Source organism: Oncorhynchus keta, chromosome 10 (assembly GCF_023373465.1).
Source record: "Oncorhynchus keta strain PuntledgeMale-10-30-2019 chromosome 10, Oket_V2, whole genome shotgun sequence".
Taxonomy (NCBI): Eukaryota; Metazoa; Chordata; class Actinopteri; order Salmoniformes; family Salmonidae; genus Oncorhynchus; species Oncorhynchus keta.
The window spans coordinates 10,053,839-10,121,338 of record NC_068430.1 but is presented as its reverse complement, the minus strand read 5'-3'; the positions used below and the strand labels follow the sequence as shown (position 1 = coordinate 10,121,338).

Below are 67,500 nucleotides of genomic sequence, written 5' to 3'. Positions count from 1 at the left end.
CACTTAGATTCACACAGGACACCGAATAGGACAGGAGAAGTACTCCAGATATAACAAACTGACACTTGCCCCCCGACACAAACTACTGCAGCATAAATACTGGAGGCTGAGACAGGAGGGGTCAGGAGACACTGTGGCCCCATCCGAGGACACCCCCGGACAGGGCCAAACAGGAAGGATATAATCCCACCCACTTTGCCAAAGCACAGCCCCCACACCACTAGAGGGATATCTTCAACCACCAATCCATACTCCATATTTACCGCTATTCATTTTCCTTTCAGTTTCAATGCACTCCATATCTCCATATAACGATTCCTCTGGTGTAGATATTGATCCCTTTCAGTTTGAATGAGAAGTATATTTCCCACACAGAGCCCCCCTCCCCCTCCCCTCCCCTGTCACCAAAGAACATAATAATAATAATGTCAATAATAATTGTAATGAATATGAATCATGCAGAGTGTTATTGATGCGATAGACGTTACTATGTCCCAGATGGCGCCAGGGTTCACAGGTCAAAAGCAGGAATAGGGTGCCATTTTGGGATACACATTGGGAAAGACATGTAGTTGGTTGACTGAGGGAAGAAAAAAAACACTTCTCTCCTTTGTGTTTGAAGCAGGAAGACATTGATTTTACAATACAGAACTCAATCACAGAGAAATATAGACGACTAGACCACTGTGACACCGCTCATTAAAGGTTCTTTCCATTGTCGACGTACCCCCGGCTTTAGGAAGGAGGTTTAAAAGCCTGATGAAAATGATGTTGAGGAGGAAATAGGAGGTTAAGACCTGAGACACCACACAACGATTATGTCAATATTTCTGCGCAGACAAACTCATCAGAAATATCCGTTGTGTCACAAACCCAAATGCGTTGTTGATCAGTTGTACAGTCCGAGTGTGTACGGACGGGGGCCTTCGATAACTATGAGGGAGCAAGAGAGAGATACAAAGGCCGCCAGACTCCCTCCAGACTCCCTATAATAACAGCACAACATGACACAGTCTACACGCATCAGAGAGGACCGTTTATTGAAATATTATTTTGATGTGCATGCTTCAGGGCATGGAGATTAGAGACCTTACATTCAGCCCATCAATATGGTGGCAGTGTAACAGCCATGTATTTCTATTTTAGATCCCCAATCAGATTTGGTTGCAGCTCCCCGCGGGCACTTATACCAGCCACAAAGGAGTGGGCCCTGCCAGGCTGACGAACACAACAATCACTCAGAGAGAGAGAGAGAGAGAGGGAGAGATAGAGGTGGGAGAAAGAGAGAGGGGAGGTGAGAGAAAGAGACAGAGAGAAAGGGAGAGGAGAGAGAGAGAGAGAGAGAGAATAGAAAGGGAGAAGGGAAGGAGCGAGAGAAAGAGGGGGGGTGAGAGAGAGTGGAGAAAAAAGAGAGGGGGGGTGGGGGAAAGAGAGTGAGGGAGAGAGAGGAGAGGGCGAGAGGGAGAGGGAGAGGGTGGGGAGAGGGCGAGAGAGAGAGAGAGAGAGAGAGAGAGAGAGAGAGAGAGAGAGAGAGAGAGAGAGGGAGAGGGTGGGGAGAGGGCGAGAGAGAGAGAGAGAGAGAGGGCAGGAGAGAGGGGGAGAGAGAGAGAGAGAGGGCGAGAGAGAGAGAGAGAGAGAGAGAGAGAGAGAGAGAGAGAGAGGGTGGGGAGAGGGCGAGAGAGAGAGGGAGAGGGTTGGGAGAGGGTGAGAGAGAGAGAGAGAGAGGGTGGGGAGAGGGAGAGCGAAAGGGTGGGGAGAGGGAGAGAGAGAGGGTGGGGAGAGGGTGAGAGAGAGGGTGGGGAGAGGGTGAGAGAGAGGGTGGGGAGAGGGTGAGAGAGAGGGGGGGAGAGAGAGAGAGAGAGAGAGAGAGAGAGGGTGGGGAGAGGGAGAGAGAGGGTGGGGAGAGGGAGAGAGAGAAAGGCCCACTTTCTTACTTTCATATCACAGTGGCAGAAATGAGAGCAAGTAACGCTTTGTAATGATTTCATTAAAAGCCCCTGTCACACCTGCAGATAATTCCATTATGATTCTACTATTAAAATGAAGGATTCATACAGGAAGACAGCTATTATTTCCTCCAATATTCAGATAAAATGCTTGTGGATATTGGGTTGTTTTGTATAATATGTGTTTTATTTCCCCTCATGTTTTCACAGCGTTTGACAAGGCTTTATTCATAATCCCTGCAGGAGTCATCTACACCTCTAAATCAGTGCTCAGCAAATACGTAGTCGACTAAAGAACATTCATCTCAACAAAAAGAGAGGATCCTCCACAGTTCATTATTAGATTCCAAGTCTCCAACACTGAAACAACACAACAGGATAAAACCTGACTAGATAAAAACACTTCACAAGATAAGACCTTAATAAAATAAACACACCTTACAGGATCACACCTTACAGGATCACACCTTACAGGATCACACCTTACAGGATCACACCTTACAGGATCACACCTTACATGATCACACCTTACAGGATCACACCTTACAGGATCACACCTTACAGGATCACACCTTACAGGATCACACCTTACAGGATCACACCTTACAGGATCACACCTTACAGGATCACACCTTACAGGATCACACCTTACAGGATCACACCTTACAGGATCACACCTTACAGGATCACACCTTACAGGATCACACCTTACATGATCACACCTTACAGGATCACACCTTACAGGATCACACCTTACAGGATCACACCTTACAGGATCACACCTTACAGGATCACACCTTACAGGATTACACCTTACTAAACAAATACACCTTACAGGATAACACCTTACAGGATCACACCTTACAGGATCACACCTTACAGGATCACACCTTACAGGATCACACCTTACAGGATCACACCTTACAGGTTAACACCTTACATGATCACACCTTACAGGATCACACCTTACAGGATCACACCTTACAGGTTAACACCTTACAGGATCACACCTTACAGGATCACACCTTACAGGATCACACCTTACAGGATCACACCTTACAGGATCACACCTTACATGATCACACCTTACAGGATCACACCTTACAGGATCACACCTTACAGGATCACACCTTACATGATCACACCTTACAGGATCACACCTTACAGGATCACACCTTACAGGATCACACCTTACATGATCACACCTTACAGGATCACACCTTACAGGATCACACCTTACATGATCACACCTTACAGGATCACACCTTACAGGATCACACCTTACAGGATCACACCTTACAGGATCACACCTTACAGGATCACACCTTACTAAACAAATACACCTTACAGGATCACACCTTACATGATCACACCTTACAGGATCACACCTTACAGGATCACACCTTACTAAACAAATACACCTTACAGGATCACACCTTACAGGTTAACACCTTACAGGATCACACCTTACAGGATCACACCTTACAGGTTAACACCTTACAGGATCACACCTTACATGATCACACCTTACAGGATCACACCTTACAGGTTAACACCTTACAGGATCACACCTTACAGGATCACACCTTACAGGTTAACACCTTACAGGATAACACCTTACAGGATCACACCTTACAAAATAAACACACCTCACATGATAACATCTTAATAAAATAAAAAAACTTACACAATAAAATCTTACCAAATAAACACACTCTACAAGATAACACCTTACTAAATAAACACACCCTACAGGTTAGCACCTTATAGGATAACACCTTACAGGATAACACCATACTAAACAAACACACCTTTCAGGATAACACCATACTAAACAAACACACCTTAAAGGATAACACCCTACTAAACAAACACACCTTTCAGGATAACACCATACTAAACAAACACACCTTAAAGGATAACACCTTACTAAACAAACACACCTTATAGGTTAACACCATACTAAACAAACACACCTTACAGGATAACACCTTACAGGATAACGTCTTCCTTAATAAACACACTTTACAAGATAAGACCTTAATAAAAAAAACACAACTTACAAGATAACATCTTTGTAACGGCTATCGTCCTCTTCGTCTGAGGAGGAGTAAGGATCGGAGGCTCAGCACAGACGGGAGACTCTGGCGGCTCAGGGCAGACGGGAGACTCTGGCGGCTCAGGGCAGACGGGAGACTCTGGCGGCTCAGGGCAGACGGGAGACTCTGGCGGCTCAGGGCAGACGGGAGACTCTGGCGGCTCAGGGCAGACGGGAGACTCTGGCGGCTCAGGGCAGACGGGAGACTCTGGCGGCTCAGGGCAGACGGGAGACTCTGGCGGCTCAGGGCAGACGGGAGACTCTGGCGGCGCTGGACAGGAGGAAGTCCCTGGCAGCGCTGGAGAGGCGGGAGCAGCTGTAGGGAGAAGACGGAGAGACAGCCTGGTGCGGGGGGCTGCCACCGGTGGCACCAGATAGACCGGACCGTGAAGGCGCACTGGAGGTCTCGAGCACCGAGCCTGCCCAACCTTACCTGGTTGAATGCTCCCCGTATCCAGGCCAGTGCGGCGAGGTGGAATAGACCGCACTGGGCTGTGCAGGCGAACCGGGGACACCATGCGTAAGACTGGTGCCATGTACACCGGCCCGAGGAGACGCACTGGAGACCAGATGCATAGAGCCGGCTTCATGGCACCTGACACGATGCCCACTCTAGCCCGGCCGATACGAGGTGCTGGAATGTACCGCACCGGGCAATGCACACGCTCCGGGGACACCGTGCGCCTCACGGCATAACACGATGCCTGCACAGTCACTCTCGCTCTCCGGTAAGCACGGGAAGTTGGCGCAGGTCTCCTACCTGCCTTCGCCACACTCCCCGTGTGCCTCCCCCAAGAAATGTTTGGGGCTGCCTCTCGGGCTTCCAGCCGTGCTGCCTTGCTGCCTCTTCATACCACCACCTCTCAGCTTTCGCTGCCTCCAGCTCAGCCTTGGGGTGGCGATATTCTGCAGCCTGTGCCCAGGGTCCCTTGCCGTCCAGAATCTCCTCCCAAGTCCAGGAGTCCTGCAATCGCTGCTGCTGCCCGTTACCACGCTGCTTGGTCCTTTGGTGGTGGGTGTTTCTGTAACGCTATCGGCCTCTTCGTCTGAGGAGGAGTAAGGCTCGGACCAAAACGCAGCGTGGTAAGTGTCCATATTGATTTATTCAAAAACACAACTGAACACTGGAACAAAATAATAAACGTGAAATATACAAAACCGAAACAGTACCGTGTGGCCCAAACACTCACACGGAAACAAACACCCACAAACCAAAACCGAATCAGTACCGTGTGGCCCAAACACTCACACGGAAACAAACACCCCCAAACCAAAAGTGAAACCCAGGCTACCTAAGTATAATTCTCAATCATCCAAGATGGCGTAGCAGTCGGACGTATGTTTTGTCTTGTCCCGTCCTGTCTAGTGTAAATATAGTTTTCTTCGTTTTTTTTCTGTATATATTTCGTACATATTTTAATCTCATTTTCAAACTAGAGCTGAATATACTCTCCTGCAACCCGCATCACCCAATGTGGTACGGATCCGCCTTTTCTATACTTTACTTTAGAACCGGAGCCACCATCAGAAGCTAGCCAGCTAACTAGCTACTAGCTCGTACTCAGTTAGCCATTGCTAGCGGTCTTCTAAGCTAACTAGAACACCAGCGCGACATCAACCCAGAGCATATCAGACTGCTCTTTCTCTACCACATCTCCGGATTCCTACCGCAAGCTCTGAACCTTTACACCGGATCATCGCAACTAGCTAGCTGCAATTCCGAGTGGCTACTCCTGGCCAACGTCTCTGGCCCAAAACAAGCTACAGTTAGCCTTGAGCTAAGCCCACCTCCCGACTAGCCGAAGAGGCCCAACGATACCTCTTTTGCCAATTGGCCTGGACCCTTTACTGCCGACACGGAGCGCCGCCGATCCATCACGACTGGTCCGCCGACATAATCGTCCGAGGTGGTTTCAACAGGCTTTTTCGTTGCGACATCGCCAAAGATCCATCTGCTGGCCAAGGCCCGCGAGCTTTCTGAAACGCTGTGTCTCCAGCTCACCCAGCGCACTAGAGCTCCTGTAGCATAATCCTGGGCTACAATTACCCGGGCCCACGACCGGTCTGTCGATGTCACCGCAAGAAGAGGAATAAACAGACTCACCCCATCGCGACGTCCCCCAAAGGTTAGCTCTCTAGCCCTCGCTATCTCCCTACTTGCTATTCGGCCTGCTAACGGCTAGCTTGTCTAGCCCGGGCCTACGAACTGTTAGCTTGTTAGCACAGGCCTGCTAACCATCTGACTCACCTCATCCCAAACACTTCTGAACCCATTTACTTTCTATCTCTCTTTGATTTTTATTTGTTTATACCTTCCGGAAACCTGCCTCACCCACTGTGATACGGATTCGCTATCACTTTTAATTTTTATTTATTTTTATGACACACTCAAGAACCTCCAGACGCTAACCAGCTAACTAGCTACAAGCTATTTAGTCATTGTTAGTTTAAAAAAAAAAAAAAACCTGGATAACACTCGCCAGCCCAGCTTCCCTGCCCATCCACCGCTGCCCCCTGGACACTGATCTCTTGGCTACATAGCTGACGCACGCTGGACTGTCCATTAATCACGGTACCCCATTCTGCTTGTTTGTTTATCTGTCGGCCCAGTTGCCTAGTCAACGCCATTTTACCTGCTGTTTGTTGTGCTAGCTGATTAGCCTCGCCTACTGTTTTTAGCTAGCTTTCCCAATTCAACACCTGTGATTACTGTATGCCTCGCTGTATGTCTCTCCCAAATGTCAATATGCCTTGTATACTGTTGTTCAGGTTAGTTATCATTGTTTTAGTTCACAATGGAGCCCCTAGATCCACTCTGCATACCCCTGTTACCTCCTTTGTCCCACCCCCCACACATGCGGTGACCTCACCCATTACAACCAGCATGTCCAGAGATACAACCTCTCTCATCATCACCCAGTGCCTGGGCTTACCTCCGCTGTACCCGCACCCCACCATACCCCTGTCTGCGCATTATGCCCTGAATATATTCTACCATGCCCAGAAACCTGCTCCTCTTATCCTCTGCCCCCAACGCTCTAGGCGACCAGTTTTGATAGCCTTTAGCCGCACCCTCATACTACTCCTTCTCTGTTCCGCGGGTGATGTGGAGGTAAACCCAGGCCCTGCATGCCCCCAGGTACCCTCTTTTGTTGACTTCTGTGATCGAAAAAGTCTTGGTTTTATGCATGTCAACATCAGAAGCCTCCTCCCTAAGTTTGTTTTACTCACTGCTTTAGCACACTCTGCTAACCCTGATGTCCTTGCCGTGTCTGAATCCTGGCTCAGGAAGGCCACCAAAAATTCAGAGATTTCCATACCCAACTATAACATCTTCCGTCAAGATAGAACTGCCAAAGGGGGCGGAGTCGCAGTCTACTGCAGAGATAGCCTGCAAAGTAATGTCATACTTTCCAGGTCCATACCCAAACAGTTTGAACTACTAATTTTGAAAATTACTCTCTCCAGAAACAAGTCTATCACTGTTGCCGCCTGCTACCGACCCCCGTCAGCTCCCAGCTGCGCCCTGGACACCATTTGTGAATTGATCGCCCCCATCTAGTTTCAGAGTTTGTTCTGTTAGGTGACCTAAACTGGGATATGCTTAACACCCCGGCAGTCCTACAATCTAAGCTAGATGCCCTCAATCTCACTCAAATCATCAAGGAACCCACCAGGTACAACCCTAACTCTGTAAACAAGGGCACCCTCATAGACGTCATCCTGACCAACTGGCCCTCCAAATATACCTCCGCTGTCTTCAACCAGGATCTCAGCGATCACTGCCTCATCGCCTGTATCCGCCACGGAGCCGCAGTCAAACGACCACCCCTCATCACTGTCAAACGCTCCCTAAAACACTTCTGTGAGCAGGCCTTTCTAATCGACCTGGCCCGTGTATCCTGGAAGGACATTGACCTCATCCCGTCAGTTGAGGATGCCTGGTCATTCTTTAAAAGTAACTTCCTCACCATTTTAGATAAGCATGCTCCGTTCAAAAAATGCAGAACCAAGAACAGATACAGCCCTTGGTTCACTTCAGACCTGACTGCCCTCGACCAGCACAAAAACATCCTGTGGCGGACTGCAATAGCATCGAATAGCCCCCGTGATATGCAACTGTTCAGGGAAGTCAGGAACCAATACACGCAGTCAGTCAGGAAAGCTAAGGCCAGCTTCTTCAGGCAGAAGTTTGCATCCTGTAGCTCCAACTCCAAAAAGTTCTGGGACACTGTGAAGTCCATGGAGAACAAGAGCACCTCCTCCCAGCTGCCCACTGCACTGAGGCTAGGAAACACGGTCGCCACCGATAAATCCATGATTATCGAAAACTTCAATAAGCACTTCTCAACGGCTGGCCATGCCTTCCGCCTGGCTACTCCAACCTCGGCCAACAGCTCCGCCCCCCCCGTAGTTCCTCACCCAAGCCTCTCCAGGTTCTCCTTTACCCAAATCCAGATAGCAGATGTTCTGAAAGAGCTGCAAAACCTGGACCCGTACAAATCAGCTGGGCTTGACAATCTGGACCCGCTATTTCTGAAACTATCTGCCGCCATTGTCGCAACCCCTATTACCAGCCTGTTCAACCTCTCTTTCATATCGTCTGAGATCCCCAAGGATTGGAAAGCTGCCGCAGTCATCCCCCTCTTCAAAGGGGGAGACACCCTGGACCCAAACTGCTATAGACCTATATCCATCCTGCCCTGCCTATCTAAGGTCTTCGAAAGCCAAGTCAACAAACAGGTCACTGACCATCTCGAATCACACCGTACCTTCTCCGCTGTGCAATCTGGTTTCCGAGCCGGTCACGGGTGCACCTCAGCCACACTCAAGGTACTAAATGATATCATAACCGCCATCGATAAAAGACAGTACTGTGCAGCCGTCTTCATCGACCTCGCCAAAGCTTTCGACTCTGTCAATCACCAAATTCTTATCGGCAGACTCAACAGCCTCGGTTTTTCGGATGACTGCCTTGCCTGGTTCACCAATTACTTTGCAGACAGAGTTCAGTGTGTCAAATCAGAGGGCATGCTGTCCGGTCCTCTGGCAGTCTCTATGGGGGTGCCACAGGGTTCAATTCTCGGGCCGACTCTTTTCTCTGTATATATCAATGATGTTGCTCTTGCTGCGGGCGATTCCCTGATCCACCTCTACGCAGACGACACCATTCTATATACTTTCGGCCCGTCATTGGACACTGTGCTATCCAACCTCCAAACGAGCTTCAATGCCATACAGCACTCCTTCCGTGGCCTCCAACTGCTCTTAAACGCGAGTAAAACCAAATGCATGCTTTTCAACCGATCGCTGCCTGCACCCGCATGCCCGACTAGCATCACCACCCTGGATGGTTCCAACCTTGAATATGTGGACATCTATAAGTACCTAGGTGTCTGGCTAGACTGCAAACTCTCCTTCCAGACTCACATCAAACATCTCCAATCAAAAATCAAATCCAGAGTCGGCTTTCTATTCCGCAACAAAGCCTCCTTCACTCACGCTGCCAAGCTTACCCTAGTAAAACTGACTATCCTACCGATCCTCGACTTCGGCGATGTCATCTACAAAATGGCTTCCAACACTCTACTCAGCAAACTGGATGCAGTCTATCACAGTGCCATCCGTTTTGTCACTAAAGCACCTTATACCACCCACCACTGCGACTTGTATGCTCTAGTCGGCTGGCCCTCACTACATATTCATCGCCAGACCCACTGGCTCCAGGTCATCTACAAGTCCATGCTAGGTAAAGCTCCGCCTTATCTCAGTTCACTGGTCACGATGGCAACACCCATCCGTAGCACGCGCTCCAGCAGGTGTATCTCACTGATCATCCCTAAAGCCAACACCTCATTTGGCCGCCTTTCGTTCCAGTACTCTGCTGCCTGTGACTGGAACGAATTGCAAAAATCGCTGAAGTTGGAGACTTTTATCTCCCTCTCCAACTTCAAACATCAGCTATCCGAGCAGCTAACCGATCGCTGCAGCTGTACATAGTCTATAGGTAAATAGCTCACCCTTTTTCACCTACCTCATTCCCATACTGTTTTTATACTGTTTTTATTTATTTACTTTTCTGCTCTTTTGCACACCAATATCTCTACCTGTACATGCCCATCTGATCATTTATCACTCCAGTGTTAATCTGCAAAATTGTATTATTCGCCTACCTCCTCATGCCTTTTGCACACATTGTATATAGACTGCCCATTTTTTTCTACTGTGTTATTGACTTGCTAATTGTTTACTCCATGTGTAACTCTGTGTTGTCTGTTCACACTGCTATGCTTTATCTTGGCCAGGTCGCAGTTGCAAATGAGAACTTGTTCTCAACTAGCCTACCTGGTTAAATAAAGGTGAAAAAAAAAAAAAATAAAAAAAATAAAAAGAGACAACTAACGACACCTGCCTCTGATTGAGAACCATACTAGGCTGAACACAAAAACTAACAGAAAAACAAACATAGACTGCCCACCCCAACTCACGCCCTGAATAAAATAACAGAATAAAATAACAGAACTATGGTCAGGGTACAGAGTTCAACAAAGACAAAGAGAGATGGAGAAAGACAGGGCAGCCACCGGGGGCTACTCTGGCTGCCTTCCTTCCTACTCACACAGGTGGCTTTGAAATAAAATTACACCTCTTATGAAAATCATCTGAAATTTTGGAAATGTGGACAGTTTTATTTCTTCTTCTATGTACACCAAGACCAACTAAGCAACTTACAGGTATAGGATCTTAATTTTACCAGTTTTTCACAGCAGGAAAATGACCCTGCAGTGACAGGAAATGTGAATCATCGTGTAGATTATAATTAATGGACATTTTTGTAGGGGTTGATAAGTGTTTTGTTAGAGAAAATCAAGTCTGAAATGTTAAAGTGAAATAAACTTTAGAAGCCTTTTAAAACCTCAAATACACTGATCAAATTAAGCTCCTATGTTTGTAGTTAGCAAGATTGCTCAATTCGACTTCACATATCACCTCAGAATCTGAGAGAAAATACACCAGCTGTCATTCACACCTGAATAGATGTATTTGGCAGGTGTATAGCTGCTTACTGTATTGAACAACCATCTACTTACAGTTTATCAGTGGCTGTGGTTTGTCAGTGGCTGTGGTTTGTCAGTGGCTGTGGTTTGTGGTTTGTCAGTGGCTGTGGTTTATCAGTGGCTGTGGTTTGTGGTTTATCAGTGGCTGTGGTTTATCAGTGGCTGTGGTTTATCAGTGGCTGTGGTCTGTGGTTTATCAGTGGCTGTGGTTTGTCAGTGGTTGTGGTTTGTGGTTTATCAGTGGCTGTGGTTTGTCAGTGGTTGTGGTTTGTGGTTTATCAGTGGCTGTGGTTTGTGGTTTATCAGTGGCTGTGGTTTGTCAGTGGCTGTGGTTTGTGGTTTATCAGTGGTTGTGGTTTGTCAGTGGCTGTGGTTTATCAGTGGCTGTGGTTTGTGGTTTATCAGTGGCTGTGGTTTGTCAGTGGCTGTGGTTTGTGGTTTGTCAGTGGCTGTGGTTTATCAGTGGCTGTGGTTTGTGGTTTATCAGTGGCTGTGGTTTGTGGTTTATCAGTGGCTGTGGTTTATCAGTGGCTGTGGTTTGTCAGTGGCTGTGGTTTGTGGTTTATCAGTGGTTGTGGTTTGTCAGTGGCTGTGGTTTATCAGTGGCTGTGGTTTGTGGTTTATCAGTGGCTGTGGTTTGTGGTTTGTCAGTGGCTGTGGTTTGTCAGTGGTTGTGGTTTGTCAGTGGCTGTGGTTGTGGTTTGTCAGTGGCTTTGACAAACCACAGCCACTGACACCACAACCACAGACACCACAACCACTGACAAACCACAGCCACTGACACCACAACCACAGACAAACCACAGCCACTGACACCACAACCACAGACAAACCACAACCACTGACAAACCACAACCACTGACAAACCACAGCTACTGACACCACAACCACAGACAAACCACAACCACTGACAAACCACAGCCACTGACAAACCACAGCCACTGACACCACAACCACCGACAAACCACAGACACTGACACCACAACCACAGACAAACCACAGTCACTGACAAACCACAGCCACTGACACCACAACCACAGACAAACCACAGCCACTGACAAACCACAGTCACTGACACCACAACCACTGACAAACCACAGCCACTGACAAACCACAACCACAGACAAACCACAGTCACTGACACCACAACCACTGACACCACAACCACTGACACCACAACCACTGACACCACAACCACTGACAAACCACAACCACTGACAAACCACAGCCACTGACAAACCACAGCCACTGACAAACCACAACCACAGCCACTGACGAACCACAACCACAGCTACTGACAAACCACAGCCACTGACAAACCACAACCACTGACAAACCACAACCACTGACAAACCACAGCCACTGACATCACAACCACAGCTACTGACAAACCACAACCACTGACAAACCACAACCACTGACAAACCACAGCTACTGACAAACCACAACCACAGCCACTGACGAACCACAACCACAGCTACTGACAAACCACAACCACTGACAAACCACAACCACTGACAAACCACAGCTACTGACAAACCACAACCACAGCCACTGACGAACCACACCCACAGCTACTGACAAACCACAGCCACTGACAAACCACAACCACAGCCACTGACAAACCACAACCACTGACAAACCACAACCACAGCCACTGACAAACCACAACCACTGACAAACCACAACCACTGACAAACCACAGCCACTGACATCACAACCACAGCTACTGACAAACCACAACCACAGCCACTGGTTCGTCAGTGGCTGTGGTTGTGGTTTGTCAGTGGCTGTGGTTTGTCAGTGGCTGTGGTTTGTCAGTGGTTGTGGTTTGTCAGTGGTTGTGGTGTCAGTGGTTGTGGTGTCAGTGAATGTGGTTTGTCAGTGGCTGTGGTTTGTCAGTGGCTGTGGTTTGTCAGTGGCTGTCGTTTGTCAGTGGCTGTGGTTTGTCAGTGGCTGTGGTTGTGGTTTGTCAGTGGCTGTGGTTTGTCAGTGGTTGTGGTTTGTCAGTGGTTGTGGTTTGTCAGTGGTTATGGTGTCAGTGGCTGTGGTTTGTCAGTGGTTGTGGTTTGTCAGTGGCTGTGGTTTGTCAGTGGCTGTGGTTTGTCAGTGGTTGTGGTTTGTCAGTAGCTGTGGTTGTGGTTCGTCAGTGGCTGTGGTTGTGGTTTGTCAGTGGCTGTGGTTTGTCAGTGGCTGTGGTTTGTCAGTGGCTGTGGTTTGTCAGTGGCTGTGGTTTGTCAGTTGCTGTGGTTTGTCAGTGGCTGTGGTTTGTCATTGGCTGTGGTTTGTCAGTGGCTGTGGTTTGTCAGTGCTGTGGTTTGTGTGTTCTTACTTCCTGAAAAACACACCAAGAGATTGAGCTTTAACAGCCAATGCCTTCTGCTATAAAACAACCGTTCCTCCATCCTCCTGCATGCTAGAGGTGTTGAATATCAATTATCAGTTTTTATCACTAAAAAGCACCTCACTGTTAAGAATGGAAATTAGATGATTAAATTCATGTTTTGTTTAACCTTGATTTAACCAGGTAAGTACATGAAGAATGTGTCCTTATTTATTCATAATGTCACCCTGGTATAAGGAGGAAGTGCAGAGCAATACACTACTATAAAAGTCACAAATATATAATGTACCGTTCCTGTTTGGCTCAGATGGTAAAAGTGTGGTGCTGGAAACACTACGGTCATGGGTTCAGTTCCCACAGGGATCACATATGCATCCACTCTACATTAGATTAAACACTGTTCATATATTCATATATGTCTATAACTGTTTGCAATGTAGTCCAGTTGCATTAGACAATAAAAAGCACCCCGTCACAGAAAACAACCAAAGCAGCATTCATTATCTGTCAGGAGGCAGGCGGGATCACAGCCAGGGTCAGTCATGTTGCTCCAGACCTGCTTCGGTTGAAATGAGTATGTCTGTATTCCACCAGCATAGCATAGCATGGCAAACTCCTATCGCTGAGACTGAGGTGTGTCCCCTTAAATGACACCCTATTCACTATATACAGTATAGTGCACTACTTTTAACCAGGGCCCTGGTCAAAAGTAGTGCACTATATATAGGGAATAGGGTGCCATTTGGGACTAACATCTTCACTCCTCTGTCCATTCTCCTGCCTTCAGCTAGAGCAGCCAGCCTCTTGGAACATTTATAGAGGTTTTGAGTGTAGGGTCGTGCAATGTATGACCTCCCTGTAGTGGAAAAGAGTGCGTCATCATTATGCATTCTTACAGAGACACCTCATCAGAGGTCACATCACTCTTCCTGTTTTAATTTTATTTCACCTTTATTTAGCCAGGTAGGCCAGTTGAGAACAAGTTCTCATTTACAACTGCAACCTGGTCAAGATAAAGCAAAGTAGTGCGACACAATACAGAGTTACACATGGAATAAACAAACGTACAGTCAGTAACACAATAGAAACGTCTATATACAGTGTGTGCAAATGAAGTAAGAAGGTAGGGCCATAAATAGGCCATAGTGGCAAAGTAATTACAATTTAGAAATTAACACTGGAGTGATAGATGAGCAGATGAGGATGTGCAGGTGGAAATACTGGTGTGCAAAAGAGCAGAAAAACAAATATGGGACGAGGTCGGTAGTTGGTTGCATGAGCTATTTACAGATGGGCTATTTACAGATGGGCTCTTTACAGATGGGCTCTTTACAGATGGGCTATTTACAGACGGGCTATTTACAGATGTGCTATTTACAGCTGCAGCGATCGGTAAGATGCTCTGACAGTTGATGCTCAAAGTTAGTGAGGGAGATATAAGTCTCCAACTTCAGTGATTTTTGCAATTCGGTCCAGTCATTGGAAAGGAAAGGCGACCAAAGGAGGTGTTTGCTTTGGGCATGACCAGTAAAATATAGCTGCTGGAGCGAGTGCTACGGGTGGGTGTTGCTATGGTGACCAGTGAGCTGAGATAAGGCAGAACTTTACCTAGCAAAGACTTATAGATGACCTGGAGCCAGTGGGTTTGGCGACGAATATGTAGCGAGGACCAGCCAACGAGAGCATACAGATTGCAGTGGTGGGTAGTATATGGGGCTTTGGAGACAAAACAGATGGCACTGTGATAGTCTACATCCAATTTGCTGAGTAGAGTGTTGGAGGCTATTTTGTAAATGACATCACCAAAGATCAAGATAAGAGCGTCTGCTAAATGACTTAAATGTAAATGTAATGTAAATGTCAAGGATCGGTAGGATACCCTTGTAAAACTGACTATGTTTGGCAGCATGAGTAAAGGATGCTTTGTTGCAAAATAGGAAGCCGATTCTAGATTTAATTTGGGATTGGAGATACTTAATATGAGTCTGGAAGGAGAGTTTACAATCTAGCCAGACACCTAGGTATTTATAGTTGTCCACATATTCTAAGTCAGAACCCTCCAGAGTAGTGATGCTAGTCTGGAGGGTGGGGGCAGCGATCTGTTGAAGAGCATGCATTACGTTTTACTTGCAGTTGGAGGCCACGGAAAAAGTGTTGTATGGCATTGAAGCTTGTTTGGAGGTTTGTTAACACAGTGTCCAAAGAAGGGCCATACAGAATGGTGTCGTCTGCGTAGAAGTGGATCAAAGAATCACCCGCAGAAAGAGCAACATCATTGATACAGTATATATAGAGAAAAGAGTCGGCCCGAGAATTGAACCCTGTGGCACCCCTATAGACTGCCAGAGGTCCGGACAATAGGTCCTCCGATTTGACACACTGAACTTTATCTATGTTTATCTATCTTTATCTAAGTAGTTAGTGAACCAGACGAGGCAATCATTAGAGAAACCAAGGCTGTTGAGTCTGCCGATGAGAATACGGTGGTTGACAGAGTCGAAAGCCTTGGCCAGGTCGATGAAGACGGCTGCACAGTACTGTCTTTTATCGATGGCGGTTATGATATAATTTAGGACCTTGATCGTGGCTGAAGTGCACCCATGACCAGCTCGGAAACCGGATTGCATAGCGGAGAAGGTACGGTGGGATTCGAAATGGTCGGTGACCTGGTTGTTCAATTGGCTTTCGAAGACTTTAGAAAGGCAGGGTGATATAGGTCTAACAGTTTGGGTTTAGAGTGTCTCCCCCTTTGAAGAAGGGGATGATCGCGGCCGCTTTCCAATCTTTAGGAATCTCAGACGATACGAAAGTGGGGTTGAACAGGCTAGCAATAGGTGTTGCAACAATGGCGGCGGATAATTTTACGAAGAGAGGATTCAGATTTTGCAGCTCTATCAGAGCATCAGCTGTAAGGGGTGCCGGGCAGTTGACCGTGGTAGGGGTAGCCAGCATGGCCAGCCGTAGAGAAATTATTATTGAAATTCTCAATTATCGTCGATTTATTTTGACAGTGTTTCCTAGCCTCAGTGCAGTGGGCAGCTGAGAGGAGGTGTTCTTATTCTCTATGGACTTTACAGTGTCCCAAAGCGTTTTGGAATTAGTACTGCAGGATTTCTGTTTGAAAAAGCTAGCCTTTGCTTTCCTAACTGTCTGTGTATATTGTTCCTGACTTCCTGGAAAAGTTGCATATCGCCGGGACTATACGATGCTAGTGCAGTACGCCATTGAATCAGAATTGAAAATCATGTATATATGGTGGATAGTTCACTCTGATTCTTTTCTTGAACACAGAGAGACCACTGCTTTAGGAGAACAAACACCTCCTGAACACAGAGAGACCACTGCTTTAGGAGAACACCTCCTGAACACAGAGAGACCACTGCTTTAGGAGAACACCTCCTGAACACAGAGAGACCACTGCTTTAGGAGAACACCTCCTGAACACAGAGAGACCACTGCTTTAGGAGAACACCTCCTGAACACAGAGAGACCACTGCTTTAGGAGAACTTCTGGACATCAGAACAGTGACAACTCACGAGGACTGGAAAAAGCGTTTTTCTTTAACCAGTCCAACGAGAAGGATATCCTGCTTTCACTGGAATTCCCGCTTTTTGCGTGAAGAAAAGAGGCAGGAAAAGGGGCCGCAGATCGGGCATCCTTCTGAAGAACTGTAACATCTTATGTTTCACCGAGACGTGGCTGAACGAAGATACGGACAATATAGAGCAAGCGGGATTTTCCATGCACTGGCAGAACAGAGATGCTACCTCTGGCAAGACGAGGGGTGGGGTGTGTGTCTATTTGTCAATAACAGCTGGTGCACAATGTCTAATATTAAAGAAGTCTTGAGGTATTGCTTGCCTGAGGTAGAGGACCTTATGATAAGCTGTAGACCTCACTATCTACCAAGAGAGTTCTCATCTGTATTATTCCTAGCTGTCTATTTACCACCACAGAATGAAGCTGGTACTAAGACTGCTCTCAACCAGCTCAGCAACCAGATAAGCAAACAAGACAATGCTCATCCAGAAGCGACGCTCCTACTGTCCGGGGACTTTAATGCAGGCAAACTTAAATTAGTTTTACCAAATTTTTAGCAGCATGTCACATGTGCAACCAGAGAAAAAAAAAACTCTAGACCACCTATACTCCACACACAGAGATGCATGCAAAGCTCTACCCCGCCCTCCATTTGGGGAATCTGACCATAATTCTATCCTCCGGTTTCCAGTTTACAAGCAAAAACTAAAGCAGAAAGTACCAGTGAATCGCTCAATATGGAAGTGGTCAGACGACGCAGATGCTGAGCTACAGGATTGGGCCAGACGGATTACCAGGACGTGTACTCAAAGCATGCGCTGACCAACTGGCAAGTGTCTTCACTGACATTTTCAACCTCTCCCTGACCGAGTCTGTAATACCTACATGTTTAAAGGAGACCACCATAGTCCCTGTGCCCAAGGAAGCGAAGGTAACCTGCCTAAATGATTACCGCCCGGTGGCACTCACGTCGGTGGCCATGAAGTGCTTTGAAAGGCTGGTCATGGCTCACATCAACAGCATCCTCCCGAACACCCTAGACCCACTCCAATTCACATGCCGCCCAAACAGATCCACAGGTGAGGCAATCTCAATCGCACTCCACACCACTTTCTCACCTGGACAAAAGGAACACCTATGTGAGAATGCTGTTCATTGACTACAGCTCAGCGTTCAACACCATAATGCCCACGAAGCTCATCACTAAGCTAAGGACTCTGGGACTAAACACCTCCCTCCGCAACTGGATCCTGAACTTCCTGACAGGCCGCCCCCAGGTGGTGAGGGAAGGTAACAACACATCTGCCACACTGATCCTCCACACTGGGGCCCCTCAGGGGTGTGTACTTAGTCCCCTCCTGTATTCCCTGTTCACTCACGACTGCGTGGCCAAAAACGACTCCAATACCATCACTAAGTTTGCTGACGACACAACAGTGGTAGGCCTGATCACGACAACGATGAGGCGGCCTATAGGGAGGAGGTCAGAGAACTGTCAGTGTGGTGCCAGGACAACAACCTCTCCCTCAATATGAGCAAGACTAAGGAGCTGATCGTGGACTACACGAAAAGGCGGACCGAACAGGCCCCTATTATTATCGACAGGGCTGTAGTGAGGAAGGTCAAGAGTTTCAAGTTCCTTGGTGTTCACATCACCAACAAACTATCATGGTCCAAACACACCAAGACTGTGAAGAGGGCACGACAACACCTTTTACCCACCAGGAGACTGAAAATATTTGGCATGGATCCCCAGATCCTCAAAAAGTTAAACAGCTGCACCATCGAGAGCATCCTGACCGGTTGCATCACCGCCTGGTATGGAAACGGCTCGGCATCTGACCGTAAGGCGCTACAGAGGGTAGTGCAAACAGCCCAGTACATCACTGGGGCCAAGCTTCCTGCCATCCAGGACCTATATAATAGTCGGTGTCAGAGGAAAGTCTAAAATTGTCAGAGACTCCATTCACCCAAGTTGTAGACTGTTTTCTCTGATACCGCACGGCAAGCAGTACTGGAGCGTCAAGTCTAGGACCAAGAGGCTCCTCAACAGCTTCTACCCCCAAGCCATATGACTGCTGAACAATTAATAAAATCGCAAACGGACTATTTACATTGACCCCCTCCCTTTTTGTACACTGCTGCTACTCGCTGTTTATTATCTATGTATAGTCACTTCACGTCCCCTACAGTACATGTGAAAATTACCTCAACTAACCTGTACCCCAGCACACTGACTCGGTACCGGCGCCCTGTGTAAATAACCTCATTATCGTTATTGTTACTTTTCATTAAAGTCGACATGGTAAATATTTTCTTAAATCTTCTCGATCTGCGCTGTTGGTTAACGGCCTTCTTTAGGCAAGTGGGACACCAGCAAACAACATCCGGTGAAATTGGAGGGCGCACAATTCAAATAAATAAATGTAATATTAAACATTCATAAACACACAAGTATCTTATATTCCCACATGCTTCAAGAGGGCCACCATTGTTCCTGTTCCCAAGAAAGCTAAGGTAACTGAGCTAAACGACTACCGCCCCGTAGCACTCACTTCCGTCATCATGAAGTGCTTTGAGAGACTAGTCAAGGACCATATCACCTCCATCCTACCTGACACCCTAGACCCACTCCAATTTGCTTACCGCCCAAATAGGTCCACAGACGATGCAATCTCAACCACACTGCACACTGCCCTAACCCACCTGGACAAGAGGAATACCTATGTGAGAATGCTGTTCATCGACTACAGCTCGGCATTCAACACCATAGTACCCTTCAAGCTCGTCATCAAGCTCGAGACCCTGGGTCTCGACCCCGCCCTGTGCAACTGGGTACTGGACTTCCTGACGGGCCGCCCCCAGGTGGTGAGGGTAGGCAACAACATCTCCTCCCCGCTGATCCTCAACACGGGGGCCCCACAAGGGTGCGTTCTGAGCCCTCTCCTGTACTCCCTGTTCACCCACGACTGCGTGGCCACGCACGTCTCCAACTCAATCATCAAGTTTGCGGACGACACAACAGTGGTAGGCTTGATTACCAACAACGACGAGACGGCCTACAGGGAGGAGGTGAGGGCCCTCGGAGTGTGGTGTCAGGAAAATAACCTCACACTCAACGTCAACAAAACTAAGGAGATGATTGTGGACTTCAGGAAACAGCAGAGGGAACACCCCTATCCACATCGATGGAACAGTAGTGGAGAGGGTAGCTAGTTTTAAGTTCCTCGGCATACACATCACAGACAAACTGAATTGGTCCACTCACACTGACAGCGTCGTGAAGAAGGCGCAGCAGCGCCTATTCAACCTCAGGAGGCTGAAGAAATTCGGCTTGTCACCAAAAGCACTCACAAACTTCTACAGATGCACAATCGAGAGCATCCTGGCGGGCTGTATCACCGCCTGGTACGGCAACTGCTCCGCCCTCAACCGTAAGGCTCTCCAGAGGGTAGTGAGGACTGCACAACGCATCACCGGGGGCAAACTACCTGCCCTCCAGGACACCTACACCACCCGTTGTTACAGGAAGGCCATAAAGATCATCAAGGACATCAACCACCCGAACCACTGCCTGTTCACCCCGCTATCATCCAGAAGGCGAGGTCAGTACAGGTGCATCAAAGCTGGGACCGAGAGACTGAAAAACAGCTTCTATCTCAAGGCCATCAGACTGTTAAACAGCCACCACTAACAGTGAGTGGCTGCTGCCAACACACTGTCATTGACACTGACCCAACTCCAGCCATTTTAATAATGGGAATTGATGGGAATTATGTAAATATATCACTAGCCACTTTAAACAATGCTACCTTATATAATGTTACTTACCCTACATTATTCATCTCATATGCATATGTATATACTGTACTCTACATCATCGACTGCATCCTTATGTAACACATGTATCACTAGCCACTTTAACTATGCCACTTTGTTTACTTTGTCTACACACTCATCTCATATGTATATACTGTACTCGATACCATCTACTGTATGCTGCTCTGTACCATCACTCATTCATATATCCTTATGTACATGTTCCTTATCCCCTTACACTGTGTATAAGACAGTAGTTTTGGAATTGTTAGTTAGATTACTTGTTGGTTATCACTGCATTGTCGGAACTAGAAGCACAAGCATTTCGCTACACTCGCATTTAACATCTGCTAACCATGTGTATGTGACAAATAAAATTTGATTCGATTTGATTTATATCTTATATGATTTAAAGCTTAAATTCTTATTAATGTAACTGAGTTGTCCGATTTCAAATCAAATTTTATTTGTCACGTACACATGGTTAACAGATGTTAATGTGAGTGTAGCGAAATGCTTGTGCTTCTAGTTCCGACAGTGCAGTAATATCTAACAAGTAATCTAACCTAAGAATTTCACAACAACTACCTTATACACACACGTGTAAAGGAATGAATAAGAATATGTACATAAAAATATATGAATGAGCGATGGCCGAACGGCACAGGCAAGATGCAGTAGATGGTATAGAGTACAGTATATACATATGAGATGAGTCATGTAGGGTATGTAAACATTATATAAAGTGGCATTGTTTAAACTGGCTAGTGATACATTTTTCATTATTTAAGTGGCTGGAGTCGAGTCAGTATGTTGGCAGCAGCCACTCAATGTTAGTGGTGACTGTTTAACAGTCTGATGGCCTCGAGATAGAAGCTGTTTTTCAGTCTCTCGGTCCCTACTTTGATGCACCTGTACTGACCTCGCCTTCTGGATGATAGCGGGGTGAACAGAAAGTGGCTCGGATGATTTTTTGTCCTTGGTGATCTTTATGGCCTTCCTGTGACATCGGGTGGTGTAGGTGTCCTGGAGGGCAGGTAGTTTGCCCCCGGTGATGCGTTGTGCAGACCTCACTACCCTCTGGAGAGCCTTACGGTTGTGGTCGGAGCAATTGCCGTACCAGGCGGTGATACAGCCCGACAAGATGCTCTCGATTCTGCATCTGTAAAAGTTTGTGAGTGTTTTTGGTGACAAGCTGAATTTCTTTAGCCTCCTGAGGTTGAAGAGGCACTGCTGCACCTTCTTCACCACGCTGTCTGTGTGGGTGGACCAATTAATTTTTGTCCGTGATGTGTACACCGAGGAACTTAAAACTTTCCACCTTCTCCACTACTGTTCCGTCAATGTGGATATTGGGCTGCTCCCTCTGCTGTTTCCTGAAGTCCACGATCGTCTCCTTTGTTTTGTTGATGTTGAGTGAGGTTATTTTCCTGACACCACATTCCGAGGATCCTCACTTCCTCCCTGTAGGCCATCTCATCCTTGTTGGTAATCAAGCCTACCACTGTAGTGTCGTCTGCAAACTTGATGATTGAGTTGGAGGCGGGCATGGCCACACAGTCATGGGTGAACAGGGAGTACAGGAGAGGGCTGAGAACGCACCCTTGTGGGGCCCCAGTGTTGAGGATCAGCGGGGTGGAGATGTTGTTACCTACCCTCACCACCTGGGGGCGGCTCGTCAGGAAGTCCAGTACCCAGTTGCACAGGGTGGGGTCGAGACCCAGGGTCTCGAGCTTAATGACGAGTTTGGAGGGTACTATGGTGTTAAATGCTGAGCTGTAGTCGATGAACAGCATTCTTACAGGTATTTCTCTTGTCCAGATGGGTTAGGGCAGTGTGCAGTGTGATTGTGATTGCGTCGTCTGTGGACCTATTGTGGCGGTAAACAAATTGGAGTGGGTCTAGGGTGTCAGGTAGGGTGGAGGTGATATGGTCCTTGACTTGTCTCTCAAGACACTTCATGATGACGGATGTGAGTGCTCGACATTTAGCTCAGTTACCTTCGCTTTCTTGGGAACAGGAACAATGGTGGCCCTCTTGAAGACTGTGGGAACAGCAGACTGGGATAAGGATTCTGAGGACAGGATAGGGGCTCTGAGGACGCGGCTGGGGATGTCGTCTGGGCCGGCAGCCTTTCAAGGGTTAACACGTTTAAATGTTTTACTCACATTGGCTGCAGTGAAGGGGAGCCCACAGGTTTTGGTAGTGGGCCATGTCAGTGGCACTGTGTTGTCCTCAAAGAGAGCAAAGAAGTTGTTTAGTTTGTCTGGGAGCAAGACATGGTGGTCCGCGAAGGGGCTGGCTTTCCTTTTGTAGCCTGTGATTGACTGTAGACCCTGCCACATACCTCTTGTGTCTGAGACGTTGAATTGCGACTTTGTCTCTATACTGACGCTTAGCTTGTTTGATTGCCTTGCGGAGGGAATAGCTACACTGTATTTGGTCATGTTTCCGGTCACCTTTCCCTGATTAAAAGCAGTGGTTTGCGCTTTCAGTTTTGCGTGAATGATGCCATCAATCCATGGTTTATGGTTGGGGAATGTTTTAATAGACGCTGTGGGTCCAACATCACCGATGCACTTGCTAATAAACTCGCTCACCGAATCAGCGAATTCATCAATGTTATTGTCCGACGCTATGCGGAACATATCCCAGTCCAAGTGATCAAAGCAATCTTGAAGCGTGGAATCCGATTGTTCGGACCAGCGTTGAACAGACCTGAGCACAGGCAGTTCCTGTTTTAGTTTCTGTCTATAGGCTGGGAGCAACAAAATAGAGTCGTGGTCAGATTTTCCGAAAGAAGGGCGGGGGAGGGCTTTATATATCCCGGAAGTTGATCCAGGATTTTGCCAGCCCGGGTCGTGCATTTGATATGCTGATAATATTTAGAGAGCCTTGTTTTCAGATTAGCCTTGTTAAAATCCCCAGCTACAATAAATGCAGCCTCAGGATATTTACATAGAGTCAAATTAAGTTCTTTCAGGGCCGTCGATGTGTCTGATTGGGGTGGGATATACATGACTGTGATTATGATCGAAGATAATTATCTTGGTAGATAATGCGGTCGGCATTTGATTGTAAGGAATTCTAGGTGAGGTGAACAAAAGGACTTGAGTTCCTGTATGTTCTTATGATCACACCATGTCTTGTTAATTTACAATAGGCTTTACGGCGAAAGCATACCATGCGATTATCTGAGGACAGAGCCCCACAACATATTTTTCAACCAGCACAGGCTTCAAAAAATCCCAAATAGCGATTTGTGATTTGTTTGCAATCCCAAGGGTCCCCGCTACAAGATGATTGGTCATTTTGTTGGATAAAATCCTTCTTTATATTCCAAAATGTCTGTTTAGTTGGCGCCACCGATTTCAGTAATCCACTCATTCAACATGCAGACAAAGGAGTCTTAAAGCTTCCACTAAACTTCATCCAAACAAGTCAAACAATGTTTCTATTTAATCCTCAGGTTCTCTAAAATGTCAATAAACTATTATGTTTCATACAGAAAGTAGTATGTTCAATAGGAAAGTATTAGTAAGAGCGTGCGCTCTCCCTCGCGCGCCCGAAAGACTGATGTTGTTCCGGTGCTCTTCTCACCAAACCCCACCCCTCCCCCTCCCTCAAAAAAACAAGCCTGAAACCTTGAATAAAGACTGTTGACATCTATTAGAAGCCATAGGAATTGCATTCTGGGAGACGGATTTACATAGGAACAATAGGTTTCCATTATAAGAGCCTGGGAGCTAAAAACAACAACATTATGGTTGGGTTTTCACCTGACATATCAATTCTGTTATAGTCTCAGGCATTATTTTAATAGTTTTAGAAACGTCAAAGTGTTTTCTATCCAATGCTATCAATTATATGTATATCCTGGCCCATAGGTCGCTGGTCAAAAGTAGTGCACTATGTAGTGAATAGTTGTGTCATCATTTGGGACTCAACCTGTGTCTCATTATTTCTGTATTATAGCACCGTGTCACTGTGTCTCTCTGTACAGTTGGGTCGGGCTGTCTGGACAGATTCTATTTTATTTTATAGCACTGTGTCTCTCTCTGTCCAGTTGGATCGGGCTGTCTGGACAGATTCTATTTTATTTTATAGCACTGTGTCTCTCTCTGTCCAGTTGGATCGGGCTGTCTGGACAGATTCTATTTTATTTTATAGCACTGTGTCTCTCTCTGTCCAGTTGGGTCGGGCTGTCTGGACAGATTCTATTTTATTTTTGCTTTATAGCACTGTGTCACTGTGTCTCTCTGTCCAGTTGGGTCGGGCTGTCTGGACAGATTCTATTTTATTTTATAGCACTGTGTCTCTCTCTGTACAGTTGGATCGGGCTGTCTGGACAGATTCTATTTTATTTTATAGCACTGTGTCTCTCTCTGTCCAGTTGGGTCGGGCTGTCTGGACAGATTCTATTTTATTTTATAGCACTGTGTCTCTCTCTGTCCAGTTGGGTCGGGCTGTCTGGACAGATTCTATTTTATTTTTGCTTTATAGCACCGTGTCACTTTGTATCTCTCTGTCCGGTTGTGTCGGGCTGTCTGGACAGGATCTATTTCTCCCGAGGTATGACCTTTAGTGACCAGGGATGATAATAGCCATTGATTAGCCAGTAATGCAGCGATTGCAGACCTTTAAGTTCCTTAACACCAGTAAAGTAATTAACTTTCCAAAATGCAAAGCTCGACAAAACTACACAATTATCTACCTTTCCATCTGACAAGTACTGTGAGCCGTACCACAGGTGATGCACACGCACACACACACCTTTTCCTGTTGGGATGTTAACATCAGACCCTGCTTACTGTGTACGGCCTAATATTACATCATCAGGCCGCATCACATATTCACTGTGTATATTCTCATTACCAAGTCAGTGTCTGTCCTGAGATTGGAAAGTTGGTGGTTCGATCCCTGGTCGAGACATACCAAATACTCAAAAAAAAATAGACCCGATGCGTCTCTCACTCAGCATTAAAGAGATGGATTTGAGGTAAGGGTGTGTATTTCTACAGCACATCAAGCTGCCCAATGCAACAAAACAAAAACAGGAAATCGGCTCCTGGGCAGTTCTGGCTCTGACAAGCCTTACTTACTTACTTATATTCCCAGTACAACACTTTCTAGAATACGATTTGCTACCCATCTTGTAAAAGTACAATGAATCTCCCAGCTTATGCCCAACCAAGAATAGAATAATAGACATGACATAGATTCATAGATTCAACAAATACGACACAAGATGAGTGTGTATTGGTTTTGTTTTCAATGTCTGCATTAGCACTAGGTAGACTGTGACCTAAAAAGGGATATACTTAAAAGTTAATATGAACTCCACAACCCTATAAAAGAACAGCTTGGATGAAATCGTGCAGCGAGTGGCCTGTGTTAGCCTCTGGCCTGGATTCAAATAGTACTTGAAATAATGTGAAATACTTTAGCTGTGCTTGACTCAGCTTGCCTATTGCAACGGAACCAATAGAAAACCAATTAAAATTTAAACCCCACCCATCTGGCACGCCAGGCAAGTCAAAGCTCAAAGTATTTGAATGATTTTTAAATACTTTTTGAACCCAGGTCTGGTTGGCCCCTTCCAGAGCCGATGTGATTATAGGGATTTAGCTAACCTTCTCTCCCTCCCCCGTCTTACCCTCACTCACCCCTCCCCCTCCCTCCCCCATCTTACCCTACCTCACTCTCCCTTCGCCCTCACTCACCCCTCCTCCTCCCTCCCTCACCCGTCCTACCCTCACTCACCCCTCCCCCATCTTACCCTACCTCACCCTCCCTTCGCCCTCACTCACCCCTCCTCCTCCCTCCCCCTCACCCGTCCTACCCTCACTCACCCCTCCCCCATCTTACCCTACCTCACCCTCCCTTCGCCCTCCTCACCCCTCCTCCTCCCTCCCTCACCCATCCTACCCTCCTGTCCTCACTCACCCCTCCCCTCCCTCCCTCAACCGGCCTACCCTCCTTTTGTCCTCACTCACCCCTCCCTCCCTCCCTCACCCGTCCTACCCTCCCTTTGTCCTCACTCACTCACCCCTCCCTCCCTCACCCGTCCTACCCTACCTTTGTCCTCACTCACTCACCCCTCCCCTCCCTCCCTCCCTCACCCGTCCTACCCTCCCTTTGTCCTCACTCACCCCTCCCCTCCCTGCCTCACCCGTCCTACCCTAGCTTTGTCCTCACTCACCCCTCCCCTCCCTGCCTCACCCGTCCTACACTAGCTTTGTCCTCACTCACCCCTCCCTCCCTCACCGTCCTACCCTACCTTTGTCCTCACTCTCCCCTCCCTCACCCCTCCCTGCCTCACCCGTCCTACCCTAGCTTTGTCCTCACTCACCCCTCCCCTCCCTCACTCACCCGTCCTACCCTAGCTTTGTCCTCACTCACCCCTCACCTCCCTCACTCACCCGTCCTACTTTGTCCTCACTCACTCACCCCTCCCCTCCCTCCCTCACCTGTCCTACCCTAGCTTTGTCCTCACTCACCCCTCCCTTCCCTGCCTCACCCGTCCTACCCTAGCTTTGTCCTCACTCACCCCTCCCCTCCCTGCCTCACCCGTCCTACCCTAGCTTTGTCCTCACTCACCCCTCCCCTCCCTCCCTCACCCGTCCTACCCTAGCTTTGTCCTCACTCACCCCTCCCTGCCCGTTCCTCTGACCCCCTTCTGGCTCTACGGAGCAGGGAGGACTTACAAAAGGTCCTTGTTCTCTCTCTCTCCATAGCTGCAGACAGAAACAGACTGGTTCAAACACAACTCTGCTGTACATATATCTACACAGGGAGCTGCTTTCACATGGACACAAAAGCATTAGAGACTTCGTAGAAAATATAACTAGTTTGTATTTACATTTTGTTGGACTTTTGTTTATTTGTGTGTGTAGGTGTTGTAGGATCTGGGATAAACATGCCGATTAGGACAGTGATTACGCATGCTAAGAAACATCCAGGGGTAAGTTGATTTGAATCTGGTTCAATCTGTGACACATTTACAAATCAGGGGTGGAAATGGGGGGCTCGATACCCCCCAGTCAGGGATATCATTTTGACCTGATGCTTTGAATTAGAGGAATGTATATTGGTCGGTTCCATGTCCATCCCTGGTTTCAACGTTCGGGTTCTTGACTACGTGTTTTCCCTGTGAGCCCCGTGTTTACAAGAAGAATAAACAAAGAAGGTTCTGTGGTAGCATTACCCTTGTATTGTGCATTATACTGCTCTTTCATTAAATATAAATACCATGAAACAAGTCTGAAATCCAGTTGAACACAGTCCATAAATATTGGAAAAGGGAACAAAGTAATCCAGACATTGCTCATGGTTTCATAATCATAGAGAATGTCAACGTAGGGAAGAATCTCTCAAAGTAACTATAAGTACTTCTGTTACTGTAATTTTTGTCTACTTGTGTAAAATGTCATTAGAGTAACAGTACTTCTACTTGAGTAGGATGTTTCAGTGAGTGAAAAAGGGAGTTTGTGAGTGAGAGACTGAGTGAGGGAGGGAAAGAGGGAGTGAGTGTGAATGGGTGAGTGAGTGTGAATGGGTGAGTGAGTGTCAGCCGGTCCCATGGACAAGTAATAGTGAAATGAGGGTTTGAAGTCTGGCAACTTTATCGTTTATGCTCTTAATTTTGTATTGTATTTTTATTCATCAATACATTTAAATTGATTTGAATGTTGTATTAATTTAAATAGTGTTTTTATTTTATTTTTTACTAATCCTTCATTATTTTTTTACATGCAGATATGCATTGTTACAATAAAAATAATAAAATATAGAATATAATAAAAAATAATAAAATATAGAATATAAAGAAATATAGAAATATAGAATATAAAATAATAAAATAAATGCGCTTAGTTCCTACTTTACGTACATTTCCTATCTTCCTTTTGAAATATAACGCAGGGAAAATATGTAAAAAAATTGTTCAGGTATTTATATTAAAAGTAACGAAATTACTTTTACTCTGAGTACTTTTAAAATGAACTACTTTCGGCTTTTACTTGAGTAGATGTTTTTCTCCACTATTACCTATATTTTAGTACTATTTCCACCCCTGCTGACCCTCATTACGTGAGGTAGATTAGTCCATTAATACCCAATGACTGATCTTTATGCATTTGCAGCCTAGGAATGGGTTTGCACATACCAAAGTGTCACCTGATTGGTTTTAATACCCTTCATAACATATTATTAAATACTTGTAGCTTATAGTTTGTTTGTATACAAAGATAAAACAAACTACTTCAAATTAAAAGGGTCAGTACATATATTCACCAAATGCTGAAAAGCCCCAACGATGGCGCTTTATTTTTAGTGTCACTACAGAGCTGCCGGTGACCCAAATTCTTAGATCGACGGGTTTGACTTGGCAGTCTACCAACACATGGATAAGTGCAACAACAATATAGAACCAAGCCCACAGAATAAGCACGCTCGGTCTCTAGTTGCCTGTTGGTCAAAGAGAGAGAGAGAAAGAGAGAAAGAGAAAGAGAGAGAGAGAGATAGAGAGAGAGACAGAGACAGCGAGACAGATAGAGAGACAGCGAGACAGAGAGAGAGACAGACACAGAGAGAGAGACAAAGAGAGAGAGTGACACAGAGACACAGAGAGAGAGTGACACAGAGAGAGACAGAGAGAGAGAGAGTGACAGAGAGAGAGAGGGTGACAGAGAGAGAGAGAGAGAGAGAGAGAGACAGAGAGTGACAGAGAGAGAGAGAGAGAGAGAGAGAGAGAGAGAGAGAGAGAGAGAGAGAGAGAGAGAGAGAGAGAGAGAGAGAGAGAGAGAGAGAGAGAGAGAGAGAGAGAGACAGAGAGAGAGAGACAGAGAGAGAGACACAGAGAGAGAGACAGAGAGAGAGTGAGACAGAGAGAGAGAGTGAGACAGAGAGAGAGAGAGAGACAGAGAGAGAGTGAGACAGAGAGAGAGAGAGTGACACAGAGAGAGAGTGACACAGAGAGAGACAGAGACAGAGACAGAGAGACAGAGAGAGAGAGAGACACAGAGAGAATCCTTCCTTGTGACAGAGAGTGACAGAGAGAGAGAGAGAGACAGAGAGTGACAGAGAGAGAGAGACAGAGAGTGACAGAGAGAGAGAGACAGAGAGTTTGACAGAGAGTTAAGACAGAGAGTGACAGAGAGTGACAGAGAGAGAGAGGTGACGAGAGAGACCCAGTTTAGAGGGGCCAGCCATTTATAACCATAATGGAGAGAGAGAGAGAGAGAGAGGTGAGCTCAGAGAGAGCCAGGCCATTTATAACCATAATGGAGAGGTGGGGAGACCCAGTTTAGAGAGGCCAGACCATAATGGATGTGAGAGACCCAGTTTAGAGGGGCGCCATTTATAACCATAATGGAGAGCAAGCAAGCAGACAGAGAGACAGAGAGAGAGAGAGAGAGCAGACAGTTCCCTGGCACTGTTTGAAAAGCTTAGAAATGAATCCTTCCTTGTTCCTGGAGGCATGTCCAGGACATTTTGAATTCGGAGGCCAAGGTAGAGCTCAGACCCAGTTTAGAGGGGCCAGGCCATTTATAACCATTTTTTTTAATTATTTTTTTTTAACCTTTATTTAACCAGGCAAGTCAGTTAAGAACATATTCTTATTTTCAATGACGGCCTGGGAACAGTGGGTTAACTGCCTGTTCAGGGGCAGAACGACAGACCCATTTGTAGGCCATTTATAACCTGATGTGAGGTGGGGCTCAGTTTAGAGGGGTCAGGCCATTTATAACCTGAGGTGGGGGGTTTGAACATTTATAACCGCAACCAGTTTAGACGGTTACTAGTCCAACGCATTTATCTAACCACAGTTTAGGCCATTTATAACCATAATGGATGCTACCAGTTTAGAGGGGCCAGGCCATTTATAACCATAATGGATGTGAGGTGGGGCTCAGACCCAGTTTAGAGGGGCCAGGCCATTTATAACCATAATGGATGCGAGGTGGGGCTCAGACCCAGTTTAGAGGGGCCAGGCCATTTATAACCATAATGGATGTGAGGTGAGGCTCAGACCCAGTTTAGAGGGGCCAGGCCATTTATAACCATAATGGATGCGAGGTGAGGCTCAGACCCAGTTTAGAGGGGCCAGGCCATTTATAACCATAATGGATGTGAGGTGGGGCTCAGACCCAGTTTAGAGGGGTCAGGCCATTTATAACCATAATGGATGCGAGGTGGGGCTCAGACCCAGTTTAGAGGGGCCAGGCCATTTATAACCATAATGGATGTGAGGTGAGGCTCAGACCCAGTTTAGAGGGGCCAGGCCATTTATAACCATAATGGATGTGAGGTGGGGCTCAGACCCAGTTTAGAGGGGTCAGGCCATTTATAACCATAATGGATGCGAGGTGGGGCTCAGACCCAGTTTAGAGGGGCCAGGCCATTTATAACCATAATGGATGTGAGGTGAGGCTCAGACCCAGTTTAGAGGGGCCAGCTCAGACCCATCAGGCCATTTATAACCATAATGGATGTGAGGTGGGGCTCAGACCCAGTTTAGATGGGGTCAGACCCAGGCCATTTATAACCATAATGGATGCGAGGTGAGGCTCAGACCCAGTTTAGAGGGGCCAGGCCATTTATAACCATAATGGATGTGAGGTGAGGCTCAGACCCAGTTTAGAGGGGCCAGGCCATTTATAACCATAATGGATGTGAGGTGAGGCTCAGACCCAGTTTAGAGGGGTCAGGCCATTTATAACCATAATGGATGTGAGGTGAGGCTCAGACCCAGTTTAGAGGGGTCAGGCCATTTATAACCATAATGGATGTGAGGTGAGGCTCAGACCCAGTTTAGAGGGGCCAGGCCATTTATAACCATAATGGATGCGAGGTGGGGCTCAGACCCAGTTTAGAGGGGCCAGGCCATTTATAACCATAATGGATGCGAGGTGGATGTTTTCTATATAATTATGATGGTTCAACACATTCAATGCTTGTATTAGCAGACTTCAGTAAATTCCCAAGAAAGTGCCATCCAGAGTGGGAATTATACCGTAACAGTCGGAAGGGTCTCTTTTTTTATTTTATGGGACCTCCTTTGCATTAAATGTTTTTATCTGCTTCATAGTAAAAATGATTTAAATGTAAAAAAAAAAAAAAAAAAAAAAAGTATAATATGATTTCTCATTCGTGTCTATCAATGTTTCATAATTGTCCTTCAATTTGTAAAAGGCTGATATTGCCACTTACCTACCTGAGAAAGCAATGCATTCACCAGTTTAATATTAGGCTACCATGATCAATTTATATTATTAGGCTACCATGATCAATTTATATTATTAGGCTATCATGATCAATTTATATTATTAGGCTATCATGATCAATTTATATTATTAGGCTACCATGATCAATTTATATTATTAGGCTACCATGATCAATTTATATTATTAGGCTACCATGATCAATTTATATTATTAGGCTACCATGATCAATTTATATTATTAGGCTACCATGATCAATTTATATTATTAGGCTACCATGATCAATTTATATTATTAGGCTACCATGATCAATTTATATTATTAGGCTACCATGATCAATTTATATTATTAGGCTACCATGATCAATTTATATTATTAGGCTACCATGATCAATTTATATTATTAGGCTACCATGATCAATTTATATTATTAGGCTACCATGATCAATTTATTTGTTTAGAAGCCTATTGACAATTAATTTATTCACAGAAAAACACATCTCACAACAAAGCCTAGCTAATGGAAGCTGATACATAGATAATAGCAAATGGAATGGAAAAACCCAGAGGCCTAAAATCATGTCTAAATAGGGCCACACGTTTATGGATCATCCAATTGATTACTTAATGGGTGGGTGATACTGTAGGGAAGGGGTTTCTTTTTTACTCACTTCCAGCATTGGGGAACATCCCTTGGTGCTGCCACCTGTAGCCTGTCATGTTATGATTTGACAGCAGAGGGAAGAAATACAAATCTGGACATCTAATTAAAATAACTAGATCATACTCTCTCTCCCTCCCTCCCTCCCTCACACACCTGCTTTAATGGTTTAAATTGATGTTTCAACATCCAATCTATTCTTAACGTCGTCACCCTGCTGTCCTGGAAGTCTGCAGGGTCTTATTCTGTCACTCAGACTGACAAGCAGCCAGGCAGGGAGCGGAGAGAAACTGTGTGTGTGGGTGCAAGAAAGAGGTTGGCACAGCACAGGGAACCATGCAGTGAGCGAGCTAGTGAGGGATCAATTTCTCTCTTACCATGCCAGTGTCCTTGCCGGCTCAACCCAGGCTGACAGCCTCAGCCCCTCACACGGCCATCTGACTCATTCATATGGAGGAGGACAGAGACTGGAGAGGAATAACAACCATAGAAAGTGTGTGTTTGTGTGTATACCATATTTCCACCACAAAATATATATATATATATATACACACACACACAACGTTTCAAACGTTTGGGGTCATTTAGAAATGTCCTTGTTTTTGAAAGAAAAGCACATTTTTTGTCCATTAAATAACATCAAATTGATAAGAAATGGAGTATAGACATTGTTAATGTTGTAAATGGCTATTGTAGCTGGAAACGGATGATTTCTTTATGGAATATCTACATAGGTGTACAGAGACCCATTATCAGCAACCATCACTCCTGTGTTCCAATGGCACGTTGTGTTAGATAATCCAAGGCTTATCATTTTAAAAGGCCAATCAATCATTAGAAAACCCTTTTGTAATTACGGTAGCACAGCTGAAAACTGTTGTTCTGATTAAAGAAGCAATAAAAAACTGGCCTTCCTTAGACTAGTTGAGTATCTGGAGCATCAGCATTTGTGGGTTCGATTACAGGCTCAAAATGGCCAGAAACAAAGATCTTTCTTTTGAAACTCGTCAGTCTATTCTTGTTCTCAGAAATTAAGGTTTTTCCATGCGAGAAATTGCCACATTTTGAACGGTAGTGGATATATGTGTGACATGCAGCTCAATAATACACACATACGTTATGGCTTTAACACCAATGTGCTCTTCCTTCCTCTCCTCCTTCTCAGCTCATCCCTCAGTTCTTCTTCTTGGTACTGGGCATGACTGGGGCTTCCTGCTATCTGATCCGTCTGGCCAAGGGACCCCATGTCAGGTAGAACCTACACTACTGCCTTCACAGTGTTTAGTTGTCATTTTCTGTCTGGATTTTATTAGTCTGTAATGACTAAAACGTTACCTGTGAATTGACACTTGTTTCGTTTTTTTGCTTGAATGAGAAAGTAAACTAACATATCATCATCATTACGTTGAGATCAACACTGTGGTCATTCCTATTTTGGGACACTCTCTGGACACTGTACCTTTTGTTCTGTTAAACGTTGTTATTAATTGGACACATGATAGAGAGCAGAGACATTCTCTAGACTCTAGAGAGGGCCTTTGTTTGAGTTTGACTGTGCAGAACTGGGACAACCACACTTAGTTACTGAATAAATAGAGGAAGTCTGCCAATAACTGTCAGTCTTAAATCATAGAGAATTATAGAGGCCTCTAAGTTCCCAAAAAGCAGGGTTGGGGAGTAGCAGATTACATGTAATCTATTACATGTAAGGGATTACAAATGATAACTGCAATCCATTACCAGCAAAAATATTGTAATCAGATTACAGATACTTTTGAAAAACTAGGTGATTAGAGGATTACTTTTCAATTCAGAAAGGAGGTTTGCAAAAAATATATATATATTTGACACTTGTTTTCTCAATGACATTCAAATCAGCATTGAAAAAAGGCGCAAGTTTTAAGTTTGTTCCCCCTCAGTGAGTCTGACCACAAGTCAGAGACCGCTATGATGTCAGAGACCACTATGATGTCAGAGACCACTATGATGTCAGAGACCACTATGATGTCAGAGACCACTATGATGACACACCAAATGTGTTTGATGGATCATGGGAAAAGAGCAGCAATAGGCTTTTACAGGCTACAGTCCAAGCTATGTCTTCCAATGGTGAGACTGCTGTCAACATCCAAAGATTATACAACTGGAATAAACGCTTGGAGGAAAGGATGACAGCAGTGGTGTCGTCTACGGCGATACGGATATCACTTTATATCTACATAGCGTATTGATGCGAATCACACTGTTGTTCTCTCATTTAGCTATTTGCGCCTTATGAATTGTGGTTGTTGAGGATGGCTGTTCGCAAATCTAAATTTGAACCCAATAATGGTTGAATTCAAGAAGTTTAAGCTGCTTATCAATCATTGTTTTTCAAGCCAGTGAAAAATACGTTCTTCCAACAGCTGCATAGTGTGGATCCCAGCCTATGGAATAACAGCTGCATAGTGTGGATCCCAGCCTATAGAATAACAGCTGCATAGTGTGGATCCCAGCCTATAGAATAACAGCTGCATAGTGGGGATCCCAGCCTGTGGAATAACAGCTGCATAGTGTGGATCCCAGCCTATAGAATAACAGCTGCATAGTGTGGATCCCAGCCTATAGAATAACAGCTGCATAGTGTGGATCCCAGCCTATGGAATAACAGCTGCATAGTGTGGATCCCAGCCTATGGAATAACAGCTGCATAGTGTGGATCCCAGCCTATAGAATAACAGCTGCATAGTGTGGATCCCAGCCTATGGAATAACAGCTGCATAGTGTGGATCCCAGCCTATAGAATAACAGCTGCATAGTGTGGATCCCAGCCTATGGAATAACAGCTGCATAGTGTGGATCCCAGCCTATGGAATAACAGCTGCATAGTGTGGATCCCAGCCTATGGAATAACAGCTGCATAGTGTGGATCCCAGCCCAGCTGCATAGTGGGGATCCCAGCCTGTGGAATAACAGCTGCATAGTGTGGATAACAGCTGCATAGTGGGGATCCCAGCCCAGCTGCATAGTGTGGATCCCAGCCTAGAATAACAGTGGGGATCCCAGCCTGTGGAATAACAGCTGCATAGTGTGGATGCATAGTGGGATCCCAGCCTATGGAATAACAGCTGCATAGTGGATCCCAGCCTATAGAATAACAGCTGCATAGTGTGGATCCCAGCCTGTGGAATAACAGCTGCATAGTGTGGATCCCAGCTGCATAGTGGGGATCCCAGCCTATGGAATAACAGCTGCATAGTGTGGATCCCAGCCTATAGAATAACAGCTGCATAGTGGGGATCCCAGCCTGTGGAATAACAGCTGCATAGTGTGGATCCCAGGGATAACAGCCATAGTGGGGATCCCAGCCTATAGAATAACAGCTGCATAGTGTGGATCCCAGCCTATGGAATAACAGCTGCATAGTGTGGATCCCAGCCTATAGAATAACAGCTGCATAGTGGGGATCCCAGCCTATAGAATAACAGCTGCATAGTGTGGATCCCAGCCTGTGGAAAACAGCTGCATAGTGTGGATCCCAGCTATAGAATACAGCTGCATAGTGGGGATCCCAGCCCAGCTGCATAGTGGGGATCCCAGGAAAACAGCTGCATAGTGTGGATCCCAGCCTATGGAATAACAGCTGCATAGTGTGGATCCCAGCCTATAGAATAACAGCTGCATAGTGGGGATCCCAGCCTATAGAATAACAGCTGTATAGTGTGGATCCCAGCCTGTGGAAAAACAGTTGCATAGTGAGGATCCCAGCCTGTGGAAAAACAGCTGCATAGTGTGGATCCCAGCCTATAGAATAACAGCTGCATAGTGTGGATCCCAGCCTATAGAATAACAGCTGCATAGTGTGGATCCCAGCCTATAGAATAACAGCTGCATAGTGTGGATCCCAGCCTGTGGAATAACAGCTGCATAGTGTGGATCCCAGCCTATAGAATAACAGCTGCATAGTGTGGATCCCAGCCTAGAATAGAATAGTGTGGATCCCAGCTAGAATAACAGCTGCATGTGGATCCCAGCCTATAGAATAACAGCCTGGATCCCAGGAATAACAGCTGTATAGTGTGGATCCCAGCCTGTGGAATAACAGCTGCATAGTGTGGATCCCAGCCTGTGGAATAACAGCTGCATAGTGTGGATCCCAGCCTGTGGAATAACAGCTGCATAGTGTGGATCCCAGCCTGTGGAATAACAGCTGCATAGTGTGGATCCCAGCCTGTAGAATAACAGCTGCATAGTGTGGATCCCAGCCTGTGGAATAACAGCTGCATAGTGTGGATCCCAGCCTATGGAATAACAGCTGCATAGTGTGGATCCCAGCCTATGGAATAACAGCTGCATAGTGTGGATCCCAGCCTATGGAATAACAGCTGCATAGTGTGGATCCCAGCCTATGGAATAACAGCTGCATAGTGTGGATCCCAGCCTATGGAATAAAAGTGGTGCTTCTGTTGCTCAATCTAATTCATCCTGATAAAATAAATAAATCCATAGGCCAAATGAAAACATGTTCAAACTTCTGAATACCCCTTTAAGTCTATCTGTAGTTGCTACATCTATTTTTGGACTTAGAAATGCACACACACACACACACACACACACAATTCTTGAAGAATATAACTTGTAAATGCCTCATGAGCTTAGTTCAAATGTCACACTCCATGAGAATGCAAAAGAGAAGCTTGTTTTACTCCCAATGTTTGTAAACTTTGTAAATGCAAACAAACACTGTATAGCCTCGAAACATGGTTATAACAATAATTCCACCTTTATTGAACCGGGTACACCATGTGAGAAGAAGTTCACAACTGCGACCTGGTCAAGATAAAGCAAAGCAGTGCGACAAAAACAACAGAGTTACACATAAACAAACGCACAGTCAATAATAAGAAAAATAGAAAAATCGATGTACAGTGTGTGCAAATGTAGAAGAGTAGGGAGATCGGCAATAAATAGGCCCTCGAGGCGAAAATAATTACAATTTAGCATTAATACTGGAGTGATAGATGTGCAGATGATGATGTGTAAGTAGAGATACTAGGGTGCAAGAGGGTAAGTAATAATATGGGGATGAGGTAGGTGGGTGTGCTATTTACAGATGGGCTGTGTACAGGTACAGTGATCGGTAAGCTGCTCTGACAACTGATGCTTAAAGTTAGAGAGGGCGATATAAGACTCCAGCTTCAGAGATTTTTGCAATTCGTTCCAGTTATTGGCAGCAGAGAACTGGAAAGAAAGGCGGCCAAAGGAAGTGTTGGCTTTGGGGATGACCAGTGCAATACACAGTACCTGCTGGAGCGGGTGCTACGGGTGGGTGTTGCTATGATGACCAGTGAGATAAGGCGGGGCTTTACCTAGCAAAGACTTACAAATGACCTGGAGCCAGTGTGTTTGGTGACGGATATGTAGTGAGGGCCAGCCAACGAGAGCATACAGGTCGCAGTGATGGGTAGTATATGAGGCTTTGGTGATAAAACGTATGGCACTGTGATAGACTACATCCAGTTTGCTGAGTAGAATGTTGAGAGCTATTTTGTAAATGACATCGCCGAAGTCAAGGATCGGTAGGATAGTCAGTTTTACGAGGGTATGTTTGGAGGCATGAGTGAAGGAGGCCGATTCTAGATTTAATTTTGTATTGGAGAAGCTTAATGGGAGTCTGGAAGGAGAGTTTACAGTCTAACCAGACACCTAGATATTTGTAGTTGTCCACATATTCTAGGTCAGAACCGTCCAGAGTAGTGATGCTAGTCGGGCAGGAGGGCGCGGGCAGCATGCACTTAGTTTTACAAGCATTTAAAAGCAGTTGGAGGCCACGGAAGGAGTGTGGTATGGCGTTGAAGCTTGTTTGGAGGTTTGTGTCCAAACAACAGTGTCCAAAGAAGGGGCAGATGTATACAGAATGGTGTCGTCTGCGTATGGGGTGGATCAGAGAATTACCAGCAGCAAGAGCGACATCATTGATACAGTATATACAGAGAAAAGAGTCGGCCCGAGAATTGAACCCTATGGCACCCCCATAGACTGCCAGAGGTCTGGACAACAGGACCTCCGATTTGTTACACTGAACTCTATCTGAGAAGTAGTTGGTGAACCAGGCGAGGCAGTCATTTGAGAAACCAAGTCTATTGAGTCTGCCGATAAGAACGCGGTGATTGACAGAGTCGAAAGCCATGGCCAGGTCGATGAAGACGGCTGCACAGTACTGTCTTTTATCGATGGTGGTTATGATACCCTTTAGGACCTTGAGCGTGGCTGAGGTGCACCCGTGACCAGCTCGGAAACCAGATTGCATAGCGGAGAAGGTACGGTGGGATTCAAAATGGTGGGTGATCTGTTTATTAACTTGGCTTTCGAAGATTTTAGAAAAGGCAGGGCAGGATGGATACAGGTCTATAACAGTTTGAAGAGGGGGATGACCACGGCAGATTTCCAATCTTTGGGGATCTCAGAGGAAATTAAAGAGAGGTTGAACAGGCTAGTAATAGAGGTTGCAACAATTTCTGCAGATCATTTTAGAAAGAGATGGTCCAGATTGTCTAGCCCAAATGATTTGTTGGGATCTGGATTTTGCAGCTCTTTTAGAACATCCGCTGTCTGGACTTGGGTGAAGGAGAAGTGGTTGGGCAAGTTGCTGCAGGGGGTGCTGAGATGTTGGCCGGGGTAGGGGTAGCCAGGTAGAAAGCATGGCCAGCCGTGGAAAAATGCTTCTTGAAATTATCGATCATCTTAGATTTATCGGTGGTGACAGTGTTCCCTAGCCTCAGTGCAGTGGGCAGCTGGGAGGAGGTGCTCTTATTCTCCATGGGCTTTACAGTGTCCCAAAACCTTTTGGAATTGTGCTACAGGAAGCACATTTCTGTCTGAAAAAGCTAGCCTTAGCTTTCCTAATTGACTGAGTATATTTTTTCCTGACTTTCCTGAAAAGTTACATATCGGGGTGCTATTCAATGCTAATGCAGAACGCCACAGGATGTTTTTGTGCTGGTCAAGGGCAGTCAAATCTGGGGTGTTCTTAGTTCTACATTTTTTGAATTGGGCATGCTTATTTAAGCTGGAGAGGAAAGCACCTTTGAAGAGCAACCAGGCATCCTCTACGGGTGAGGTCAATATCCTTCCAGGATACCCGGGCCAGGTCGATTAGAAAGGCCTGCTCACAGAAGTGTTTAAGGGAGTGTTTGACAGTGATGAGGGGTGGTCATTTGACCACGAACCCAGTAAGCACGCAGGCAATGAGGCAGTGTTCGCTGAGATCCTGGTTGAAGACAGCATTGATGTATTTAGAGGGCAGGTTGGTCAGGATGATATCTAAGAGGGTTGCCCATGGTTAAGGATTTAGGGTTGTACCTGGTAGGTTCCTTGATGATTTGTGTGAGTTTGAGGGGATCTAGCTTAGATTGTAGGATGGACGGGGTGTTAAGCATGTCCCTTTAACATTAACTTATCCTGCTATAGATGTTGTTCAATTGGTAACAGACATTTTTGTCTTCATCTAATGCCTCTTAAAGGGAAAGTAATCTAAAAGCAACGGAATGTAATCAGATTACATTACTGAGTTTGGGTAATCCAAAAGTTACATTACAATTAATTGATTATGGGTAACTAGTAACAGATTACTTTTTATAAAGTACCCTACCCAAAAGGCAATATTAGCATGGGCAGCACCATTGTATTATTGACTGTATGTTTGTTTTATTCCACGTGTAACTCTGTGCTGTTGTATGTGTCAAACTGCTTTGCTTTATATTGGCCAGGTTGCAGTTGTAAATGAGAACTTGTTCTCAACTAGCCTACCTGGTTAAATAAAGGTGTTCTCAACTAGCCTACCTGGTTAAATAAAGGTGTTCTCAACTAGCCTACCTGGTTAAATAAAGGTGTTCTCAACTAGCCTACCTGGTTAAATAAAGGTGTTCTCAACTAGCCTACCTGGTTAAATAAAGGTGTTCTCAACTAGCCTACCTGGTTAAATAAAGGTGTTCTCAACTAGCCTACCTGGTTAAATAAAGGTGTTCTCAACTAGCCTACCTGGTTAAATAAAGGTGTTCTCAACTAGCCTACCTGGTTAAATAAAGGTGTTCTCAACTAGCCTACCTGGTTAAATAAAGGTGATCTCAACTAGCCTACCTGGTTAAATAAAGGGGAGAAAAAAGGGGGAGAAAAATGGAGGACTTCCACCATTTTGATTTAGTCAACTGGCTGGGACTTCCAACTTCATTGACTAATCCCTCCTGGTGACCCTGTTGGAGTCATGTCAAACCAGTTCATCGGGAGGGATCAGCCAATCGTGAAGAAGGAAATGTACTTCTTCAAAATGGACATCGCTTCAAAAGGCGCTAACCCGTGCTTTCACAATGCTATAGAAATGGCACAGCTATAAAGACGAGTCCTCTATCGATCTCTATTGCCTTAACCTCACCTCACCTTATAATCATATTTCCCCCCTATCCTCCTTTCCTCTTCCAGCTGGAACAGAAAGAACAATCCTGAGCCTTGGAACACATACGGTCCAAACTATCAGTACAAGGTGAATATCTCCTCCCCTCCTCTCAGAGATTGTGAATATCCTCTCAAAGAATGTGAATATCCTCCCCTCTCAGAGAATGTGAATATCCTCCCCTCTCAGAGAATGTGAATATCCTCTCAAAGAATGTGAATATCCTCCCCTCTCAAAGAATGTGAATATCCTCTCAAAGAATGTGAATATCCTCCCCTCTCAAAGAATGTGAATATCCTCCCCTCTCAGAGAATGTGAATATCCTCCCCTCTCAGAGAATGTGAATATCCTCTCAAAGAATGTGAATATCCTCTCAAAGAATGTGAATATCCTCCCCTCTCAAAGAATGTGAATATCCTCTCAAAGAATGTGAATATCCTCCCCTCTCAAAGAATGTTAATATCCTCCCCTCCTCTCAGTACAAGGTGAATATCCGCCCCTCCTCTCAGAGAATGTGAATATCCTCCCCTCCTCTCAGTACAAGGTGAATATCCTCACCTCTCAGTACAAGGTGAATATCCTCACCTCCTCTCAGTACAAGGTGAATATCCTCCCCTCCTCTCAGTACAAGGTGAATATCCTCCCCTCCTCTCAGTACAAGGTGAATATCCTCCCCTCCTCTCAGTACAAGGTGAATATCCTCCCACCTCTCAGTACAAGGTGAATATCCTCCCCTCCTCTCAGTACAAGGTGAATATCCTCACCACCTCTCAGTACAAGGTGAATATCCTCCCCTCCTCTCAGTACAAGGTGAATATCCTCCCCTCCTCTCAGTACAAGGTGAATATCCTCCCACCTCTCAGTACAAGGTGAATATCCTCCCCTCCTCTCACTACAAGGTGAATATCCTCCCCTCCTCTCAGTACAAGATGAATATCCTCCCCTCCTCTCAGTACAAGGTGAATATCCTCCCCTCCTCTCAGTACAAGGTGAATATCCTCCCCTCCTCTCAGTACAAGGTGAATATCCTCCCCTCCTCTCAGTACAAGGTGAATATTCTCACATCCTCTCAGTACAAGGTGAATATTCTCACATCCTCTCAGTACAAGGTGAATATTCTCACCTCTCAGTACAAGGTGAATATTCTCACCTCTCAGTACAAGGTGAATATTCTCACCTCTCAGTACAAGGTGAATATCCTCACCTCCTCTCAGTACAAGGTGAATATCCTCACCTCCTCTCAGTACAAGGTGAATATCCTCCCCTCCTCTCAGTACAAGGTGAATATCCTCACCTCCTCTCAGTACAAGGTGAATATCCTCACCTCCTCTCAGTACAAGGTGAATATCCTCCCCTCCTCTCAATACAAGGTGAATATCCTCCCCTCCTCTCAGTACAAGGTGAATATCCTCACCTCCTCTCAGTACAAGGTGAATATTCTCACCTCTCAGTACAAGGTGAATATCCTCACCTCCTCTCAGTACAAGGTGAATATCCTCCCCTCCTCTCAGTACAAGGTGAATATCCTCACCTCCTCTCACTACAAGGTGAATATCCTCCCCTCCTCTCAGTACAAGGTGAATATCCTCACCTCCTCTCACTACAAGGTGAATATCCTCCCCTCCTCTCACTACAAGGTGAATATCCTCACCTCCTCTCAGTACAAGGTGAATATCCTCCCCTCCTCTCACTACAAGGTGAATATCCTCCCCTCCTCTCACTACAAGGTGAATATCCTCCCCTCCTCTCAGTACAAGGTGAATATCCTCACCTCCTCTCAGTACAAGGTGAATATCCTCCCCTCCTCTCAGTACAAGGTGAATATCCTCCCCTCCTCTCAGTACAAGGTGAATATTCTCACATCCTCTCAGTACAAGGTGAATATTCTCACATCCTCTCAGTACAATGTGAATATCCTCCCCTCTCAGTACAAGGTGAATATCCTCCCCTCCTCTCAGTACAAGGTGAATATCCTCCCCTCCTCTCAGTACAAGGTGAATATCCTCCCCTCCTCTCAGTACAAGGTGAATATCCTCCCCTCCTCTCAGTACAAGGTGAATATCCTCACCTCCTCTCAGTACAAGGTGAATATCCTCCCCTCCTCTCAGTACAAGGTGAATATCCTCACCTCTTCACACCCACAGAATCACTACACCTCAAGGACTGTGTCCCAAAAGGCACCTTATTCACGACATAGTGCACCTAAAAAAATAGTTCACTGCTGGTCAAAGGTAGTGCACTATATAGGGAATAGTGTACCATTCTGGTCACAGACCTAGACTGTGGCACTCCACCGCTGAACTCATTACGTTCACTACACGGCCAAACCAATCCAGACTGACACGGCTGAAACCAATCCAGACTGACATGGCCAAAACCAATCCAGCCTGACACGGCTGAAACCAATCCAGACTGACATGGCCAAACCAATCCAGACTGACATGGCCAAACCAATCCAGACTGACACGGCTGAAACCAATCCAGGCTGACACGGCTGAAACCAATCCAGACTGACATGGCCAAACCAATCCAGAGTGACACGGCCAAACCAATCCAGACTGACACGGCTGAAACCAATCCAACTGACAGTTCACTGACTGGTCAAAGGTCCAGACTGACATGGCCAAACTCCAGAGTATCCAGAGTGGGCCAAAACCAATCCAGCCTGACACGGCTGAAACCCATTCTGGTCACAGACCTCCAGACTGACATGGCCAAAACCAATCCAGCCTGACACGGCTGAAACCTCAGACTGACATGGCCAAACCAATCCAGACTGACACGGCTGAAACCAATCCAGACTGACACGGCTGAAACCAATCCAGAGTGACACGGCCAAACCAATCCAGGCTGACACGGCTGAAACCAATCCAGACTGACACGGCCAAACCAATCCAGAGTGACACGGCCAAACCAATCCAGACTGACATGGCCAAACCAATCCAGAGTGACACGGCCAAACCAATCCAGGCTGACAACATCTTTCCATCTTTCCATTTGCCCTCATAAAGCTGGTTTTGAAGGCTCTATATTCTCTAACTTACTTTCCTCTCATAACAAATCGAAGCATTTATATTCTCCAACACAATAGACTTTGTGGTGCTATTTTCCTGAATCCACGTACACCTACGTTAAACAAGGAGCATCACCTCAGACAGCTAATGATCATATTAAACAAGAGAAACACAAACTGTATGAATCCCTACAGGAGGGTCTGACTGGCTGGGTGTTATTCCAACAGAAACTGTGTGTGGGTTTTTCAAGGCTGTAGTTAAAGTGTGTGTGTGTGTGTGTGTGTGTGTGTGTGTGTGTGTGTGTGTGTGGCAGCCGTAGTGAACGTCATGCTGGATGAAAGGTCACAACACTCCCCATGTTTAATTCTCTACAACAGGCAAAGGTCTCACATCAACATTCCAATGGATTCTCCGACAATAACAGGAATGAGGAGAGGATGAGGGGAGGAGAGGATGAGGGGAGGAGAGGATGAGGGGAGGGAGGAGGAAGGGTGGAGATGAGGGGCTGACAGCTGACCAATCAAGGAAAACATGGAGACAAAATAATCAGTGGCGACGCAAAACCATGTAATCCCTCTGTGTGTAGTCCTGCACTGTCCATGAAACACACACACACACACACACACACACACAGAGCACTGTCCATGAAACACACACACACACTCACACACACACACACACACACACACACACACTCACACTCACACACACAGCACTGTCCATGAAAACACACACACACACACACACACACACACACACACACACACACACACACACACACACACACACACACACACACACACACACTGTCCATGAAACACACACACACACACACAGAGCACTGTCCATGAAACACACACCACTGTCCATGAAACACACACACACACACACCACTGTCCAGGAAACACACACACACAACACTGTCCATGAAACACAACACACACACACACACACACACACACACACACACACACACACACACACACACACAGCACTGTCCATGAAACACACACACACACACACACAGCACTGTCCATGAAACACACACACACACACACACACACATACACATACACACACACACACACACAACACTGTCCAGAAACACACACACACACACACACACACACACACACACACACACACACACACACACACACACACACACACACACACACACAGTGTCTGCATGTGCTTTCCTAAAGACAGGCTGATTAATTTAAGTGAATTAAATGTATTCTCTCCTTCCGCAGTTGGTGGCCGTCAACACGGACTACAAGGCTCTAAAGAAGGAGGGCCCTGACTTCTAAAGGTCCTCCAGGCAACTCCAGGGGCACCACGTTTGGCAGGACCTCCTGTCATCCTAGTGGCAGGGTGGGGCCAGCCTGAGCCTCGCTCGGTCGGGTTCTCGGTCTGTCTCCTCCGCTGCCTCTTAACCAACTACATCACTATAGTGAAAAAAAAACCTCTTCTTACACAACCCGGAAGTCATGCATCCGTCTCCAAACACCTGTGTTATATAACCGTCTCCTCTTCACACACTACAACACTGTTCATTAAAGCCATCTTTTCACAATGCGCAACCCTCAAGTGACGGAACGGCCTCTTTCCACACACACCACACTAGTGTTGTATACATCTCTGTACATGCAATGTCACCTTCTCTGTTCAACGTACAACCCTCTCCAACCCTCAAGTGACGGAACGGCCTCTTTCCACACACACCCCACTAGTGTTGTATACATCTCTGTACATGCAATGTCACCTTCTCTGTTAAACGTACAACCCTCTCCAACCCTAAAGTGATGGAAACTTGAAAAAAAATGCATTAAAAGATGACATGGAAGCAGTGTTATTGGTTGATTTCAGGTATTGTTGGTGTATATAGTGCAGGGTGTATGGGTTGATTTCAGGTATTGTTGGTGTATATAGTGCAGGGTGTATGGGTTGATTTCAGGTATTGTTGGTGTGTATAGTGCAGGGTGTATGGGTTGATTTCAGGTATTGTTGGTGTGTATAGTGCAGGGTGTATGGGTTGATTTCAGGTATTGTTGGTGTATATAGTGTAGGGTGTATGGGTTGATTTCAGGTAGGTATAGTGTGTAACAGTATTGTTGGTGTGTGTGAATGGGTTGATTTCAGGTATTGTTGGTGTATATAGTAGAACATACTGTATAAATGGGTTGATCAGAAATCATGGAAGCAGGTATGAGTTTGTTGGTAAATATAGTGCAGGGTGTATGGGTTGATATAAACAGCTCAACAGGTATTGTTGGTGTATATAGTGCAGGGTGTATGGGTTGATTTCAGGTACAAAAAAAAACCCAGAAACATATCCCCAGTGAATATACTTGTCTTCTTTGGGAATCCTTTGGAGTCACCGAACGTCACATTATAACAGCTGGGCCAAAGCGAAGCAGTGATCTAAACGACAGCTGTGACATACAGCTGTTGAGCACTAAAATAGTAACTAGTGCTGAGGCAGATCAGTTGTTGTCATGTTGTGTTACTGCCTTGCTATGCTGTTGTCTTAGGGCTCTAAGTAGTGTTGCTAAGGGTGTTATGGGTTGATTTCAGGTATTGTTGTGTGTATATGCTGTGGTGTTATGGGCTCTGTAGTGTTGCAGCTGTTGTCTTGGGCTCAAATATAGTGTTGCTAAGCTGGGTGTTGGGCTTGATTTCAGCTGTATGTCTTAGGGCTCTAAGTAGTGTTGAGGCAGATCAGTTGTCATGTTGTGTTGCTGCCTTGCTATGCTGTTGTCTTAGGGCTCTAAGTAGTGTTGCTAAGCTGTGGTCTTAGGGCTCTAAGTAGTGTTGCTAAGCTGTTGTCTTAGGGCTCTAAGTAGTGTTGCTAAGCTGTTGTCTTAGGGCTCTAAGTAGTGTTGAGGCAGATCAGTTGTTGTCATGTTGTGTTGCTGCCTTGCTATGCTGTGGTCTTAGGGCTCTAAGTAGTGTTGCTATGCTGTGGTCTTAGGGCTCTAAATAGTGTTGCTGCCTTGCTATGCTGTTGTCTTAGGGCTCTAAGTAGTGTTGCTATGCTGTGGTCTTAGGGCTCTAAGTAGTGTTGCTATGCTGTGGTCTTAGGGCTCTAAATAGTGTTGCTGCCTTGCTATGCTGTTGTCTTAGGGCTCTAAGTAGTGTTACTATGCTGTGGTCTGAGGGCTCTAAGTAGTGTTGCTATGCTGTGGTCTTAGGGCTCTAAGTAGTGTTGCTATGCTGTGGTCTGAGGGCTCTAAGTAGTGTTGCTATGCTGTGGGCTTAGGGATCTAAGCAGTGTTGCTATGCTGTGGTCTTAGGGCTCTAAATAGTGTTGCTATGCTGTGGTCTTAGGGCTCTAAGTAGTGTTGCTATGCTGTGGGCTTAGGGATCTAAGTAGTGCTGCGGTGTCTCTCTTGTCGTGATGTGTATTTTGTCCTTTAATCACAGCCCTCGTCCCCTGCAGGAGGCCTTTTGACTTCTGGTAGTCAGTCATTGGCCTAGTAAAATGAAAAGGGTAAATAAAAAAATAAAACAAAGAAGATCAAATCAGTTCAAATATAATATGAATGTGTCTTTAAACCAGACTGATCCAGCACGGTGTCTTTAAACCAGACTGATCCAGCACGGAGTCTTTAAACCAGACTGATCCAGCACGGTGTCTTTAAACCAGACTGATCCAGCACGGTGTCTTTAAACCAGACTGATCCAGCACGGAGTCTTTAAACCAGACCGATCCAGCACGGTGTCTTTAAACCAGACCGATCCAGCACGGTGTCTTTAAACCAGACTGATCCAGCACGGAGTCTTTAAACCAGACCGATCCAGCACGGAGTCTTTAAACCAGACCGATCCAGCACGGTGTCTTTAAACCAGACCGATCCAGCACGGAGTCTTTAAACCAGACCGATCCAGCACGGAGTCTTTAAACCAGACCGATCCAGCACGGAGTCTTTAAACCAGACTGATCCAGCACGGAGTCTTTAAACCAGACTGATCCAGCACGGAGTCTTTAAACCAGACTGATCCAGCACGGAGTCTTTAAACCAGACCGATCCAGCACGGTGTCTTTAAACCAGACTGATCCAGTCTATAGATAGGACTGTGAATGACATTTAATTCCAGAAAGCAAATAAAAACATACCCTACATCCACAAGATATGCATGTGAAGTATAAACATGGAAGCATTCATGAAAACACATATTATATTTAAATATACCAGACGGCTGTTCCTATTTCTCCTCCACCGTCTAGTTAAATATACCAGACGGCTGTTCCTATTTCTCCTCCACCGTCTAGTTAAATATACCAGACGGCTGTTCCCATTTCTCCTCCACCGTCTAGTTAAATATACCGGACGGCTGTTCTTATTTCTCCTCCACCGTCTAGTTAAATATACCGGACTGTTGTTCCCATTTCTCCTCCACCGTCTAGTTAAATATACCAGACGGTTGTTGTCATGTTCTCCTCCACCGTCTAGTTAAATATACCATGACGGCTGTTCTTAGGGCTCTCCACCGTCTAGTTAAATATACCAGACGGCTGGTCTATTTCTCCTAGGGCTCTAGTTAAATATACCTGACGGCTGTTCCCTATGCTCCTCCACCGTCTAGTTAAATATACCAGACGGCTGTTACTATTTCTCCTCCACCGCTCTAGTTAAATATACCAGACGGCTGTATTTCTCCTCCACCGGCTAGTTAAATATACCAGACGGCTGTTCCTATTTCTCCTCCACCGTCTAGTTAAATATACCAGACGGCTGTTCCTATGCTCCTCCACCGCCTAGTTAAATATACCAGACGGCTGTTCCTATTCTCCTCCACCGGCTAGTTAAATATACCAGACGGCTGTTCCCTTTCTCCTCCACCGTCTAGTTAAATATACCAGACGGCTGTTCCCATTCTCCTCCACCGTCTAGTTAAATATACCAGACGGCTGTTCCCATTTCTCTTGTCTAGTTAAATATACCAGATGGCTGTTATTTTCCTCCACCGTCCTAGTTAAATATACCAGACGGCTGTTCCATTTCTCCTCCACCGCCTAGTTAAATATACCTGGCTGTTCAGTCCTCCATTGGCCTAGTAAAATGAAGACGGCTGGTCCTAAAAAATATACCAGACGGCTGTTCCTTTCTCCTCCATCTAGTTAAATATACCAGACGGCTGTTCCCATTTCTCCTCCACCGTCTAGTTAAATATACCAGACGGCTGATTTCTCCTCCACCGTCTAGTTAAATATACCAGACGGCTGTTCCATTTCTCCTCCACCGTCTAGTTAAATATACCAGACGGCTGTTCCTATTTCTCCTCCACCGGAGTCTAGTTAAATATACCAGACGGCTGTTCCCATTTCTCCTCCACCGTCTTTAAATATACCAGACGGCTGTTCCCATTTCTCCTCCACCGCCTAGTTAAATATACCGATCCTCCACCGTCTAGTTAAAATACCAGACGGCTGTTCCCATCCAGTTAAATATACCAGACGGTCTTTATTTCTCCTCCACCGTCTTTAAATATACCAGACGGCTGTTCCATTTCTCCTCCACCGTCTAGTTAAATATACCAGACGGCTGATTTCCCTCCACCGTCTAGTTAAATATACCAGACGGCTGTTCCCATTTCTCCTCCACCGTCTAGTTAAATATACCAGACAGCTGTTCCCTATTTCTCCTCCACCGTCTAGTTAAATATACCAGACGGCTGTCTTTTCTCCTCCACCGTCTTTAAATATACCAGACGGCTGTTCCATTTCACTCCACCGTCTTTAAAAACCAGACTGTTCCCATTTCTCCTCCAGTCTAGTTAAATATACCAGACGGCTGTTCCCATTTCTCCTCCACCGTCTAGTTAAATAACCAGACGGCTGTTCCCATTTCTCCTCCAGTCTAGTTAAATATACCAGACGGCTGTTCCCATTTCTCCTCCACCGTCTAGTTAAATATACCAGACGGCTGTTCCTATTTCTCCTCCACCGTCTAGTTAAATATACCAGACGGCTGTTCCATTTCTCCTCCACCGTCTAGTTAAATATACCAGACGGCTGTTCCTATTTCTCCTCCACCGTCTAGTTAAATATACCAGACGGCTGTTCCCATTTCTCCTCCACCGTCTAGTTAAATATACCAGACGGCTGTTCCCATTTCTCCTCCACCGTCTAGTTAAATATACCAGACGGCTGTTCCTATTTCTCCTCCACCGTCTAGTTAAATATACCAGACGGCTGTTCCCATTTCTCCTCCACCGTCTAGTTAAATATACCAGACGGCTGTTCCTATTTCTCCTCCACCGTCTAGTTAAATATACCAGACGGCTGTTCCCATTTCTCCTCCACCGTCTAGTTAAATATACCAGACGGCTGTTCCCATTTCTCCTCCACCGTCTAGTTAAATATACCAGACGGCTGTTCCTATTTCTCCTCCACCGTCTAGTTAAATATACCAGACGGCTGTTCCCATTTCTCCTCCACCGTCTAGTTAAATATACCAGACGGCTGTTCCCATTTCTCCTCCACCGTCTAGTTAAATATACCAGACGGCTGTTCCCATTTCTCCTCCACCGTCTAGTTAAATATACCAGACGGCTGTTCCCTATTTCTCCTCCACCGTCTAGTTAAATATACCAGACGGCTGTTCCCATTTCTCCTCCACCGTCTAGTTAAATATACCAGACGGCTGTTCCTATTTCTCCTCCACCGTCTAGTTAAATATACCAGACGGCTGTTCCCATTTCTCCTCCACCGTCTAGTTAAATATACCAGACGGCTGTTCCCATTTCTCCTCCACCGTCTAGTTAAATATACCAGACGGCTGTTCCCATTTCTCCTCCACCGTCTAGTTAAATATACCAGACGGCTGTTCCCATTTCTCCTCCACCGTCTAGTTAAATATACCAGACGGCTGTTCCCATTTCTCCTCCACCGTCTAGTTAAATATACCAGACGGCTGTTCCTATTTCTCCTCCACCGTCTAGTTAAATATACCAGACGGCTGTTCCTATTTCTCCTCCACCGTCTAGTTAAATATACCAGACGGCTGTTCCCATTTCTCCTCCACCGTCTAGTTAAATATACCAGACGGCTGTTCCTATTTCTCCTCCACCGTCTAGTTAAATATACCAGACGGCTGTTCCTATTTCTCCTCCACCGTCTAGTTAAATATACCAGACGGCTGTTCCCATTTCTCCTCCACCGTCTAGTTAAATATACCAGACGGCTGTTCCTATTTCTCCTCCACCGTCTAGTTAAATATACCAGACGGCTGTTCCCTATTTCTCCTCCACCGTCTAGTTAAATATACCAGACGGCTGTTCCCATTTCTCCTCCACCGTCTAGTTAAATATACCAGACGGCTGTTCCCATTTTCTCCTCCACCGTCTAGTTAAATATACCAGACGGCTGTTCCCATTTCTCCTCCACCGTCTAGTTAAATATACCAGACGGCTGTTCCCATTTTCTCCTCCACCGTCTAGTTAAATATACCAGACGGCTGTTCCTATTTCTCCTCCACCGTCTAGTTAAATATACCGGACGGCTGTTCCCATTTCTCCTCCACCGTCTAGTTAAATATACCAGACGGCTGTTCCCATTTTCTCCTCCACCGTCTAGTTAAATATACCAGACGGCTGTTCCTATTTCTCCTCCACCGTCTAGTTAAATATACCAGACGGCTGTTCCTATTTCTCCTCCACCGTCTAGTTAAATATACCAGACGGCTGTTCCTATTTCTCCTCCACCGTCTAGTTAAATATACCAGACGGCTGTTCCCAGTTTTCTCCTCCACCGTCTAGTTAAATATACCAGACGGCTGTTCCCATTTCTCCTCCACCGTCTAGTTAAATATACCAGACGGCTGTTCCCATTTCTCCTCCACCGTCTAGTTAAATATACCAGACGGCTGTTCCTATTTCTCCTCCACCGTCTAGTTAAATATACCAGACGGCTGTTCCTATTTCTCCTCCACCGTCTAGTTAAATATACCAGACGGCTGTTCCCATTTTCTCCTCCACCGTCTAGTTAAATATACCAGACGGCTGTTCCTATTTCTCCTCCACCGTCTAGTTAAATATACCAGACGGCTGTTCCCATTTCTCCTCCACCGTCTAGTTAAATATACCAGACGGCTGTTCCCATTTCTCCTCCACCGTCTAGTTAAATATACCAGACGGCTGTTCCCATTTCTCCTCCACCGTCTAGTTAAATATACCAGACGGCTGTTCCATTCTCCTCCACCGTCTAGTTAAATATACCAGACGGCTGTTCCCATTTCTCCTCCACCGTCTAGTTAAATATACCAGACGGCTGTTTCCTATTTTCTCCTCCACCGTCTAGTTAAATATACCAGACGGCTGTTTCCATTTCTCCTCCACCGTCTAGTTAAATATACCAGACGGCTGTTTCCATTTTCTCCTCCACCGTCTAGTTAAATATACCAGACGGCTGTTCCATTTCTCCTCCACCGTCTAGTTAAATATACCAGACGGCTGTTCCCATTTCTCCTCCACCGTCTAGTTAAATATACCAGACGGCTGTTCCCATTTTCTCCTCCACCGTCTAGTTAAATATACCAGACGGCTGTTCCCATTTCTCCTCCACCGTCTAGTTAAATATACCAGACGGCTGTTCCCATTTCTCCTCCACCGTCTAGTTAAATATACCAGACGGCTGTTCCCATTTCTCCTCCACCGTCTAGTTAAATATACCAGACGGCTGTTCCCATTTCTCCTCCACCGTCTAGTTAAATATACCAGACGGCTGTTCCCATTTCTCCTCCACCGTCTAGTTAAATATACCAGACGGCTGTTCCTATTTCTCCTCCACCGTCTAGTTAAATATACCGGACGGCTGTTCCTATTTCTCCTCCACCGCCTAGTTAAATATACCAGACGGCTGTTCCCATTTCTCCTCCACCGCCTAGTTAAATATACCAGACGGCTGTTCCTATTTCTCCTCCACCGTCTAGTTAAATATACCAGACGGCTGTTCCTATTTCTCCTCCACCGTCTAGTTAAATATACCAGACGGCTGTTCCCATTTCTCCTCCACCGTCTAGTTAAATATACCAGACGGCTGTTCCTATTTCTCCTCCACCGTCTAGTTAAATATACCAGACGGCTGTTCCCATTCTCCTCCACCGTCTAGTTAAATATACCAGACGGCTGTTCCCATTTCTCCTCCACCGTCTAGTTAAATATACCAGACGGCTGTTTCCATTTCTCCTCCACCGTCTAGTTAAATATACCAGACGGCTGTTCCTATTTCTCCTCCACCGTCTAGTTAAATATACCAGACGGCTGTTCCCATTTCTCCTCCACCGTCTAGTTAAATATACCAGACGGCTGTTCCCATTTCTCCTCCACCGTCTAGTTAAATATACCGGACGGCTGTTCCCATTTCTCCTCCACCGTCTAGTTAAATATACCGGACGGCTGTTCCTATTTCTCCTCCACCGTCTAGTTAAATATACCAGACGGCTGTTCCTATTTCTCCTCCACCGTCTAGTTAAATATACCAGACGGCTGTTCCTATTTCTCCTCCACCGTCTAGTTAAATATACCAGACGGCTGTTCCTATTTCTCCTCCACCGTCTAGTTAAATATACCAGACGGCTGTTCCTATTTCTCCTCCACCGTCTAGTTAAATATACCAGACGGCTGTTTCTATTTCTCCTCCACCGTCTAGTTAAATATACCAGACGGCTGTTTCTATTTTCTCCTCCACCGTCTAGTTAAATATACCAGACGGCTGTTCCTATTTCTCCTCCACCGTCTAGTTAAATATACCAGACGGCTGTTCCCATTTCTCCTCCACCGTCTAGTTAAATATACCAGACGGCTGTTCCCATTCTCCTCCACCGTCTAGTTAAATATACCGGACGGCTGTTCCCATTTCTCCTCCACCGTCTAGTTAAATATACCAGACGGCTGTTCCCATTCTCCTCCACCGTCTAGTTAAATATACCAGACGGCTGTTCCCATTTTCTCCTCCACCGTCTAGTTAAATATACCAGACGGCTGTTCCCATTTCTCCTCCACCGTCTAGTTAAATATACCGGACGGCTGTTCCCATTTCTCCTCCACCGTCTAGTTAAATATACCAGACGGCTGTTCCTATTTCTCCTCCACCGTCTAGTTAAATATACCAGACGGCTGTTCCCATTTCTCCTCCACCGTCTAGTTAAATATACCAGACGGCTGTTCCCATTTCTCCTCCACCGTCTAGTTAAATATACCAGACGGCTGTTTCCATTTCTCCTCCACCGTCTAGTTAAATATACCAGACGGCTGTTTCTATTTCTCCTCCACCGTCTAGTTAAATATACCAGACGGCTGTTCCTATTTCTCCTCCACCGTCTAGTTAAATATACCAGACGGCTGTTCCTATTTCTCCTCCACCGTCTAGTTAAATATACCAGACGGCTGTTCCTATTTCTCCTCCACCGTCTAGTTAAATATACCAGACGGCTGTTCCCATTTCTCCTCCACCGTCTAGTTAAATATACCAGACGGCTGTTCCCATTTCTCCTCCACCGTCTAGTTAAATATACCAGACGGCTGTTCCCATTTCTCCTCCACCGTCTAGTTAAATATACCAGACGGCTGTTCCTATTTCTCCTCCACCGTCTAGTTAAATATACCAGACGGCTGTTCCCATTTCTCCTCCACCGTCTAGTTAAATATACCAGACGGCTGTTTCCATTTCTCCTCCACCGTCTAGTTAAATATACCAGACGGCTGTTTCTATTTCTCCTCCACCGTCTAGTTAAATATACCAGACGGCTGTTTCTATTTCTCCTCCACCGTCTAGTTAAATATACCAGACGGCTGTTTCCATTTCTCCTCCACCGTCTAGTTAAATATACCAGACGGCTGTTTCCATTTCTCCTCCACCGTCTAGTTAAATATACCAGACGGCTGTTTCCATTTCTCCTCCACCGTCTAGTTAAATATACCAGACGGCTGTTCCCATTTCTCCTCCACCGTCTAGTTAAATATACCAGACGGCTGTTCCCATTTCTCCTCCACCGTCTAGTTAAATATACCAGACGGCTGTTCCTATTTCTCCTCCACCGTCTAGTTAAATATACCGGACGGCTGTTCCCATTTCTCCTCCACCGTCTAGTTAAATATACCAGACGGCTGTTCCCATTTCTCCTCCACCGTCTAGTTAAATATACCAGACGGCTGTTCCCATTTTCTCCTCCACCGTCTAGTTAAATATACCAGACGGCTGTTCCCATTCTCCTCCACCGTCTAGTTAAATATACCAGACGGCTGTTCCTATTTCTCCTCCACCGTCTAGTTAAATATACCAGACGGCTGTTCCCATTTCTCCTCCACCGTCTAGTTAAATATACCAGACGGCTGTTCCCATTTCTCCTCCACCGTCTAGTTAAATATACCAGACGGCTGTTCCCATTTCTCCTCCACCGTCTAGTTAAATATACCAGACGGCTGTTCCCATTTCTCCTCCACCGTCTAGTTAAATATACCAGACGGCTGTTCCCATTTCTCCTCCACCGTCTAGTTAAATATACCGGACGGCTGTTCCCATTTCTCCTCCACCGTCTAGTTAAATATACCAGACGGCTGTTCCTATTTCTCCTCCACCGTCTAGTTAAATATACCGGACGGCTGTTCCCATTTCTCCTCCACCGTCTAGTTAAATTGAAAGAGTGCATCCCCGCTTTTATAAACAATACAACAAACACACGCAATCATAGGTCAATCTACGCCCCAAATTCACTGTAATCGTTTCTATGGCAAGTCATTCAGTCCTCATGATAGAATATAATACAGTCCATTCCGGCTCCTCAGACTATATAACACAAAATGCCCAGCAGAGAAGACCAGGCTCAGTAGAGAATACATGGCAGGGGGTCCTGGGTAAAATATTGCCCACTTTACGGGGCACGGTGTGTGTGAGACAGTGATAATGACCTGGTGTGAAGTCTCAGACTGTCCGATGCCCTGTCAGGAGTGTTGCACAACCCAGATCTCATTGTAAATACCCACGTTTAGGGAAAAGGCCTGAATAGCATGTTCAGGGACATGTTGATCTTTCCTCGGTTCCCATTGGCTAACGTGAACGGTTGCCTCAAAATCACATTTGGACACACGTTTTTTTCCCCAATTTGCACAAGTCTCCTCCTCGGTTGACCTTTTTCCAAACGTGTGAGATCAACAACAGTCCCGAACGCCATCCTTTCCTGCCCTGAGCAGCCAGAGAGAGCAGGATGGAAATATGGGATAGGTCTATTTTTAGATAAAGATTCATTTAAAAAATGTGAGACAAGTAGTTAATAGGTACCAAAACAGTGTTGTAGGTTAGTACAAAGTGAGGGAGAGCAGAGGCGAGAAGAGGCCAAGGAAAGGGGGGAGGGGAAGGAAGGAGGAGGCGAGAAGACGCCAGAAAAGGAATGGGAGACAGGATAGGACAGGAAAAGACAGGATATGCCCAGGGCAGGTGTATATACACGTATCTTACAGAGATACGTCTCTTTTTCATAACACATTCTATAATTTATACTATCAAGCAGATGCTTTCACCTCCCTACTACTCAGGTGGTGGCAGTTGGTTTGTGGGCATTACTACCAGCCTACACACAAAACCCAGAATTTTCCCTGGTAAGGCCATAATTTAGCAGTTATGACTAAGGCCCAGTTTCTCCTGGTACTGTAGCCTACTGCTCTGAATGGACACTGGACTCCACTGCAGTCACAATGTGCTTGAATTATTCTGTTCAAACTTGCATATATGAGCTAGTTCTCCTGCTTATTGCTCCCTAAAATGTCCCACAAGCATGTTGGAGACACTGGATGGATGGCAATACATCAATGAGAAAAACAGGAAGATTTCTGCTGCCACGGCACTTCTGTTATACAGTATCCCTTAACATCGCAGGCAGGGTGGCGGGTGGGAGGGGTGTTGTGAGACGAGGTGAAAACGGTTTGCAGGAGCCGTTGGTTGCCACCAGAGGTTGGGTGTGAAATTCTGTTTACCGAGATTGTGTGTGTGGGGATCACACACACACACACACACACACACACACCTCTGCCAGTTGTGTGAGAAGAGCTGAAGTACAGCAAGCATGTCTGAGCTGGGGCTGTAAGCCTGCGAATTGATGAGCTGAATATTTCCTTACTCTCCCCAGTGTGTGTGATCCACACACCCACTCTAGCGGTGACAGACGGCTATAACGCAAGCAACGAACACACCACTTCGGTTTTATTGAGATAATTACTTAATAAGCAGAGTTGTGTTTACATAAAACTTCAAAAACAGCATTCAATCCGGGCGGGAGATTCACAGGCGGGCGATTCACAGGCGAGCGATTCACAGGCGAGCGATTCACAGGCGAACGATTCACAGGCGAACGATTCACAGGCGAGCGATTCACAGGCGGGCGATTCACAGGCGGGCGATTCACAGGCGGGCGATTCACAGGCGGGCGATTCACAGGCGGGCGATTCACAGGCGGGCGATTCACAGGCGGGCGATTCACAGGCGAGCAGGCGTCATTCCATCCTCGACTTTCACTTACGTTAACTCTGTCTCGTTTTACGCAATTATGACGACGCTGCTCTAATAAATACATGAATCCAATTAATTGGCAACACTGTCATTTATCCCCCTCATTAAACACCAGTGATATATGGTCAAGTCAGCAGACAGAGGAACTGTGATGAGAGGAGGGGCTGTGTCAGTAATGACAATAGCAGCAGAGAGAGGAGGGGCTGTGTCAGTAATGACAATAGCAGCAGAGAGAGGGGCTGTGTCAGTAATGAAAATAGCAGCAGAGAGAGGGGCTGTGTCAGTAATGACAATAGCAGCAGAGAGAGGAGGGGCTGTGTCAGTAATGACAATAGCAGCAGCAGAGAGGGGTTGTGTCAGTAATGACAATAGCAGCAGAGAGAGGAGGGGTTGTGTCAGTAATGACAATAGCAGGAACCGTGAGAGGAGGGGCTGTGTCAGTAATGACAATAGCAGCAGAGGAGGAACCGTGACAATGAGAGGGGTTGTGTCAGTAATGACAATAGCAGCAGAGAGAGGAGGGGTTGTGTCAGTAATGACAATAGCAGCAGAGAGAGGAGGGGTTGTGTCAGTAATGACAATAGCAGCAGAGAGAGGAGGGGTTGTGTCAGTAATGACAATAGCAGCAGAGAGAGGAGGGGTTGTGTCAGTAATGACAATAGCAGCAGAGAGAGGAGGGGTTGTGTCAGTAATGACAATAGCAGCAGAGAGAGGAGGGGTTGTGTCAGTAATGACAATAGCAGCAGAGAGAGGAGGGGTTGTGTCAGTAATGACAATAGCAGCAGAGAGAGGAGGGGTTGTGTCAGTAATGACAATAGCAGCAGAGAGAGGAGGGGTTGTGTCAGTAATGACAATAGCAGCAGAGAGAGGAGGGGTTGTGTCAGTAATGACAATAGCAGCAGAGAGGAGGGGTTGTGTCAGTAATGACAATAGCAGCAGAGAGAGGAGGGGTTGTGTCAGTAATGACAATAGCAGCAGAGAGAGGAGGGGCTGTGTCAGTAATGACAATAGCAGCAGAGAGAGGAGGGGCTGTGTCAGTAATGACAATAGCAGCAGAGAGAGGAGGGGCTGTGTCAGTAATGACAATAGCAGCAGAGAGAGGAGGGGCTGTGTCAGTAATGACAATAGCAGCAGAGAGAGGAGGGGCTGTGTCAGTAATGACAATAGCAGCAGAGAGAGGAGGGGCTGTGTCAGTAATGACAATAGCAGCAGAGAGAGGAGGGGCTGTGTCAGTAATGACAATAGCAGCAGAGAGGAGGGGCTGTGTCAGTAATGACAATAGCAGCAGAGAGAGGAGGGGCTGTGTCAGTAATGACAATAGCAGCAGAGAGAGGAGGGGCTGTGTCAGTAATGACAATAGCAGCAGAGAGAGGAGGGGCTGTGTCAGTAATGACAATAGCAGCAGAGAGAGGAGGGGCTGTGTCAGTAATGACAATAGCAGCAGAGAGGGGTTGTGTCAGTAATGACAATAGCAGCAGAGAGAGGAGGGGTTGTGTCAGTAATGACAATAGCAGCAGAGAGGAGGGGTTGTGTCAGTAATGACAATAGCAGCAGAGAGAGGAGGGGCTGTGTCAGTAATGACAATAGCAGCAGAGAGAGGAGGGGCTGTGTCAGTAATGACAATAGCAGCAGAGAGAGGGGTTGTGTCAGTAATGACAATAGCAGCAGAGAGAGGGGCTGTGTCAGTAATGACAATAGCAGCAGAGAGAGCTGAAGGGACTGAGAGTTTACATGTGCTGCTGTTCTACACAAGCTGCTAGAGTGAGACAGTACCACTTAGTAAGCTGCTACAGAGAGACAGACAGTACCACTTAGTAAGCTGCTACAGAGAGACAGACAGTACCACTTAGTAAGCTGCTACAGAGAGACAGTACCACTTATTAAGCTGTTACAGAGAGACAGTACCACTTAGTAAGCTGTTACAGAGAGACAGACAGTACCACTTAGTAAGCTGTTACAGAGACAGACAGTACCACTTAGTAAGCTGCTACAGAGAGACAGTACCACTTAGTAAGCTGCTACCACTCTAGTAAGCTGCTACAGAGACAGACAGTACCACTTAGTAAGCTGCTACAGAGACAGACAGTACCACTTAGTAAGCTGCTACAGAGAGACAGACAGTACCACTTAGTAAGCTGTTACAGAGAGACAGACAGTACCACTTAGTAAGCTGTTACAGAGAGACAGACAGTACCACTTAGTAAGCTGCTACAGAGACAGACTTAGTAAGCTGTACCACTTAGTAAGCTGTTACAGAGAGACAGACAGTACCACTTAGTAAGCTGCTACAGAGACAGACAGTACCACTTAGTAAGCTGCTACAGACAGACAGTACCACTTAGTAAGCTGCTACAGAGACAGACAGTACCACTTAGTAAGCTGCTACAGAGAGACAGACAGTACCACTTAGTAAGCTGCTACAGAGAGACAGACAGTACCACTTAGTAAGCTGCTACAGAGAGACAGACAGTACCACTTAGTAAGCTGCTACAGAGAGACAGACAGTACCACTTAGTAAGCTGCTACAGAGAGACAGTACCACTTATTAAGCTGTTACAGAGAGACAGTACCACTTAGTAAGCTGTTACAGAGAGACAGACAGTACCACTTAGTAAGCTGTTACAGAGACAGACAGTACCACTTAGTAAGCTGTTACAGAGACAGACAGTACCACTTAGTAAGCTGTTACAGAGACAGACAGTACCACTTAGTAAGCTGTTACAGAGACAGACAGTACCACTTAGTAAGCTGTTAGAGAGACAGACAGTACCACTTAGTAAGCTGTTAGAGAGACAGACAGTACCACTTAGTAAGCTGTTAGAGAGACAGACAGTACCACTTAGTAAGCTGTTAGAGAGACAGACAGTACCACTTAGTAAGCTGTTAGAGAGACAGACAGTACCACTTTGTAAGCTGTTAGAGAGACAGACAGTACCACTTTGTAAGCTGTTACAGAGACAGACAGTACCACTTTGTAAGCTGTTACAGAGACAGACAGTACCACTTAGTAAGCTGTTACAGAGACAGACAGTACCACTTAGTAAGCTGCTACAGAGACAGACAGTACCACTTAGTAAGCTGCTACAGAGAGACAGACAGTACCACTTAGTAAGCTGTTACAGAGAGACAGACAGTACCACTTAGTAAGCTGTTACAGAGAGACAGACAGTACCACTTAGTAAGCTGTTACAGAGAGACAGACAGTACCACTTAGTAAGCTGCTACAGAGAGACAGACAGTACCACTTAGTAAGCTGCTACAGAGAGACAGACAGTACCACTTAGTAAGCTGCTACAGAGAGACAGACAGTACCACTTAGTAAGCTGCTACAGAGAGACAGACAGTACCACTTAGTAAGCTGCTACAGAGAGACAGACAGTACCACTTAGTAAGCTGTTACAGAGAGACAGACAGTACCACTTAGTAAGCTGTTACAGAGAGACAGACAGTACCACTTAGTAAGCTGCTACAGAGAGACAGACAGTACCACTTAGTAAGCTGCTACAGAGAGACAGACAGTACCACTTAGTAAGCTGCTACAGAGAGACAGACAGTACCACTTAGTAAGCTGCTACAGAGAGACAGACAGTACCACTTAGTAAGCTGTTACAGAGAGACAGACAGTACCACTTAGTAAGCTGCTACAGAGAGACAGACAGTACCACTTAGTAAGCTGCTACAGAGAGACAGACAGTACCACTTAGTAAGCTGCTACAGAGAGACAGACAGTACCACTTAGTAAGCTGCTACAGAGAGACAGACAGTACCACTTAGTAAGCTGCTACAGAGAGACAGACAGTACCACTTAGTAAGCTGTTACAGAGAGACAGACAGTACCACTTAGTAAGCTGCTACAGAGAGACAGACAGTACCACTTAGTAAGCTGTTACAGAGAGACAGACAGTACCACTTAGTAAGCTGCTACAGAGAGACAGACAGTACCACTTAGTAAGCTGCTACAGAGAGACAGACAGTACCACTTAGTAAGCTGCTACAGAGAGACAGACAGTACCACTTAGTAAGCTGCTACAGAGAGACAGACAGTACCACTTAGTAAGCTGCTACAGAGAGACAGACAGTACCACTTAGTAAGCTGCTACAGAGAGACAGACAGTACCACTTAGTAAGCTGCTACAGAGAGACAGACAGTACCACTTAGTAATCTGCTACAGAGAGACAGACAGTACCACTTAGTAAGCTGCTACAGAGAGACAGACAGTACCACTTAGTAAGCTGCTACAGAGAGACAGACAGTACCACTTAGTAAGCTGCTACAGACAGACAGTACCACTTAGTAAGCTGCTACAGAGAGACAGACAGTACCACTTAGTAAGCTGTTACAGAGAGACAGACAGTACCACTTAGTAAGCTGCTACAGAGAGACAGACAGTACCACTTAGTAAGCTGCTACAGAGAGAGAGACCGTACCACTTAGTAAGCTGCTACAGAGAGACAGACAGTACCACTTAGTAAGCTGCTACAGAGAGACAGACAGTACCACTTAGTAAGCTGCTACAGAGAGACAGACAGTACCACTTAGTAAGCTGTTACAGAGAGACAGACAGTACCACTTAGTAAGCTGCTACAGAGAGACAGACAGTACCACTTAGTAAGCTGCTACAGAGAGACAGACAGTACCACTTAGTAAGCTGCTACAGAGAGACAGACAGTACCACTTAGTAAGCTGCTACAGAGAGACAGACAGTACCACTTAGTAAGCTGTTACAGAGAGACAGACAGTACCACTTAGTAAGCTGTTACAGAGAGACAGACAGTACCACTTAGTAAGCTGCTACAGAGAGACAGACAGTACCACTTAGTAAGCTGCTACAGAGAGACAGACCTTACCACTTAGTATGCTGTTACAGAGAGACAGACAGTACCACTTAGTAAGCTGCTACAGAGAGACAGACAGTACCACTTAGTAAGCTGCTACAGAGAGACAGACAGTACCACTTAGTAAGCTGCTACAGAGAGACAGACAGTACCACTTAGTAAGCTGTTACAGAGAGACAGACAGTACCACTTAGTAAGCTGCTACAGAGAGACAGACAGTACCACTTAGTAAGCTGCTACAGAGAGACAGACCGTACCACTTAGTAAGGCTTCAGTGGGTTCACTCCATAGGTGTTAAAGTAGACTGCGACCATCATACTAGACAACGTGTACATTCTGGAAAGGGTTTGAACATGAGAACTGCACACCACACACACAAAGCATGTTCAGTTATTCAGAAAAGACAAAAACGACAGGTTACAGGTCAGATATTAAAATCGCTGTATATATTTATTAGTATTAAGCTTTTTAATCTAAAATGTCTTGACAAAATTGATTTTTTATTTGAACTGTGCAGACATGAAACATGACTTTTGGGAGCATATCAGCATGCTGGAAAGTTAATCACAACGGGCTTTAAGGTAGCGCCATTAAACAGCAGGTGTATCGCATAGCTCTGAAAACTACAGGTACCAGAGTCGGGTAATGAGGTCTATCTTACTTAGGTATGTCTGTATGTCCATACTCATAAAGGGTCTCGGAGTAGGAGTGCTGATCTAGGATCAGATTAGCCTTTTAGATTACAATGAATAAGATTCCATGGACAGTGTGGACCTGACCCTAGATCAGCATGTATACTCGGGAGACGGTTGATACATGTACACACAGCCGCTGGTAGTAACTGTTCCACAGTCAGTCTCTTGTCTTCGTTATCAATACTGATGTGATGCCCCTCCTTGTTTGGATCAGAGTGGTTCTGTAGAGACCATCCACTCTACGCCTCAAAATGGAGGAATTCTCACTGGCTCACTGATGCAGTGATAAACACACCCTCCATTTTGTGAAGTAATTTGGGGAAAAAAAAAAAAAAAAAAAAAAAAAAAAAAAAAAAAAAAAAAATCGGCCAACAAAAAGAACACTGTGAAATAAACGTAACTCAAGCCATTCCCTCACACTGTGTTCTCTACATAGGGGTCCTCAGCTAAATCAACATGATCACCCTCTCCCCAAAAGCAGCAATATAAGCATTAAAAACCTTGAGATACATTTTTTAACCAGTGTTGGAAAATAAAGAATTATTTAATTCTGTAAAGTTAAAATACATACAAAATCCTTTCTTCTTTGTCAACACTTAGAAAGCCAGAACTGGCATGAAACCACTGTTTATTGTATTGTCACTTTGGACCATTATCAGTCTAACAATATATGCAGCAGGTTGTTGGATGGATCATACACTACCTGCTGAAAAGGACCATGGGAAAAGGCTTCAGAGCCAGCATTGTTTGGTTGGGGTTGGAATGATCGTATGAAAAGGGTACGTATGAAGTGAAGGCCTGGTCTGAGATCTGGTTTGATATCTGTAGGATAGTGAAGCCCTGGTCTGAGATCTGGTTTGATATCTGTAGGATAGTGAAGGCCTGGTCTGAGATCTGGTTTGATATCTGTAGGATAGTGAAGGCCTGGTCTGAGATCTGGTTTGATATCTGTAGCTTGGTCTGAGATCTGGTTTGATATCTGTAGGATAGTGAAGGTCTTGGTCTGAGATCTGGTTTGATATCTGTAGGATAGTGAAGGCCTGGTCTGAGATCTGGTTTGATATCTGTAGGATAGTTAAGGCCTGGTCTGAGATCTGGTTTGATATCTGTAGGATAGTTAAGGCCTGGTCTGAGATCTGGTTTGATATCTGTAGGATAGTGAAGGCCTGGTCTGAGATCTGGTTTGATATCTGTAGGATAGTGAAGCCCTGGTCTGAGATCTGGTTTGATATCTGTATTAAGGTATAACAGGGGAACGGTCCTGTTATGGAGTTCACCAGTCAACCCCCTGACCTCTGGCTTGGGACCCCTTGACTTCTGATGAGACTTGGGTTCAAGTTAAAAATAGACATTACATATACCTTTATCTGAGCTCGATTGAGCTTGCCTGACATCATGGAACGATAGTTTTGTGAAGATTCAATCTGGCACTCTAGGCAAGCTAGAGCAAACAGAACAAATAACGGAACGATTTCGAATAGGATTTGAGGCCCAGGGTTACTTCAGATGAGTTTGAATGGAGTTGGTTACACACACACACACATTTACAACAGTATAGGATTGTACGATAGACGTGTATTAATCAAATCTTCATCACGAACATCTAGTCGATCAATTAAGACAATATGTTAATTTATGGTTTAAGACTGTGCTTCTAATAAATGTACCTTTGTGGTGACAGTAAGTTCAGATGACATTTCTCTCAGGGTCTGACATTGAGCTCTTTCTCCTACACTACAACCTTAAAACATGCAGAAAATAAACAGTTAGAAAATAAGGATGTTTTTGTTTGTGTAGACATACAAAGGGGGGGGTTAGAAGCTACAGAATTACCCTCACGTTAGGTCAGAGGTCAACAGATGACATCAAAGGATTATAACCAAGGTCTCCCATCTGTTTGGATAAGTCTGTGAGGTTACGCCAGGTCTGACTCCAATCACTGACCACCACCAAGTTCCCAATGTCCATAATAGCCTACCACTTCAAATTCACCTCCAAATACATTTCTGCTTCCTTCTAAGTAGTACGCTAGTGTTGGATATTGGAATGTAAATACTCGACTGACTCTCCCTCCCCCTCTCTCTTTGTGTGTGTGTGGAGGGCCTAGTGATCCTCGAAGCCGAGGGCCTAGTGATCCTCGAAGCCGGGCATAGGGAAGGGACGTGCGAAGGCCTCCACTCGTTTCTTCAGCTCTGCCATGCGAGAGACCGTCTCTGGATCCTCCAACAAGAAGTTCTTAAAGTCTGCAAGTTTCCCTGGAGAGAAGAAGACAGTAGAGCAGATGTTTTCAGCGTGTCACTTCCTGTATTTTCACACCAATGGCTGGCGTTTTCTCGACTGAGTCACTCTGTTAGACATCTCCATCTCTTTGGGTTAGCTAATGAACTGGCACTTCTTCCAGATCGCTACAGGAGACTGAGTCACTCTGTTAGACATCTCCATCTCTTTGGGTTAGCTAATGAACTGGCACTTCTTCCAGATCGCTACAGGAGACTGAGTCACTCTGTTAGACATCTCCATCTCTTTGGGTTAGCTAATGAACTGGCACTTCTTCCAGATCGCTACAGGAGACTGAGTCACTCTGTTAGACATCTCCATCTCTTTGGGTTAGCTAATGAACTGGCACTTCTTCCAGATCGCTACAGGAGACTGAGTCACTCTGTTAGACATCTCCATCTCTTTGGGTTAGCTAATGAACTGGCACTTCTTCCAGATCGCTACAGGAGATGGAGGAACTGTGACAAGAAAAAGACCCGGACTTTAGATTTAAAACAAAGTTTCGGGCATCACGGCCTCCATCAGAATGTACACACACATGGACTTCCCCCCAAATGGCACCAGGGCGAGTAAGGCTCCGGTCAAAAAGTAGTGTGTAATGAAGGTAATAGCTTGGCATTTGGGACGCAGAAAAAGGCAAGACAGAGAGGAGACTGATTAGGTGAACTGATGAAGTACAAACAGCTGGTGAGGAAGAGGAACTCACCAGTCTTCTTCTTGACGTCCAGGGCGATCTTAAAGCCTTCATCCATGAACTCCACCACCTGGACAAAGTCTGCCTCCTTGAACTGCCTGGAGGTCAGCGCCGGGGCACCTGGGAGTCAGGAATGGGAGGAGAGTGTCAGTGATAACCAGGGACACAGAACGCTCAGGTGTCATATGCATGGTAATTCAAGGTTAATGTAGGATAGATTTGATTATACTAATAAAATGTGGCGTTCCACAGGGATTGATTCTTGCATCTCTTTTTTTTGTACCTCCTGACAAAACAGCATCTGGTTATTTTAGTAGTGATGAATAAATAAACTAAACTAAATTAAATTAATAGTTCAAAAACATTAAAATATTTTTTCTGGACACAATGTATACAAAAACAGAGCATACATACAATGTAGCCATTGTATTCTGAATGGTACCACAGGGTTCCATACGTGGTACCACAGGGTTCCATACGTGGTACCACAGGGTTCCATACGAGGTACCACAGGGTTCCATACGAGGTACCACAGGGTTCTGGTCCGAGGTGTTCCATACGTGGTACCACAGGGTTCCATACGTGGTACCACAGGGTTCCATACGTGGTACCACAGGGTTCTGGTCCGAGGTGTTCCATACGTGGTACCACAGGGTTCCATACGTGGTACCACAGGGTTCCATACGTGGTACCACAGGGTTCTGGTCCGAGGTGTTCCATACGTGGTACCACAGGGTTCCATACGTGGTACCACAGGGTTCTGGTCCGAGGTGTTCCATACGTGGTACCACAGGGTTCCATACGTGGTACCACAGGGTTCTGGTCCGAGGTGTTCCATACGTGGTACCACAGGGTTCCATACGTGGTAACACAGGGTTCCATACGTGGTACCACAGGGTTCTGGTCCGAGGTGTTCCATACGTGGTAACACAGGGTTCTGGTCCGAGGTGTTCCATACGTGGTACCACAGGGTTCCATACGTGGTAACACAGGGTTCCATACGTGGTACCACAGGGTTCTGGTCCGAGGTGTTCCATACGTGGTACCACAGGGTTCCATACGTGGTAACACAGGGTTCTGGTCCGAGGTGTTCCATACGTGGTACCACAGGGTTCTGGTCCAAGGTGTTCCATACGTGGTACCACAGGGTTCTGGTCCGAGGTGTTCCATACGTGGTACCACAGGGTTCTAGTCCGAGGTGTTCCATACGTGGTACCACAGGGTTCTAGTCCGAGGTGTTCCATACGTGGTACCACAGGGTTCTGGTCCAAGGTGTTCCATACGTGGTACCACAGGGTTCTGGTCCGAGGTGTTCCATACGTGGTACCACAGGGTTCTGGTCCGAGGTGTTCCATACG

The 67,500-nt window shown here is 45.8% G+C and overlaps 2 protein-coding genes and 1 long non-coding RNA gene across 4 annotated transcripts in view; 2 read left to right on the top strand and 1 right to left on the bottom strand.

The window, feature by feature from the left end:
• The first annotated feature begins 27,522 nt into the window (after positions 1-27,522).
• Positions 27,523-45,979, top strand: LOC127932097 (cytochrome c oxidase subunit NDUFA4). The gene is made up of 4 exons (XM_052526469.1): positions 27,523-27,770; positions 33,857-33,942; positions 41,149-41,209; positions 45,387-45,979. Exons 1-4 carry the CDS (start codon positions 27,726-27,728, stop codon positions 45,441-45,443), a joined length of 249 nt encoding a protein of 82 aa, XP_052382429.1. The 5' UTR covers positions 27,523-27,725; the 3' UTR covers positions 45,444-45,979.
• Positions 30,686-31,251, top strand: LOC127932101 (uncharacterized). The gene is made up of 3 exons (XR_008144037.1): positions 30,686-30,886; positions 31,003-31,060; positions 31,177-31,251. It is a non-coding gene; the product is annotated as an uncharacterized LOC127932101 (long non-coding RNA).
• Positions 45,980-62,900: 16,921 nt separating the features above from the next.
• Positions 62,901-67,500, bottom strand: part of shmt2 (serine hydroxymethyltransferase 2 (mitochondrial)) — a 45,536-nt gene continuing 40,936 nt past the window's right edge. For both annotated transcript variants that reach the window (XM_052526464.1, XM_052526465.1), the window contains 2 exons: positions 66,155-66,262; positions 62,901-65,426 (listed from right to left, as the gene is read on the bottom strand). In XM_052526464.1, the coding sequence (XP_052382424.1) occupies positions 65,299-65,426; positions 66,155-66,262 (236 nt within the window). In that variant the 3' untranslated portion in view covers positions 62,901-65,298. The remainder of the gene's footprint in view (positions 65,427-66,154; positions 66,263-67,500) is intronic.

What these genes read in the sequence shown, in the direction of transcription:
- LOC127932097 (XM_052526469.1), top strand. Translation starts at nt 27,726, where the DNA reads ATGCCGATTAGGACAGTGATTACGCATGCTAAGAAACATCCAGGG. An exon ending in ATGCTAAGAAACATCCAGGG is followed by an intron (nt 27,771 to 33,856) that starts GTAAGTTGATTT and finishes CCTCCTTCTCAG; the next exon opens with CTCATCCCTCAGTTCTTCTT. An exon ending in GTCCAAACTATCAGTACAAG is followed by an intron (nt 41,210 to 45,386) that starts GTGAATATCTCC and finishes CTCCTTCCGCAG; the next exon opens with TTGGTGGCCGTCAACACGGA.